Source organism: Malus sylvestris, chromosome 11 (assembly GCF_916048215.2).
Source record: "Malus sylvestris chromosome 11, drMalSylv7.2, whole genome shotgun sequence".
Lineage (NCBI taxonomy): Eukaryota > Viridiplantae > Streptophyta > Magnoliopsida > Rosales > Rosaceae > Malus > Malus sylvestris.
Window position 1 is genome coordinate 31947158 of NC_062270.1, and position 72089 is coordinate 32019246.

Consider the following 72089-nt stretch of genomic DNA (forward strand, 5'->3'; position numbering starts at 1 on the left):
TTTTTATTGTTTTAATTTGTTGGTGTGATCTTCGGATTAGAGATTAAATTTGGCAGTTCAATCAAATTTCTTGACATAAAAATCACGATCAATATATAATAATGATTTGGGAGGCTTATGTCATCATTTTACTGAGGCTCTTCAATTCATCTGCAAATATGATTAGTTGCTCATCAATTCAACAATCTTTCACTAATTGGGACTTACTACAATAACCGCTCAAGAACACCCTCGTTGGTTAAATTTATGATTTCTTCATCATGATCCAATTGTAATCAACCCTAGAACCACCACGCACTTTCCATTTCAAGAGAGCTTGCAGAGAAATTGTATACTTGTTTTGACCCACTTCACTCCTCAAGTGCCCCCACTAAGTCGTACCACTTCTTTCACAACGTTGATCGATACAGCAACTATTTTGTCTCTCTTTCACATACCTGTACGGATTATGTGTGATTATTGGAGTTGTGTTAGGAACAGTTGCTCACATGAATTTAGGTACTGTTTTTTTATTAATTAATATTATAATTTTAAGATAAGAGGTTGTCTAACCACGTAATAAGCCATCATTAATTTGATATCGAACTATTGATCATCGTATTGATATTTTAATTTAAAAATAGAATATCATGTGTAAATTTTTTTTTAAAATAAAAATATATTATCGAACTTAAACATCACATGAGAATTAACATGTGCCATATAAATTGTTATCCTGATTAACTGATATTTTGATGACCACGACGGATGGATGGTCATCGGGTCATGGTGGGTGCATGTGTCATGTGTGTTTTGTGTTGGGTGTTTGGGTAGGCCAAATGATTAGGCAGGAAGAAGAATATACAATCCGGTCACATTCAGGGCTCTGACTCCTAGGGTGGCTGGAAATTTGAAAAAAATGGGTCCCACTTGTCTTCGCACGCTTGCACGCCTCGTGGACTCTACCGATTGACTCTTACTGCAAAAGTCATAGTGATATTTAAAATCTAATCTAATTTCCTTCATCTGCCACCCCCTGCCGCCTCTTTATCCCATCCTCGTTTTTAGTTAAAATTTAATACAGATGATGCTAAGGAGATCAAAATTTTAAACTGAATTTGTAAATCAAGTAATGTGTTATTAATAAAAAATAAACACTTAAATAATAAGTTAAGGTTTAAGTTAGGGAGACCAAATTTGCAAATCAAGTAGTGTGTCACCAATAGGAAATAAGCACGTTAATTAATACTTGAGTAATAATCTAATTATCAACCACCACATTATTTGATTTACAAAATTTGGTCACCCTAGCATTACCCATAATTCAATCATAAACATCTATATCATTTGGTTACAAAATTTAGTTTAGAAATTTAGTATCCCTATCATTACTCATTTAACATTACTTGTTGTTCTTATAGGTTTTTTTTTTATTTTTTCAATTTAGTAGCATATTGAATATTGCATTAGAGTATCTTTGAATGAGATATCAAATCCTAAGTGGAGATGCTACAATACGCTAATATCGTCTTTATCAATTTTGGAAACCAGTATCATAACAAATATCTTCGGTTCGGTACAATTAATGGAAGATTGCCGCAAAAAATAGCACAAAATGGGTATATGATACAGTACAGTAATTGTATGGTTGGGTAGAATGGCAAAAAAAAATTACTCTTTACTTTCAACCAAAAAAAAAAAAAAACATAAAAGAGAGTTATACACGAGCGAAATTAAATTTATAAATGATCAGAAAGGCCTTAAACAAAATGCAAGAGGTATTACCTATTTCCGCTCACTAATTCCAAACAAGCGAGTTTACAATGCACTGGTCAATTAAGGACTCCTTTATATTCCATGAACAAACTATGATACGCAATTCCAACTTCTATAGCTTCACCCTTTTACTTTGCCCCTCCTCTGGACGTTGATCCTTCAACTACGTTTATCACAATTTAAAAGAACAAGGAGTACACTGAGTTGTGAATTATCAAGTCATAATTTCAAAGAGGTACACCTGAATTGTAAATTCTAGGGTTTAGGGGATGCGACTAGTTTTTACAACATATATTTCAAATTGGTTGACCCGTCTTAAATTAATAGGATTGTCAAGGAATAGTTCGAACACCTTTTTGGTTGAAGAAATACTTTTTTACTTCTGTTAAAGCTACTGTTCTAAAAATCTCCGCCTAGCGCCGCCTAGGCAGGTGGTTGGCCACCGCCCCGATTAATGCCTAGACGTTTGAAAATTAATAAAGGGTGCCTAGACCTATTGAGGCGCCGGCCTAGACCGCCTAGCCCACCCAAACCCGCCTAAGTTGCGACTCACTTAGACAGAAAATAGATAACTTTCATTTTGCATTTTATTTTTTTAATAAATTATAAGAGACTTGTTGAATACTTTAAGGAACACACATTAAATACTGGTTCCCATGATTTCATTATATTCCAATAGCTCATAATATTAATATGTCATTCCATTTTGTAGTTTATGATGAAATCATATATATTTTAAATATAAATAAACACTTATTTACACGAAATATAATAGATTAAATTAAATATGTCTAGCCCGCCTAGGTGCCTGCCTAGACCCCGCTTAGCCGCCTATGTGTTAGGCTCCAGCCCGCCGCCGGACTAACGCCTAGCATATTTTAGAACTTTAGTTAAAGCAAGTACTATTCTTTTTACCTTTTTTTTTTTCAGAATGGATTTGCAAGGGAAGCGATTGGATGGGGGGGGGGAATAAGAAGAAGCTAAGAAATTATTTTATTTTATGAAAGTTCTACAATACTCAAAAATGTATTGATACTCATTGTTTACATGAACATAATAACAATGAGAAGGTTACAAAATGATATTGTAAATTGCACTACCAATATTGATTGTTACACTACGAATGTCTTGTTATATTACATACACAAGTTATTATTAGTAGTTGCCATGGAACTACACATTATAGTTATGTGCTTTTGAGCTTTCTATTTTCACATTTAGTATGCTACACATGGCGTTAAAATTCAATGCTTGAATTACAAGAAATGTATGATTACAATATTGTCACACATTACAGTCCAAATTATAAAATAATAGTAAGATTAAAGTTAACAATACAAAATGGTATTATAATTATGCATGGTAACAAGGTCAGTTTTTAGGCTGTCATGGAACTACATATTATCGTTATTCCCTTTTGAGCTTTCTATTTTCACGTTTAGTATGCTACACAGGACGTTAAAATTCAATGCATGAATTACAATTAAAATGGTATGATTACAATATTGTCAAAATTTACAGTCCAAAATTACAAAATAATAGTAAGATTAAAGTTAACAATACAAATGGTATCATAATTATGGTAACAAGGTCAGTTTTTAGGCTGCCAGTGCCTTTTTCTTTGAGAAATACTAGCAACCTTCTCACTTAACTTCTTAGTTCAACCTTGTCACTTTTTCTCATGCAACTGTACTCCACTAACACTCAAAACTAAAATTTTAATTATATAATGAATTGACTCACTATTTTTCTCTTTTCTTTCGTAAAAGACAAAAGAAAAAAAGTTGCTACCAAACAGATGGCTTATAATAAGCTAAGTCTTAGGAAGGTTCAAAGGTTATCTCACCTTTTTATCATAGTTAACTAAAGAGCTTATCAGGAGAATTGTAGGTAAAAAGTCCTTCTTCCAGCCCCAGTAGGGCTCTTTTCATTTCACAAAATGCCTAAATGTTCAGGGGTCCTTGCTTAAACATTACGGGCATCCATCTTGTTAGCCAATTAGTCTATTTCTTGATGACGATAAGAGAGCGGTAAGGCAGAACCCCATACTGGATCAATTTGTACTTATGTGATACAAGGACCGGCTTGTGCATTAGAAATGTTTATTTTCTATACGGTTTGGGTGAATAAAATTCACTATATTAAGATTGAGAATGATAGTGTGATTCGTTATCAAAACAAGGTACAATACATCATTATTATTTTTTGGAATTATATTCTTGATTGTTGATGTTGTTCGTTTTATTGGATTAATAAAATACTTACTACCTTAAAAGAAATCCAAAAATAGGTTTGATAATCTGATTTTTTTAAGAAACCTATTTAAAGATTATTTATACAAAATAACAAACTAATTAGACATCTATCCTAATTACCAAATAGACAGAATATAATGTTTATAGGTTAAAACACTATATTCTGAATCTCTGATAACCAAATGCCCAATTAGTTTCCAACTACTGTGAGTTCCTCAGAGAAATTGGTTTTTGACGTACTAACTAGACTTTACCCTTTTGTCTTGCTCTATAATATTTGGAAGGGTGGATCCCTTTGAGTGGCCAACCAAGCATACATGTATTGAGACCAAAACAAAAACCCTAAAATACATGTATAATTCGGCCTAGCATAGCATGCAGTACCACACAATCAAAGTATATGCCTCCTAGTTGTCACAGGATTAAACGAAGAAACAAAATACAAGTGGAAATATATAAAAGCATTAAAAGACAAAATAAAGGGATGGAGGAAGTAAAATTTAATTAGAAATGGTCCTTTCATTGTCTAATCACCTCCTAAAATGTCAACCACATTCCGGTTACTTCTTTCATTCCTTCACACCCAAACGGTTGAACTTCACCTAATATAAATATATATAAACTTCTGAGATGCAGCGAACCGCTTCTCATCATCATTTTATGAAGCCACAGCTTTGTAGATTCCAAACAGACTAGTAGCGTCCAAGAGGTTGAAGACAACACGAACAAAAGAATAGAATACCACTCCAGCAACCGTTGGGCATCAACCTTTATAATTAATTTGAGTTGCAGTTAGCCATGGCAGATGAATTTCAGACACCTGGGAACTGGTGGGACTCATCGTCAAGAACCAGGTTCGAGACGGGGGCATCGCCCTCGTCTTCGAGCCTGAATACCTTGGGAAGCTTTGGATGGCAATCTGACATAGTTGACATCAAGGCTAGGTCTTCTATGGATTCCGGGTCGGTCTCAGGTACTTCATCTATGGTCTTCCATGATACTCACAAGCTGCAAGAAGGGACTGATTCCGCGGGCGGCGGCAGCGACCCCAACTTGCATATGATGGGTTTAGGGCTTTCCTCTCAGGCCACAGATTGGAACCAAGCCTTATTGTAAGTCCAAAATAACTATACATAAAATTATTAATTATTTGATTTTATATTTTGGATGAACATATATATATAACTTGGTCATGATGCTCAATATACAGAAACCCTAAGAATTTGTCTTTCACTTCATTAATTTTTGTATAATTTGATATGTATACAGTCGCGGTGAGAAGGAGACTAGTTTTCGATCAATACTACAAGAAAACATGAACTCCAATACTGCTAACTTTCAGCAAGAAAGTGACCAACAGCTCCAATGGAGGGATAAGTTGTTTGCTGGTGGTTGTGGGGATTCTTCTAACAACGAGTTTAAGCAAATGACCCGGGGATTTTCTTTAGATCAAACACAGTTTAGTCCTCGGTACAGCTCCGGCGAAAGTACGGTGACATGTCAAGGATTGCCTTCTAGTTTTCAAATGGATTCAGCATCAGTTGCTCTGTACGGAAGCCCATCTACAATATTGCAAGGACTATTGGGACCTCACCATGATAATCAACCTCAGCAGCCTAGTTCAGCAACCATCAATTTTCCTTATCAAGGAAATTATGGAATTAATAACTCTAGTGAGCTACTGCCGTCTTGGTCTAAAGTACCCCAGTTTCTAAGAACATCACCTCCCAAACAACCTCCTCAGAGCCATTTACAATTTTCTAATGATGCTCCCTTTTGGAATGCACCTCATGAGGCCGCCATGAAAGACGTCCGGCCAAGCTTTTTCCCCTCGTTGCAGCCACAATTTCCCACGGCACGATTTGATGAAAAACCAAAGGTACGCAATTGTTGTTAAAGACAATTAGTGGATTTCAAAAACTTGTTAAGGAATGAATCAACGTTTTATATTCCAACTTGCTTGTAGCTTAATTGGTTAAGAACAGTTGCCAATGCACTCAAGTTGCTAATTAAGTTTGAAACCTCTCCTAATATCGCATGTAATTATATGTCAAGCAACAATTATACGAGAATTATCGATTGTGTTTCATATTCATCATGATTAGGGTTTTTACTGTCATGATTGGAGTCATTTAACATGTTAAATATTGGCTGAGCAGAATATATCTGAAGTTCAGGAATCGGGTGCAGTGGGGAAGAAAAGTGGGAGTGAAGCAGCATCCAAAAGGCCTCGGAATGAAGCCTCATCACCTTTGCCAGCTTTTAAGGTACAAAATGAGCAGTAACCTTTTTTATCTTCTCTTTTTTCTTTTTTCTTTTTTGGTTTGACAAGAAGCTAGCGATGAGTTGTGTTAAGTGTTTTCTTTTATCATAGACATAGATGAGAACTTGTAGCTTTGGTTTTAGGTGAGGAAAGAGAAGATGGGGGACAGAATCACTGCCCTCCAACAATTAGTTTCACCTTTCGGAAAGGTAAGTAAATTTAGCTCCAAAACGCTATCTATATATCTTCTTTACTTTCACAAGAGTTAGCTAGCTAGAGACTGAGATATCATTCTCTTTCTGAATTTAAAAAGCGTTCTTTACTTTATTTTTTATCTTTTCAAAGTTATAAAATGAAAACTTTGATTGTGTATGATGATTTTAAATAGCCATGTTATTGTGTGTCAGACTGATACAGCCTCAGTACTCTCTGAAGCCATCGAATATATCAAGTTCCTCCATGAACAAGTTAATGTAAGTCCCATAAAGCTATATCATATATGCATCTTAAGCACATATAATATAATAATGTATATATGTAATATGTTTTGATCTTATAATATCAGGTTTTAAGCACCCCATACATGAAGAGTGGAGCTGTCATACAACACCAGCAGCAGGTATAATATATTCTTCTCCTTCTGCTACTCGGAAAAATAATACCTATGTACTGATTCCAACAGACGCAATCAGCTTCTTGGTACTACTTAATTTTTTTTATCTACTGTAGATTAATTTTGTACTTGCAATTTTTCTTTTTCCTGTCAATGCAGAATTCTGATAAAGTGAAGGACCCCGATGGTCCAAAGCAAGATCTTAGAAGCAGAGGGCTGTGTTTAGTACCGGTTTCGAGCACATTCCCGGTGACACATGAGACAACAGTTGATTTTTGGACACCTACATTTGGAGGGACTTTCAGATAGAGCAAAGAGAAATGGTAGTATAATTATGTACGTACGTACAGTGCGTACATGTATGTATCTTATCAATCCCTAGCCAAGTTGGGAATGATAAGGTGAACAAGAAAGAGAAGAGGGAAACGAACAGAGATATCCCACATCTGTGATCTGGTCTGCAATGGAAAGGAAGTAATAAAACTGGTGAGGGACATGAGAAAAGGCAAATGACCCTCCAAAGAACATGAAATTGTTGGGCCAGCTACAGGCAAAATGATGCAGAATTGGCCAATAGGGACCAATTGGAGCCTATTAATTGTTGTAATAATTGAAGAATTGTGATTAGGAGGTGGATTAAGAATAAGAACAGATGCTGAATTTAGGGGAAGTTTATGATTAATTAGAGCTTTAGAGAGAAAAAAATTGTTGTTATAGAAGCTGATTTTAATATAGAAAGATAAAGGAGCTTTTATTCCTTGTTGCTATATTGTGAGTAGAGTTGCCACTACCTTTAGTTTAACCAAAAGGAAGATGGAGAAAATTTGGAAGGAATAATTGAATTTGTAGAAAAATGGGGTGAAGTAAGTGTGGGGATAGCATTTGATTGGAGATCTCACTTTTTATTTGTTTGTGTGATGAGAATATGTTAGTGGAAGTCAGAAGATGGCCCAGTGCTCCTCCTTTCAGGTTTTTTTACAATTTGTTTTTGGATTTTCAATTTTGTTATTAAAATTAGATGTTTTCTTTTGGATGATATCAATCATGATCTGTGCTTTTTATCGAATTGTCACTTTGAGGGAACTGGCTTCTCTGTCCTTCCACTTTCTATACATTTCCATACATTTCTATTTGTACGGTCACGGTTAAATTACGTCAACATTTTATATTACTATTGTTTTTTGTCTTATTATTTCTATAAAAAATTAATATAAAATGTTAACATAACTTAACCGTGACCATATAAAATAGGAGGGGATGTGAGTGTATAGAAAGTGAGAGGGCAGAGAAGCCGGGTTCCACTTTGAGGGGCTTCCATTGGGAGGTCAGTGGTCCAAACTTTCTTCTTTTATTATTGGTTTACTTAGAATCAGATGCTTCAGCTTAAGCATTTTTATATTAAACATTTAGTATTTATTAATTTGAGATTAAAGTGCTTTCGCTTTTTATTAAACTCTGTGGTTTAGGTATATTATTGATTTAAGTATTTTTTAAATTCATATTAAACTAACTTATACGTAAAAAATTCCTTCAATAATATTAATTAATTGCTACAGTAAATTTCTCTAAAATAATACTCTATAATGGAATAACTTCCATAAAGTCGTAAAAAAATTTAGTCCCAACTGGTGACCAGTTATGTATTTGAAAAAACTTCATATTGTAATAAGTTATGATTTTTCTTAGTTTTCTTTTAGGGAAACATGCCTCCACATATTTAAAAATCATCAGCCTATTGAATCACTTTTCTCATTTGGAAGAGAAGGATGTCGAGAGAGCTCTGTGAGCTCTAGTTTTCTGGGTTGAGCTTAGATTCTAAGCACCGATTTTGAAGAGAGTGAACTCCAAAGAGAGGTGAGAAGAGTGAGCTGGGTTTTGGGTTGACATCATACCTCTAATTTCGAACAAAGGGATGTGAGAGAGAGATGACAAGAGTGAGTTGGGTTTTGTACCATATTTTCTGTTTTGGCCGGAAAAGTTCCATTTTTTCGGGTGACTAAAGCTTCGGCCAGCAAAGTAAGGTAGGGTGTTTAGTTCCAAGTTCTTTCATCGATGATTTAAGGAATAAATTAGTCGTTTGTAAGATGAATTAATAATTAGAAGTTAAATTAGGGTTTGTGTTTCATGTTGGGGCCTATGGGTTGTGGAATAAATTTCAAGTTTTGACGTGCTACAAAACTAGGATGGAACAATTTCTGGTTCAAGTGCACAATTGCAAAAGTTTGTGAAAAATTTTCCATGATGTGCATGTGGTGTGCATATGGTGGGCATGGCTACATCTTAATATGAGAAGCAGGAATGTTCACTAGTTATGATGCACGTATGTTGTACCTCAGAAGTTAGAGAGTATGACCTAGTTGGACTCGGCGAAAAACAAAATTAAGAAAAAGCTTAGAGGACGTTAAAGGTCATGCGTGTCCATGAAATAACGACAATGAGTATCATGTTTTCCACATGCATGGTTAAACGGTGGTTAAAATACATAACAAGACTTTTCAAACTGCCACTGTAACCTTATATACGTAACAATTATGTTTTAATTGTATCCACTATACCAATAGGTTGCCATTAAAGTTTCTTATTAATGTGAAAAGCAGCTCGCTGCTCGATCTCCAGTTCTGTGCATATCACGCATTACTGTACATATGATGTGCATGTGGTGTGCATATAGTGTATATAGTGGTAACGTCACAAGTGATAATATCATTTTCTGATTTCGAAGAAAGAGCTGTTAGCTCTGGGTTTTTTTGTTGGCTCAGATTTGTGAGCATATCATGTGCATGTCACTGGAAATAGATGATTTTTAGTGGGATTTCCAGAATCTAGGTTCATGTAAAAGATTTGTTAACTACATTTCTCATTTCCAGAATCTAGGCCCTACATATCCCCCAATGCTGTTAATTGCACGATGCACGTCCACAACAAAACCGACGTCGTTGCACGTATTGATACAAATAAAAAATTTGGATTTTCTTTGAACTTAGAGGGAGAAGGCGTTCATCGACGGAGGAGAGAAAGAGATTGCAGCAGAAAAATGGTGTCCTTAGTTTTTCATAATGGATTTTCTTCGACATCTAAAAAAAAATTTGGACTGCATATTGGTTTTGACCCAATGGGTTTTGAATGAGATTTTGAATTTGGGGAAGAAGATGATGATTTGAGGAAGAAATCCCCGATCTGTAACTACAAGCACAAAAATATGTTCATTTCCGAAAAGGGCCAATCAGCAAACACAAACAATCTCCAAATGAATCAAATTTTCCAACTGGGTTTTCCATTATCTTTTACTAATCTAAGAACATCCAATAAATATCAATTTTAGAGAGAGAGGGAGGGAGAGTAGAGAGAGATAAATCAGAAAATAGGAGGAAATTATACATTTATATATGAGGGCAATTAAGTCATTTCAAGGTATATGAAAAATCCTATTTTTATCCGATTGTTGTGCATGCCATGTGCATATTTGAAAAATCTTATTTCTATCCCAAGATTAAGAAAATGTCATATTCATGTCTATATACCTATTTATAATTGTCAATGAGTACAAAATATGCAAATAAATACTTGGTGCTCATAAAGAAAATTTATGTTCTAAAATATGAACGATTCAAATTGTTGAAACACGTTATAACATAGACCTCACAAAAATGTGTGTACAAAATTATATAAAAATATTAGTGTCACAGATATCCGTCCCCTTTAAAGATTCTCTAATAACATCAACTTTAGTAATTAGAAACATAAATGAATGTGGAAGGAAACCATCTAAAGCATTAATCATTATAATTTATTATAGCATAACATGTCAAAATTAAAAAGATATATTATACTATCTTGCATTATCCACTTTTGTCTTTCTCTCAGAAATTCACAACATCACCTACAACACTAGTTTTTTTTAATTTTTAATTTTTTAAGAAACGATATTTTCTACACTAAGAAAGCGGGAGTAGGTTAATGTGGTTCAAATTTGCCTTTGAATGAGAATCAAACCACTCACTTACAAGTAAAGAGAAATATCACTAGACCGTATTACTAAGTAGCTCTTAAAACACTAATTAAAATTTTGTTCTTGTAACAAACCAAATGACAGAAATGTCACTTCCAATGATACTAACTATTTTAGCGTAAGTTAAAATATTTTAATATTTTTTTTCTCCAAAATTGAACAAACCCAATTCTTTCTCTCTCTCTTGAAGCCCGCATCGCAGCCAATGGGCCAATACTTAGGCCATCTCCAATCGAAAGCTGGCTAGAGGGCTCGTTTTTGCCCTCTGGCCCTTCAATATATTAATATTTTAATGAACGGTACATGACCATATTTGCCTCCATCTCTAACCGATGACCAAAGGGCCATAGGGCCAAACATAATTTATTATTTAAAAACTACAACTTAAATTCAAATCCAACGGCTAAGTGACGTCAGCATGTTACTTAATTTAATTTAATGTTGTATAATGGCTTAGGAAGTTATAGGAAAAAAATAGAATTTAAAAATTATATGAAACAAATTTTGTAAAATAGAAGTTATAGGAAAAAAAATAGAATTTAAAAAAAATATGAAACAAATTTTGTAAAATAGAAGTTATAGGAAAAAAATTGTGTAAAAAAAAAATTAAAAAAAAACTGTAAAAAAAATAATAATAATAACGGCTAGTTGACGTCAGCTAGACGTTGCATTTGAAATTTGGCCTAGAATTCTTGTCTGATATAACCGACATGAATATATATTCTGTCGGTTATATCCGACATGAATGCTAGAATTTCTGACCCAGCTCGGGGCTGGCTGGATTGGACCAGTTGGTTGGCTCTTTGGCCCTTTCAGATTTCGTGGGGCCCACGAGCCTTCTGGCCTAACCATCGGTTGGAGACGGTTTTCAGGCTAGTTTTGGCTCTCTGGCCCTCTAGATCCTTCGGTTGGAGATGGCCTTACAACTTTACTATCTCTTTACTCCATCTGCTTCTTATATCTCTCTCTCTCCAGCCACAACAGCAGATCCACCACTACCAATGCAGCTTCAATTCCAGATGTCGGAGTGTCCATCCAAAGCCAGATGCTGCATCGAACGAGTTCCATATCCGGTTTTCGCCAGAGGACAACTCATTCTTTCACAAACTCCGGCTTTGAAACCCATCTTGGCACAAATTCATCCCGAACTCGTGCCACTTGAGGCTTGCCATCCATCATCTTTTTCATCGTCATCCCAGCATTACAAAGAGGTGGAAGGAGAGAGAAAACTGTTAATATACAATTTGGCCCACTTGATTTACTTGTTTCCGTGGTGATAGGATAGTTGGACGTGAATTTAGTGAGTTTTATTCATCAAACTAGTATTTATCTTTTATCTCATAATCATTTCTTTGTTAACTGTCATGAATTGTTTATTAACATTGAATCATTTGTTAATCAGAAGTAAAAAAATGCATCAGCAATGATGCATGCTGATGCATGCGCTCTACTTGCATGCGTATGCGAGTTCTTCAGCGCAGAGGCCTCCTCTACCATCGTCGAACCTACTCGACGTACATGTTACTCGCTTCGAATCAACGTAGTAAAGCTTGTCCATCAGTTCAAACGTTCTCAGGCAGTAGCATTGTGAGCAAACAAACGCTTATAGTTACGAATAAATAACCGTAATTCATAAAACACAGAGAAAAAACACATATATAAGATACAGCGAGAATTATACTTGCAGACAGATAGAAATCGGAAATTTAAATTTAAACTATAGGGGATAAAGAATTGACAAGGGCTTCCATTTGAGTATGTGCACCGAGTATTTAAGCAGCTCCCTTGAGCTTCTTTGTGATGGTGGCAATGTACTTCCCTTGGTGGAATGCTTGTTCCAGCTCAAGCTGAGATGGCTGTCTTGAACCGTCCCCAGCATAAGTTCCTGCACCGTAAGGACTTCCGCCTTTGATATTCTCCATTTCAAACATGCCAACTCCGAATGTGTAACCGATGGGTACAAATACCATCCCGTGATGAACCAGCTGAGTGATGGCTGTCAATCTACACAAAAACAATCTCAACATTATTAAAATCTCCACCTAATGTACGGATAAATTTTCAATGTTCTTGTAGTTGATTAAATGTGATCAAACTTACGCAGTAGTCTCTTGCCCGCCACCTTGAGATCCAGTGCTGTAAAAGATTCCAGCAGGTTTGCCAGCAAGCTGTTGTGTTCTCCATAGACCACCTGTTGCGTCCAGAAAGGCTTTAAATTGGGCAGCCATCATACCAAATCTTGTTGGGAAGCCAAAAACAAATCCATCTGCGTCAGCCAGTTCATTTGGCGAGATGATTGGTGCATCACTCTTTGGTGGTGCACTCATTTTCCCAAGAACTTCCTCTGGGAGTGTCTCAGGGACCTGTTTTATAAGCCCACTATAGTCAATCTTACTATTCCATCAAGTTAATGAGATAGAGAAGACAAACTAATCACGAAACAGATGGGAAGTAGATGGGAGTCGCATAACTGTGTGTGTAATCAAATGGGAAAAGGAAGATCATGATTTGTACAAGGCACCGGTGAAATTAAAATAAAACTAGAGAAGACTAGACAAGGATTCATACAAGTTTTGCCTATCTCGAAGCTCAATATAATAACTAGCATACCGGACACAGTTGAGACAGAGAACAGAAGACGAGAGGAGAGCAAGACACAAAGAAAATGATGGAAAACAATGTACAGGTGCACAAAATATAGACAAGTAAACCTGATACATCGGACAATCAGTGAGAACCAATGTTTACAATGCAGACCTTTCTGTTGGAGTAAAATCCGGTTCTCACAAGGTTTTGTGGTCTCACAATCATTGTACGTTACTTGAGGATCAAGTTATAGGATTAGGGAATTAACTTGGACTTTTCCGGTTGCAAAAGGAATGTAATATTAAGTTGTTATTCTTGCTAAAGGGGTTCCTAATCCTGATTGGTTAAGGAGATATAGACATATTCAGTTACCTATTAGGTCTCAATGATGGGCTAAGCCTATTAGGTTAATATGCCTATATAAGTGAAGGTCCCTGCGTTTGCTGAAATACGCAATATTCACAAACTCCCCACACGGTTTGATTGCTAAGGATCAGTACAACGTAGAAGACTCTTTGCACACCAAGGTTTCACGCATGGCGTCTCCAGGTTAGTTACTTATATGTGTTTTAATCTATATAGGCTAATAAAGTTTTACACTTTCAACAGAACAAAAGGACACTAGTCTGGCCCTCCTAAGAGAGCATAAGAAAACTCTATCACCTATGGTGGATGGGGCTTTAAAAGAGAAGGTCAGTTTTAAAGCTCAAAATTAGGCCTAAAATGTTGAGACAGTCATGGAAAAATGTTTGTCACGATGTTGAGCCAACCGCCACGCAAGGTAGAACCCTAAAACCTTGGCATAGGGCTACTAGTTGTAATGTTTAGAATCATCTCATGTTTATACTCATGCAAAAATATGAAGTTCGATTTTTATTTAAAATGGCTTGTTTCCCAAAATCAGCAGTCCAAAGTTCATTCAGCATACTCAATTAAATTGAAGGGTTCAGAGTGAAATGAATAAATTAAAGAAAATGCACACTCACTTGCCATAGGGTGGCTTCTACACCTTCAACAGATGAAGCCCCTTTCTTAATTTCTTCCGCTAGTCTCCCGACATGTCCATACATGGAGTAGTACCTGTAAAATCAAACATGGATTTTGATTAAGAGGGTTGCATTATTTATGAAAAAAGAAGTATAGCATCGTTGAAAATCAATTGGATGTAAGGCTTTTTTGGCACTCCAAAAAATCATCCTACACAGTTTAAGGGAGAAGACATATTCATTTTGCTCTCCTCCAGGCAGAATGAGTATTTTTGGTTGCCAATAGCAGCTCCCTTTTCTTTTGTATTACAAATTATTTCCATGGGACCGTCACATTCTCTTAGCATTCTCAGTTAGAAATTCTTGGGAAATATATTTCATAAAAGCGACTCTAATTGAACTGCTGGATTCTGTCAGTTTTCCAGAACCAATTATTTCATTATTTCACCAACCGAATCAATGAACAAATTTCATCCTATCTTGGATATATTGTCCTGATTTTGAGAGACTTAATATGTGTTCATATCCATTCATATCCAAATTTGACGTTTGAACGTTTCCAGTGAGGAAATTCCAAATCTGTAGAAAAACTATTCAACCACCTCTAGCAGTAGTCTCAAAGTCCAAATATTCAATGTCCCAAATTGCCTGACTTGTCACCGCTAGTTACCAAAGTATGATACCACTAGCTCTAAGAATCAAGGTCAACTATCTTCAACACACTATCTACCAACCCACATGCATGTTCCTCTTGAATTTGGTTCCAACAATTGGTGCCCATATTCCTCTCAACCAGATCACTCTACCCCATGGAAGCAATACCCAGAAGATCGCTCTGTGGTCAAGCTGAAGACCCGAATGGAGAAGAAGTCTCTTTCATCGATCAGGTCTGGGACAACGTTATGAAGATACGCATGTCGGTAAAAGACCTCAAGAGGAACCTACAACTCTGCCTTTCCCTGCCAATCACCTCTCCTATCCTCCCCTTTCAATTCCTAATTTCCTAGCCTAACAAAGGCAATTGTTTGGGCTTTAAATTGACTACCAAGGTTATATCTAGTGAAACAAAGTGGAAAGAATATTGGCATGGACAAACAGTAGCGGGAATGAATGATGATGGATTCAGTATTTGTCATTTTCTATCAATTCAAATGGATCATAACATTAAAGGAACTATAGGTCATAGTGTGTAGTATACAAAAGTGTTACTATTCCAAACTTCTATCATGTTCAGCAGATCTCTAACTTTCCAGAAACATTAAAATTTGAAACTAATAAATGATTTCCTCCACAAACTGATTAGTAGAGATTCTCGAAAAACGAATCATTATTCTAGACGATAACTTACTTAGGTTTCAAAATGCACTATAACATCCATTAATCTAAACAAAACAGTTTTTTCCCATTCCTCCAGAAATTTCCTTGATCTATTACTTTACAAAGCTAATTTCTTCTGAAGGATTCAAAGCAAGTGGTTTTCACCATTAAAAATCCAATAACATGAGGAACACATTAAAGAGACAATTTCTCCATTAGACTCCACATCATTAAAACAACCACGATGGCTATAACCATAAATCAATCACATTTCCTATTATGCAAAAATGAAGAAACTACAACCCTCGTGTTGTATATTTACCTATATTCAGTGACAGAGTGTTACTCACCACCCCGAAATCTTCCTAAAAATATAAAGATTCAGCCTTTAAACACTTTGAATAAGAAAAATAACACCCACGTCAACAAAACATGCAAAAACACAATGATCCAATCCAACAGAAAGATTAATCAAATGGGTTCCTTCCAATTAAAATTTCGGAACCAGCCATATTCCGATGAAGCAATAACCAATTCAAAATTCCAACAGATTGATGCTCTCACAGACTACAAACTACCATTACCCAAAAACAACAAAATCAAATTAAAAAACTAAAAAAACCGATCATTCATTAACACATTCCCAGTTCATACTTCATAGTGAATTGGTATAAAATAAAAAAAGCAAAAAATAAAATAAAGAACTGGGACTTACACAATATACACTTTGGTGGTCATGAATGCAGTCCTCCGGAGTCTTTTGTGATTTTACTGTTTGTTGTGGGTTTTGAGCTAAATGCAGGGACGTTGACGATTTTGCACAACTAGCGGAAGAAGCCAGAACCCATTTTATAGTGGACTGGAATATAGGATTAAAGTTTAATTATTATTTTAATTTCTCTTTAACGGTGGCTGATTTTTTTATTTATTTATTTGCTGACTGTAGTAAATGAATCTTTAGTTGTGATTGAAGCAATGGAATAATGGTGCTAGGGTGGTGTCATGCTCATCATCGTGGGAGCTTCTACTAGCAAAGGATCTAGAAGAAGGCATTTTAATTAATACTTTATTATTTAGAGAACTGTTATTAACACTTCATGAATTTCATTATATATTTCTCACAAATGTATTTTTCTTTCTAATTATAGAAAATTTAAAGTGCCAATAACAATTCTTATTATTTATTGGATATAAATTGTTTTTTTTTTTTGGTGAACTATTGGATATAATTTTTTGGGCTCTTTTTAGAGGAAATATATATAAGAGGACAAATAAAAAATATATATATATATATATAGAGAGAGAGAGAGAGAGAGAGAGAGAGAGAGAGATCCTTTAAGGTCATCTCTAACCGAAGGGTCCAAAGGGCCAGAAGGCCGAAAATAGCTCTAAAACCGTCTCCAACCGAGGGCTAGGCCAGAGGGCTTTGGAATCAGGGAGGGCCCCACGGGATTAGGGAGGGCTGGAAGGCTGGCTGCTTCCGGCTAGCCAGCCAGCCCCAGGCTGGCTATTTTTTTTTTAATGTTTTCCTATTGCTGTCGATTATAACCGACAGCATTAAAGAAGAATTTTTTAATACTGTCGGTTATAACTGACAGTAATAGTTATTCAAAAGCAAAATTTTTATTTTTAATTACTATTAGTGTCGGTTATAACCGACACTAATAGTTTGAATTTTTTTTAATATAACGGCTAGCAGCCGTTGTATTAACTTTTTTTTTTTTTTTTATGAATTTAAACTTCTTTTTTTCCCTTTTTTTTTCCTTTTCATATGAATCAAATTTTGTTTCATATTTTGTTTCAATTCTATTTTACAAAATTTGTTTCAATTTTTTTTTAAATTCTATTTTTTTTCCTATAACTTCTATTTTACAAAATTTGTTTCATATTTTTTTTTTAAATTCTATTTTTTTTTCCTATAACTTCTATTTTACAAAATTTGTTTCATATTTTTTTTTATATTCCATTTTTTTCCTATAACTTTTATTTCACAAAATTTGTTTCAATTTTTTTTTAAATTCTATTTTTTTCCTATAACTTCTATTTTACAAAATTTGATTCATATTTTTTTTCATATAACTTCTATTTTACAAAATTTGTTTCATATTTTTTTAAATTCCATTTTTTTTTCTATAACTTCTATGTCACAAAATTTGTTTCATATTTTTTTTCAATTCTATTTTTTTCCTGTAACTTCCTAGGCCATTTATACAACATTAAATTAAATTAAGTAACATGAAACAACATTAAACAATATGAAACAACATTAAATAACATTAACCAACATACAAATTATACAACATAAAAAAACATTTAACAACATGAAACTTAAACAACATTTTTAAAAACATTTAACAACATAAAACTTAAAAGCCTACTACATGCTTCTTTTGGCCCAAAGATGTGCAACAAGATCCTGTTGTAGGTACTTATTTGTGGCACGAGAACGTATCATTCTATAGCGCCTCATATACTCATTTATAGAGATACTACCAGTTCTTGGATTGAAAGGTAAATTAGGCCCATCATATATTTTTGCTAGAGCCCTTCTTAACCTATTTGGATCTTCTTGGTCATCATCGGACTCTCCATCAATATACCCATCTCGCTCATCCTCCACTATCATATTGTGTAATATGATGCAAGACATCATGATGGAGTTCAAATTTTCTCGACTCCACCCTCTTGCCGGTTCGCTGATAATCTTTCACCGTGCTTGTAGAATACCGAAAGCTCTCTCAACATCTTTCCGGTATGCCTCTTGGTGTAAGGTAAACAACTTTTCTGCATCATTCCTAGGTTTTGGAATTGCTTGGACAAGTGTCGTCCACTTTGGGTAGATGTCATCTGCCAAGTAATACCCCATATTGTATTCACGGTCGTTGATGTAGTAGTCAAGTTGAGGTGCTTTACCTTCCGTCAAGTTATTGAAAAGGGGTGAACGCCCAAGAACTGTAATGTCATTTTGGGATCCAGGGACTCCAAAGAAAGCATGCCAGATCCATGTGTCATATGAGACAACTGCCTCTAACACAACAGTTGGCTTTCTCGACCTTCCGCTAAAGCCTCCTTGCCATCCAGTGGGACAGTTCTTCCAATCCCAATGCATGCAGTCTAATGACCCTATCATGCCCGGAAACCCACGGTCTTCAGCTTTGTGAAGGAGCCGATTCAAATCTTCTTGATTTGGCTCTCGGAGGTACTCGTCTTTGTAAACCTGAACAATTGTGTTACAAAATTCTTCAAAAGTATTAAGGCATGTAGACTCAGACATACCATGGGTTTCATCAATCGAATCAGCTGAAGAGCCATATGCCATCATTCGGAGTGCAACAGTAACCTTCTGATGAGGTGAGAAACCAGGGCGGCCTGCTCTGTCCCGCTTCTGTCGAAAGTATGGATTGACCTGCTGGACATCACGAAGTAAACGCTCGAAGATATGACGCCTCATCCGGAAGCAACGTCTGAAATCCTCTTCTGTGTACACCGAGTTGGGGTTGAAGTAGTTGTTCATCAGATTGGCATGCGCCATCGTTCTGTTTCGTGGTTTGTAAGAGCGACCAGCAACAGAGCCACCCCATTGAGGTTGTTCCTCAGTTGGCTGATACACCATGGCCGCAGCCATGGCTGCTGCCATGTTTTGTTTGTTGCGCCTTACTTGAACTTCTTCATCAAACTCCTCATCTTCTCGTCTCATTTGCGCCCATTTTGCTTCCAATTTGGAATTGGATGAGGACCCCCAATTGGAATTGGATGAAGATCCAAAGTTGGAATTCATTGCAAACTTGAATTGCAAGAGATTGAATTGAAATAGATTGAATTTAAAGTTGTGTGAATTATAGCCCAATATCCACCCTATTTATAGCAAAAAAAAATTCAAATCCAACGGCTAGCTGACATCATGTTGACGTCACTTAGCCGTTAGATTTGAATTTAAATTGTAGTTTTTAAATAATAAATTATGTTTGGCCCTATGGCCCTTTGGCCCTCGGTTGGAGATGGAGGTCAATATGGCCCTGTACTGTTCATTAAAATATTAATATCTTGGGGAATCTTGGAGGGCCAGAGGGCTAAAACGAGCCCTCTGGCCAGCCCTCGGTTAGAGATGGCCTAACAAGAGGGATCCCCATTTTTTTAATCTCAATCACACAATTTCATCAAAGTCAATCCAACGGTTAAGAGGGTGTCCCCATTTAAAAAAAAAAAAAAGAATCCCTCTTGTTAAAGGACCTATATATATATATATATATATATATATATATATATATATATATGAAGGCTCACTAGGGTCAGATGTACTCATTCAAGTAACTAATTGTTAAGTTGTATACTGTAATTATATACATACGTTTATATATTTGATGAAAATGTATTTAATATCAAGCATATATTCCCATATCAAATTGAATAAAAGTGTTCTTGTTCCATGTTCAAACTAACCGTCACTCGTGTATTAATCTTCTTTTTCACTTTGCCACTCTTTATTACTGCACTAATTTTTTTATAATATTAAAAATGTGATATATCATCATTTTCTTTGTCAAACCATGAAATTGTTAGATTATATATTAAATTAAGAAGCTGACGGAGTTCGAATCCACGTTATAATGCAAATGCAATATTTCTCACTATCATTGTGATAGATGGTTACTTGTTTATTTACTATCTTTTGAAATCATCTCATTATCATATTCATAATAAGGGTTGTTAGCTGTTTTTCGATTGTCCCATCATAAGAAATTTATAGTTCTGTCCTTGTTGGAGATGGAAGTCATTTCTTGGGTGAGTTTAGCATTAGAGGGTTGATGTCAATAATGCAAGAGAAACTAGACCCAACAAAAGATAATTCTAATTTTAATTAAGAAATAAATAAATGAGGATGAGGTTTAGAGTAGATTTTGTTTTTTTTTTTTTATAAATAAAACATTATTACATCAATGGAGCTTCAAAATTGTACTAGTTTAATGATGATTAATTTAAATACATGTAAGTATTATAACTAATGATTACATTTTAATCTTTATTTAGAATAGATGGTACTATTCATACACATCTTTTTATCTTCCACATAATCTTCTTACTTTTTTACTTTCAAATCAAGTAGATTGAATTAAATCAAAGGGTAAATTACATAGTAACCCCTCAGGTTTGAAGTCTATTGCAATCTTATACAACATCTTTAAAACATTTCACTTTCATACCTCAAGTACTATTTTATTTCAATTTCATACAATCGTTACATTTTCCATCTAGGAATCTGTTAAATGCTGACGTGGCTACCACATATATGCCACGTGGCTACCAAATGTCTGCCACATGACAAATAAAGTAATTTTTTAATTTTTAAAAAAAAACCTGCTTGCCACTTTTTTTTTTCTCCTTCTTCTTCTTCTTCTTCTTCTTCTTCTTCTTCTTCTTCTTCTTCTTCTTCTTCTTCTTCTTCTGGGTTGCAGGGGGTTCGATCAATTTTTTTTTTTCTTCTTCTTCCTCCTCCTCCTCCTCTTTCTTCTTCTCTTCCTCCTCTTTTTTCTTCTCTTCTGGGTTCGGTCCCTTTCTTCTTCTTTTTTTTCTTCTTCTTCTTCTTCTTCTTCCTCCTCCTCCTCTTTCTTCTTCTCTTTCTCCTCTTTCTTCTTCTCTTCTGGGTTCGGTCCCTTTCTTCTTTTTTTTTTCTTTTTTTTTTCTTCTTCTTCCTCTTCCTCCTCTTTCTTCTTCTCTTCCTCCTCTTTCTTCTTCTCTTATGGGTTCGGTCCCTTTCTTTTTTTCTTTTTCTTTTTTTTGTCTTCTTCTTCTTCTATTCCTCCTCTTTCTTCTTCTCTTCTGGGTTCGGTCCCTTTTTTTTTTTTTCTTCTTCTTCTTCTTCTTCTTCCTCCTCCTCCTCTTTATTCTTCTCTTCTTCTTCTTCCTCCTTCTTCTTCTGGGTTGCAGGGGTTCGGTCCCTTTTTTTTTTCTCCCAATTTCAGGTTTTTAAAAAAAAAAAAAATTATTTTATTTGCCACGTGGCAGACATTTGGCAGCCACATGACATATATGTGGCAGCCACGTCAGCATTTAACAGATCCATGGATGGAAAATGTAACAGTTGTATGAAATTGAAATAAAATAGTACTTGAGGTATGAAAGTGAAATGTTTTAAAGATGTTGTATAAGATTGCAAATAGACCTCAAACCTGAGGAGCTACTATGTAATTTACCCTAAATCAAAAGATAAAAACTAAAAAGAGATGTGGAAAAGGGAGGCAGATTGTCTGCCCTCCTAATTGCGGTGCCCTTCCATGCTCTTCTATTTTGTGCGGTCACGGTTAAGTCACGTTAATATTTTATATTTTTATTGTTTTTTATCTTATTATCTCTATTAAAAAATTAATATAAAATATTAACGTGGCTTAACTGTGACCACACAAAATAGAAGGGTATGAAAGGGCACCACAACTAGGAGGGCAGACAATTTGCCTCAGTGGAAAAGGTAAAGAATGCAAATGGCAAAGGAAGTTAGTGCAAAAAATATACAGAAGAAGTTGATGGCATTTGACTCTTAGCAAAAATTAATGGGGACAAACTAGAAAATCAACGAAACTTACAGAAGTAACCTAACCTACCTAGCTACCAACTCCTACATGGTCTTATCTTAGAATTGAACTTGGCTACTGAAAAATAAGCAGCAACTCTTACTGTTGGCTACTTACAAATTGACACATGTCTAAGTAATTGATTTTTTAATTATAAATTGAACACATGTTCATCTGTGATTGACTAGCAGCAGAAACTGGTGCTAATTTTTTCAGCAGCCAAGTTCTGTCCCTTATCTTATCTGTTAATTAACAGTAATTAATTAAGTTTATTACTTAAGTCTGTAAAGTGTTACAACTATTGACATGTTTGTTGAGAACTTGAGCTAAGTATCTAATGATGTTTAATGTACTTATTAAGTCCTCCACTTAATACCTTAAGTGATGACCACTTGACGACTCACTTAGTGTTTCCAGTTTGCATCATCATGAGTGTAAGCAAGCAATATGCAACGGTGGATACATGCTAGTTTTTTCTTCCTGTTTAAGCCTAAAGATCACCTTGCCAGAAGAACAAATATACATTCAAAGATTGCGTTATGCTAAACGCTTACATAACCTCATGATATTCACAATAAACTCGCATTTACTTACGTACCACTGCCTAAAAATTGTTTGAAAATTTTGGGTAAAGAAAATCCAACTCCCAGCCGTTGTTTCTAACTTTTTGTATCCTCAATCCAAATCAAGATTAAAGCAAGCTTGACGTGATGTTTTAGTACCTAATGCTCACACTGAACAACAGATATGACGATGTGTGGCTAGCTACTCTTTGGAGTGAAATTCAATTACTAACAATTCACAACTTCTTTTGCTTTTGTGCCAACTTCTTTTTTCCTTCAATTAATGGAGGAAAAAAAAAAAAAAAACATGTTGCTGACCTAGGTGTGACTACATTGGCTAGAGCATACGTACTCAATACTCCCCTTACGCATTTGGATTCAAAATTTCTTCCTCAACTTAAGATTAAAGTAGTATGTCCACCTTTAAAAAATAATATTAATCTTTTATGAAATGTTTTTTTTTTATTTTAGATTATTAGATATATCTCAAACTTTGACGGGCTTCTCTTGGCCAACAAACAAAACTAACTTTTCATACTGTGATGAGAAAAGGGATGGGTTTCCCTTGGTCTATCAGAAACTTGCCATGCCTGTCTGTATTTTTCTTCATAATTCCTTGAATAGGTCCACCAGAAATAAAAACTAAAAAAAATGGAAATTGGCTTTTGCTTCAAGAATTATATACCTTTTCATGCCCATAATGTTGAATCTCAACTTCCTTGTCCCGAAAGTTACACATTTTTACTCTTGATATTAATCATTTGGGTTCACCTAATCACCCATAACAAGTGGCTTAACACATGTATGACATGTGTGACGTTGTGGTCTAAACAAATTTAATAATCACTCACTGTTGGATCTGATCTAATGGTGGATGCTAACACTGCACCAATAACCATTTTTGTTTGATTTTATTGAAAGTAATTCCTTAGATTACATCCAAATGTAAGTGAACAAGAAACTTCTTGGTCACGACATCCAAATGAACGTGACTGATGATGATGTGTGGTACACTTAAGTAGGAGAGGTCACAAGTTGTTCGTCCATATCTATGCTATCTTACATTGACGTAACAAAAGCTTTTTTTTGGAACAAAGACGTCTGATATGTATGAAAAGCTTTTGTCCACCACAATCATATCGCTTACATACACAGCCAAGTATTGGATAAGCTGCTCTCTGAACTTTTTCAAGTGAGCATACTTTCTCTAAGTAACCTCATGATATTGCATCCATCACCGTTACCAAAGTTATTTTTAAGGAGATTAATTAGTATTTTAAATGATTAATCATATGGAGTTACAATGCACTAACCAAGAAGCATTACGAGATTTCTGTGCTAAAGTTCGGGAATCAGAAGAAGTTCATACTTGAGCTCATTCAACCCTTGTCCAAAACATGTTGAAAGCTCCTTCACAGCGATTTCCTCTCCATCCGTGGCACTATCATAGCTAGCCTGAAGAATGCCAAGTGGCTTTCAGTTCGGGCCTCATTGCTTTGATTTTTTTAGAGATTGGATCTATGATTTGAATTCGAAGTACAAACTTTATAATAGGAACAAGGTGGCAGAGGCTTTTTAAACTTGTTTTTTATTGAGAAGGCAAACATTAAAAGTGTGACCGAGGGTTTGAGGGTGAGTATCACTACTAATACTTGGACTTCGATCCGAAATACAAATTACATGGTTGTCACTAGCTATTTTTTGGACAATAATTGGACATTGCATAAGAGGATCCTAAACTTTGTCCAAATTACGTTTCACAAGGATGATGGCATTGGGAGGTGTCTAGAGGTATGCTTGAAGGATTGGGGCATAGATAAAGTATTTAGCATTACCATTGACAATGCTAGTGCAAATGACACTGTTATTGCATACATAAAGAGAAGGTTAAAGTCAAATGGTACCGTTTTACTTGACGGGGCTCACTTGCACATGAGGTGTGCTTGTCACGTCCTCAATTTGAACTTTCAAGTTTGAACAAACAATTTTAAATTCATTTGAAAGTTTGGTTTGTAACTTAATTTTTTAACTTTGGGTTTGCAACTTAATTAATTATTTTTTTTTAATTAAGTAGTTGGCTAGTATAGTCTATAGAGATAGTAATTGCTAATGATACATTGATACTAATGATGACCATGATTTGGTAGGAGTTTGTTAGTAAAAAATTATAAGTTATGTAAAGAATTGTGGTGATAAAATAAAATTGGTACGAATTGCGCTAACCAAACTGGTATGAATTGGGCTTGAATTAGTTACACTTCCAGAAGCAGAAAAAATTAGACTGACCAAATTTCAACCCAAAATCTAGATCAAATAAAAAAGCCCAACAAATTGGGCTTGAAGGCGCAATCCCGATCCAAATAAAAAAAAACTCGGAAATTTTTTGGTATTTTACCGAATTTCAGAAAAACCGAAATTTTCGTTTGGTTTTCAAAATCCCGTACCAAAACTTTTTAGTTTGGTTTTTGGTTCAGTATTCTAAAACGAACCAGCCCTAGCTCTACTCATGGAATGAGGCAACTCGAACTCGGATGTCTTTGCTTGGGTGTAAAGAGACTTGTGTGACAATTATGGCCTTTGCCTAATGAAATTTGCATCATTGGGGAGTAGGCTGTTTGCCAATGTTCAATGGGCTTCTAGCTTTAAAACCCCACAATTCGTTTTGTTTTCGGCTTTTGGCTTTTGAGAATGCTTGCATGTCATGGATTGGTTATTGATTTGTTCTCACTTCTCATGACGATTCCAATGTTTCATTACATAGAGCTCATGATTGCATATCATGGGTTCCCAATCATAAAAGCTTAACACATACGATAAGATTGCTCCCACTTTGTCAAGGTGTTTTCTTTTTTCAATAGCAATCAACCTTCATTTATTTATTTGAGAAAATCTTTGAATTAGTCTTTGAATTTTTTTACACTAGTTCATAATTGATCATTGAACTAAAAATTTGTTAAACAAGCTTGCTGAACTTAACAAAATATGCGCTATTCGGTGGCAAAGTCTAATTCCAATACACATTCTGTTTGGAAGTGCTTTTAAAATAACTAAAAGTATTTTTAACTCAAAAGTTAGAAGTGTTTATGAGTTCAAAAAAGCACCTGAAATACCTTATGGAAGAAGCACTTGTTGTGTTTTTTTTTTTTTTTTTTAAGAAGCACTTCCAAGTGTTCTTTCTTGAAAACACTTGCATTTCAATATGCTTCTGGTATAAACGTTTTTACTGAAAGTGATTTCAAAGGAGCAATCTAAACGAGCTCAAAGACCTCAATTAATAAACCTTTTGTTTAAGAATCAAATCTAAACTAGAGTGAAAGTTCAAGAATCAATTTTAAATTTTATTTTAAATTTTATCATATTGACGAAAGAGAAAATGAACACAAATCATTGAGAACAAGAGCAAATGTTACTAATTATTTGAGTTACAAGGTCATTGCAAACAACGACAAGTTCATTTGTAATTTGAATATAACACAGGCAAAAGAAAAACTAAACACCAAACCACAATACAAGAATAAATGCTCTTAACAAAGAAAAATGATTAGTGAGCAAACTAACCATCAATAAAACTTGAAAATATCATCCTCGACTTTCAAAAAAAGAGATTGAAATTAAAAAAATGACTAGAGTGGGTCAAATAAGCAAAGGAGAATCTCCAAAAGGAGAAATTTTTAGGAGAAATTTTTAGTTGTGATAGGAACACGGATGATACATCACGTGTTTCTATGTAAGTGATTGAAAATTTTAATTTTTAAGTTATTAACCTTATAACACATATATTACATAATTTATATAGATATACGTAATGTATCACTTCGTGTGACGATCACACTGAAAAATCTATCCCCCAAAAGAAGCCCCATAAATTATTCAAGATCATCAAATGGGCTCAATACACAAGCCCTGGTTAAATATAAATAAACACAATGACCTTCAAATCAAATAAAAAACTCACCAAAAAAATTCACAAACACTTCCAAACACACAAAAACAAATAATGAAGAGAGACAGACAGACCAGAAAAACCCCAAACCACCACCACCAAGACCAGAAAATCAACACAATGGAGAACGGTCACGATTGGAAAATCGTGGAGAAATTCTCAGGGTTGACGGTTTCCACCGCCGACCCAATTGCTTCTTCTACCCCCACCACCGCCACCACCACCGCAGACAATCAAGACAGCAGTTTGCTTCAAGTTATGTACGCCATGGAAGCTGCGGAGGCCACAATCAAGCAGCAGGTGGAAGACAACATTCGGTTGCGGGCTCAGCTCGAACACAAGATTCTCGAGCTGCACAGGTACAAGCTCCACGAATCCATGGCCGCCCAGTTGCCGCCTTCCGCCCGCGAATCTCTGGACCAAGCTCATCAGGTAGCTGCCCCCGGCGTCGACAATCGAATCGAGAGGATTGCGAATCACGGTTCGTCACAGCAGAGTCGTGGGGAATCGGAAACAAGGGAGACCCAGTTGAGCGGCAGCGAAATCAATGAAGGAATGAAGGTGGTTCGGGTTTCGGGTACTCCGACGGCGGCTGATAACGCAAGCAACGTGATATCGAGATTGTCATCGCCGTCTACGATGACGTCTCTTTCACCAGGCAGGTCGAGCACGGGGGGTGATTACGGAAATGGGTTGATGCCATTGACCGAGTCGAATAACCCTAATAGCAGCATGTTGAAGAAGGATCTGGTTGTTAGGATTCATGAGCACGATCAGGAAATTATGCAATTGCGGAAGCATTTGGCGGATTATTCGATCAAAGAGGCGCAAATTCGGAACGAAAAGTATGTGCTGGAGAAGCGCATTGCTTACATGCGTTTGGCATTTGATCAGCAGCAGCAGGACCTTGTGGATGCTGCATCAAAGTCTCTGTCCTACAGGCAAGACATAATTGAGGAGAACATTCGGCTCGCTTACGCCGTGCAGGATGCGCAGCAGGAGAGATCGACTTTTGTTTCGTCTTTGCTGCCGATTCTGGCTGAGTACTCGTTGCAGCCACCTGTCCCCGATGCACAATCGATTGTTGAGAGTGTGAAGGTTTTGTTTAGGTATATGAAGGAGAAGTTGCTTCTTACTGAGTCCAAATTGAAAGAGTTGCAGTATCAGTTAACGCCTTGGCGATCAGATACAAATCAGCAGCCGAGTAAAGTTAATGTTTCTGCGCCGCAGTTATCACCACCGCCGCCACCACCACCACAGTCCGTTGCTGGAGCAGCATTGCTGAATGTAAGCAGAAATGGGCTTGAAATAGTTGCTCAGAATCAGCAAGCATATTCTTACATTGGTGGAAGCAAGGCGCTTGCTACCTCCGATGCGCAGACAACTGCGGAATGGAATCCTCATCAGCAGAGTGGTTTTGGTGGCGGTGTCGCCAACAATGTGGAACACAATGACCTGGTCATGGGGAATGCATATCACCCTGTTCCAAACCGGACTTTTGTAGCCCAATATGTGCCTCCAACTCATGCTGTTACTCAAGTAAATCGGTTTAATGAAGTAACGAGTAATAGACAGGTGACATTTCGTGATCCTGTCAGGAACACACAGAGAGAGATGGATGATCAAGATGCAGAGGGAAACCACAATGAGAGAGACTCGTCCAATTGGAGTGCAGGAACGTCTCCTTACGCATCACCGCTCAATGAATCCAGCTCCCCATATCCCCGTTACTTAACGCCAGTTATTGAAGAGGGCTCTTCTTCATACTCAGAAGCTGCAGATGATGATCCATTACCAGCTATCGAGGGCCTCCAAATCTCGGGTGAAGCTTTTCCAGGACACAAGCTTCAAGCATCTGGATACTCCACCAACGGAACAACCAGTTGCAACTTTGAGTGGGTAAGACATCTCCAAGACGGATCAGTTAACTACATTGACGGAGCAAAGGAACCGAACTACCTTGTAACTGCTGATGATGTCGATGCATACCTTGCGATTGAAGTCCAGCCTCTGGACAACAGGAAGCGAAAGGGGGCGCCCGTAAAGGTGTTTGCCAACGAGAACAAGAAGATCACTTGCGACCCCGAAATGCAATCACAGATAGAGAAGATTCTTCACAAGGGCCAAGCCTCGTTCAAAATACTTCAGTTCACCGAATACCACGACGTATGGGAACCTGCAACACTGGCCATAAAGCGGGGAGCTTACAGCATAAAGTGTAGTGGAGGGCCGAGTGGAAGCGGAGCTGTAGTTGCAGAGAAGTTTTCTTCAAACACAATTGTCAGAATCCCATATGGAAGTCCAACAGAATTCATAATACTCAGCAGCTCCGAAAACGGAGGTGAGTATATGTTGAAAACGGACAGTGAGAGCTGTTCTAGAGATACAGCAGTGCTCACATTGAGATTGTTTGTTCATAGGGCAGATAAGAGGACTAGAAAGAAAGGGAAAATAGGGACTTACTTTTTCAACAAGTATTTGTAGTAGGTGTTCCTTTAGGCTCAGAATTCAGCAGGGGTGTCTCTTGTTATTTGCTTTTAGGGTAGTTTGGGTGTCCTTTACATAATTTTTGGGGTGTGCAGTTGAAATTTTAATTTTTCTCACTACCTTTTTGAGCAACTTTTTTGTGTGATATTTATGGCCCAAAGAATTAGAAGAGAACTAAAAAGATAAATTATTTACAAGTTTCCGAAGCTGCATTCAGAAACCATTTCAATCTTACAATGTTATGAACAATACCTTGAATAAATTACACGGCACAAGATGTGCGATTAGTTGATTCTTATCGAGCCTCCGGGACTGTTACGGTTGAGTCGTAGGTAGCAGATGATTCGGTCTTACTCGAAGATGAATATGCTTCAGGTAAATTTTTTCCACCAAAGAAGCCTGGTTGTTTGGGTTCCGGCAAGCGGGAGTCGTTGCCCAACATCAGAATCACAGATGACATGGTTGGTCTGTCCTCAGGAAGCTGCTGCACGCATAAAAGACCAACATGTATGCAACGCACGACTTCCGACAGAGTGAGTGAGTCCCTTAAGGATTCGTCGATCAACTCTAGATATCTCCCGGTTTTCCACAGCCTCCATGCCTAAGGCACACGATTGGTTTGTCAGTGACGAGATCAAACACCGGTAAATGAGGAAGTCGATGGTGCATACTTACATATCCAATGAGGTTGAGGTTGTCGTCCGGATCATAAAACCCTCTACTTCTCTTCCCGCTGACTAGCTCCATCAACAAAATTCCAAAGCTAAACACGTCTGATTTTACAGAGAATTGACCATCAATTGCGTATTCTGGTGCCATGTAACCACTGAAGTATTGGCAAGAAACAAAACACATCGATTAAGAAACTATTAGATGATACGTAGAGATGTAATGCAATAAGAAAGAAAACTAAGAACTAAGAATCCGTAGATAGTAAGCAGAGATGTTATGCATACTTACTAGGTTCCGACCACTTTTCTTGTCACGCCTTCAGTCTGGTCTCCTCCGAACATTCTAGCCAAGCCGAAGTCTGAGATTTTCGGGTTCATCTCCATATCAAGTAAAACATTACTTGCTTTAAGATCTCTATGAATAATCCTCAATCTGGAATCTTGGTGCAGATAGAGAAGACCCCTGCCGATCCCACAGATAATGCGAAAGCGTTGCGGCCATTCCAACAGTTTACTTTGAGTCTCATCTGGTAAGTTTTAATTCATGTTACTCAAATTTTGACTCTTATAAGACAAATTCAATAGTTTTAGAACGAAAAGAATAACTGCAACAAAGTAGTTTCAACACTACATAGTAAGTTTTAAGGATTCGAACCGAAAATGTAGAGGTCCAAGCTTTTGTTAGGCAAGTATTCATAAATCAACAATCTCTCTTCTCCTTCAACGCAACAACCGAGAAGCCTAACAAGATTCCGGTGCTGAAGTTTAGCGATCAGTGATACCTCATTTTTGAACTCATTCGATCCTTGCCCCGATACTTCTGAGAGCCTCTTCACAGCAATTTCTTGCCCATCTTCTAGTCTACCCTGAAAATTTGTATTAGAATAAGGATTGCGAAGTTTTGAAAGGAAAAGGTAGTGTTTCATTGTTGTTTACAGTTATTGTGCTCACAGAAAGGAACTTTACCTTGTACACAGATCCAAACCCACCTTCTCCAAGCTTCCTGTTGAATGCAAAGTTATCAGTGGCGGTGACTAGTGTGGAGAGACTAAATAGCGGTAGCTCCAGGTTGTCTTGTCCTTCGTTGTTGTTCCTCATTCTATCTAATATAAAGAGAAAAGATAAAGAACGTCAACTTGTGAAGGAGAAGAAAAAATCATCACAACCTATACAACGTAAATCTTCTGTTTTTGAATCATGTAGGCTGTAGTCATGCATTCATAAGGTCACTCTTCCACTCATTACTCAGGTAACTAAACCTATACAACAAATTACTACAAATTTAAGGAGCAGCACTTGATGCCTCGGTATCTAACTTGCGATGCCTCGAAACATTTCTGGGTAAGTTCTTCTTTTTAATGATTGCGTGGAATGTAATTCATGGCGTACGTACTAGTTTCACCATGCCAGCTTCAAAATCCAGTGACTTGACATGGTATCAATTATGGAAATACAATCTAAAGCATTGAAACTTGAAGTAAATGATTGAGAATACATCAAAGGTATTCTGGCTTAGGATATTGGGATGCAGAGTGAATGTGAATGTGAAAAATCTAACCTTATAGTACCAAATTGAAAAATCGAAAAGGCGATATGACCATAGTATTACAAGTTTGAAGGTGGTGAGGGAAGAAGTACTTGCCTTTGAACTTTCTTCTCTTTCTGTGAATGAAATAAACAGCCAAGAGTGTCCCGGCAACAACGACAGCAACTGACACAAGTATCACTGCTAACTTTGTCTTCGGCGAATTCGATTCTTCATAGTTCATTCCAACAGGGAAAACCAACCATTGTTAAATCACAGCAGAATGACAATCATTGGAAGAACACAAAACCGTGGAAACAATTAAAAGTTTACGAAAAACAATGGATTCATCAGGCAATATACAACAATCGACTAAAGATTGAGCCCCTTAATCCACCTAAGTTTATTATTGATGAGAAAAAGGAAAATCTGTTGCACGCATACTTGATTCCGAAGCAGTTCGGATGTACAGATCCTCCCCGCCATCCAAAAGCTCTTTGCTGTTGAGAAGGTCACCAAACCAGGTGGTGCAGCCACTTCCTCCTCCTGCGGCATTGGAGCTAACTGCGTAAGCCACACAAGAACAATTGCTCAAGCAATTGTCCCCGCATTCCGCGAGACCCGAACTTTGGTTGGTCAGGGAATTTGTGTTATCTGGCAATTTCACCCCACTATATTTCACAAACCCATGTTTCTTTAGGCAGCTCAAGGGTTGAGCCCGCACGCAACCTTCTTGGAAGTCTCCATAGCTCCATTTATCTGGTGCTCTCGGCTCGTATCCTTGGAAGCAACTGCAAACTGGGGATTTAGTGATAAAACATAGTCCATTGGAGCCGCAACGTCGGTTATCGTCGCAGTAATCTCTCGAAGTTGATGTCAATAGACTCCTATCAGGCTGATAGTCAAAACTTTGCCACATGTAGTTTCTTGGGTTTCCATCTTTTGCTTCTCTCAGGACAAGATTGCCGGAATCCAAGAGCTGCAAGACCGGATTCCGGGGATATTTGGATAAAGATATCGACCAGGCAACAGTGTTGTCCTGACTTAGAAGGACAACACTGCCTGAGGTGTTTATCATCAAAAAACCAGATGAACCATTGATGGGGTTGTGCTGGTTTGCAACCCAAATAACATTTGGGACTGATGGGACCGAACTGTTGTGCCAAATTCCCAAGAAGCGCTTCTGGGAAAAGCCAAAACCTGGGGGACCGAAAAACCCCATTTGAAAGCTGCCGTCTTTGGAAATCAAGGTGCTGCCATCTATGAGGGGTTGGGATTTTTGAGTAATGGCATCAGCTGCAAGTGAGGGTTTGAAGAAGGAGAGGGACAACTGAATTCCAAAAAAAATGAAAGAAAAAACAATATGATTTTCCATTGCTTTCAAGTTGCAGAAGCTCTGTGAGTTAGGTAGATACATTAACATTCACAAATTACAATAAAATAAACTTTTATATGCTGCAATTGACCGTCACCCGCACGATTTCTGATTTCACGTGGGCCCACATCGATGATACATTCAGTTAATGGCTGGCCTAATAAATGGAAACTAGAGGGTGTGGAGTCTTTCAAAAAAAAAAAAAACTAGAGGGTGTGGGGTCACACGACTGAGTACTTAATATTCTCAACAAAGTACGGCTACAAAATCTGGCGTATCCAACATTTCAAATCAAAATAGAATTTATAGATTGAAAAAAAAAAGGAGAGAGGAAGACGTGAAGAATGTTTTGTGGATGACTGAAATGTTTTAGTATTTGGGTCATCTCTAATGGAATGGTGATCAGATGGCTCGTTATAGTTTTATGTTCCTTCAAAAAATTATATTTTAATTAACAGTATAAGATCATATTTGCCTCTATTTCCAACCGATGGCCAAATGGTCATAAGGCTCGTTTTAGTCTGTCACAAAAAACAGTCTCTAACCGAGGGTCATAGAGCGAAACATAATTTATTATTTAAAACTACAAATTAAATTCAAATCCAATGACTAAGTGGCGTCAGCTAGCCATTGGTAGCTGACGTCATCTAGCCATTGGATTTGAATTTTTTTTTTTTTGGCTATAAATAGGGTGGATATTGGGCTATAATTCACACAACAGCTAAGTTTTATATTGTATAATTTTTATGTTGGTTAATGGTATTTAATGTTGTTTCATATTGTTTAATGTTGTTTCATGTTACTTAATTTAATTTAATGTTGTATAATGGCTTAGGAAGTTATAGGAAAAAAATAGAATTTAAAAAATATGAAATAAATTTTGTAAAACAGAAGTTATAGGAAAAAAAATAGAATTTAGAAAAAAATATAAAACAAAATTTGTAAAATAGAAGTTATAGAAAAATAAAGAAGTTATAGGAAAAAAATTGTGTAAAATAAATAAAACTGTAAAAAAAAATAAAAAATAACGGCTAGATGACGTCAGCTAGCCGTTGCATTTGAAATTTGGCCTAGAATTCCTGTCGTTGGATAGGGCTAGCCAATTGGCCCTTTGGCCCTTTCAGATTTTGTGGGGCCCACGATCCCTCTAGCCTAGCCCTTGGTAGGAGACGGTTTTCGGGCTATTTTCGGCCCTCTGAACCCTTCAGTTGGAGATGACCTTAACACGTTCAAATATCACAAGTTGATCGTAACTCTGACACAAAAATAGCTTAAAAATTCTAAACTCATTCTGCCTAACGCTGAGGTCTTTTTGATAAAATTTCACACCTGACAGATTGTGCATGTGGTAATTACCGAGTTAAAGACAATATCATTGTTATTAGAAGCGGACTTTATAATTTGACGTAACATAATATACTTTATCATTTTTAATCTGAAAGTTTGTTTTTCTGCTTGGACTTATGTAACATGAAATAAATGTAAGTTCTATTATTTATCGAGTAAAAGTGTTTTGGAATAATAAGGAGATTAACATTAGCTATGTGGAATGGCTTATCAGAAATTGTATAATTAGGATAATAGCCTCAAGCAATCTCGATAGAACTAGGACTTTATTATATGATATGTTTATTAGAGTTTTTACGGTGATAAAGATCGTTTGATAAGGATTGCATAATGGGAAGTGTCCTTATTGAACTCTATCGTTTATAGTATAAAGCTAGGGTCCATGCGCTCTCACAAGTACACAAGCTTTCAAATACTCAAGCCCCATTGATTGAGCCTTGTTTCCAGTAGTGCAGAGTTGCAGAAGAACCCTTTAACTCAAGCAATAATGTCTTCATCTGGTGAGTGGTTAATTTGCTATCATGATTTAGTTTTTCATAAATTATATACTTATAGTTGGTATCAGAGCCTTCACATATCATCTTAATCCTATGTTGGAGGCATCGAGAATTTTTTTTTTCTTTTTCTTATTGCTATGCATGTTACAAAACTGGTTACATATTATCTTGGGAAAACATACACGAGCATGTGATGGCTAAAGCCATTCTTATTCATGTGGGTTTTTTCATCTTAATACATATACCAGAAATGGCACTTGAACATTAATCGTGAACGTTGATCCTCTAAAGAAGTTAAGATGTTCATATTTAGTTTTTGAGTGGCATATCATTTTGACAACCAATACATGAACACAACTATCATTGTCAGATCATAAAAACCTATAATCATAGTTAAAGAAATTCATGTATGAGCTGCAAAAGTGATATGAACAAAGAAAATATTCACAGCTTTCATCAATCTAAAGAATGTTGATTTTTGTGATATATGGTTTAGGGATAAAGATTAATATTCGACAGTTTTATGCTTTGACAGCCATGAATCCTAGCTCTATGAACCTCAACATTATCGAACCACTTACTGGTATCAACTATAAGAAATGGAAATAGGATCTAGAGATCATGCTAGGAGTCATGGATTGGGATTTAGCACTCAGAACTGTAGAGCCTCATATGCTGATAAATGGGAGCACATCCAACCAACAGTCCAAGTATGAAAAATGGCAAAAATCAAATAGGATTTCCCTGATGATTATCAAGAGGAGTATGATTGATGTGGTTCGTGGTGGCTTCCCTGATGCTACCAATGCCAAGGACTTTCTTGCGTCCATCGAAGAAAAGTACAAGGAGTCTAAAAAAACAGAGACGGTAATCTCATGAACTCACTTACCACCATGAGATATGATGGCATTAAGAGCGTACGTGAATGTATTTTAGAATGATGGATGTTGCTGGAAAGCTTAGGGCTCTCGAGGTACCTATATCTGAAACATTCATTGTGCATGTGATAATGAACTCACTACCTGATAGCTACACTCAACTGAAAGTATCTTATAATGCTTTGAGTGAAAAATGGGATGTGAATGAGTTAATTGCTATATGTGTAAGTGAAGAAGAAAGGATGAAAAAGGAGAAGTATGAAAAGGAAAAGGTTGAGTCTGTCAATCTCGTGCATGGTGCCTATAAAGCACATTAACCTTCGGCTGTTAATGTTACCAGAAAAGATACTACCAAAAGGGCTCCATCTCCTACCAAAAGGAACTTTAAAGCTAACAAACCAGTGATTTTCAAATGCTATTTTGGCAAGAAAACATGTCATATGAAGAGAAATTGCCCAAAATATAATATAAGGCTTGGCTTGCTGAACAAGAGTCAAAGAAAGGAAAAAATATTTTTGCGTATTTTGAGTCAAATTTAATTGATATACCTAGCACTGCATGGTGGCTTAACTCATGCTCTTCTATTCATGTTACGAATTCATTGCAGGACTTCATAACAAGGAGAACACCAAATAAAGATGAAGTCAAAGTCTATGTTGGCAATGGAAGAAGAGTTGAAGTTAAAGCTTTAGGAAGTATTAAGGCTAAAATTAGAATTTGGTTTTCGTTTAGAATTGGAAAATGTCGTTTATGTACCTTCTATGAGAAGGAAGTTGATGTCAGTTTCAAAGCTAGTTATGTTGGGATTTTATTTTACTATTAATAATATTATCTTCAACATTTTTTGTAAATCATCTCAAATTTGTTTTGGTTTCTTGAGTGTTGGAATGTTCCAAATAAAGTTAAACTTTGACGAACACGTTTTTAACATCCAAAATGGAAACACCAAAACTCAATCTTCAAACCAATGGCATAAGAGACTTGGCCATATTTCAAAACAAATAATGGAATTGCTTGTTAAAAATGACATTTTACCATCTTTGAATTTTAATGACTTTGATTTTTGTGTGGATTGCATCAAAGGTAAAATGACAAATAGTAGGAAAGAAGGATCAACTAGAAGTGAACAAGTCATAGAAATCATTCACACAGACATTTGTGATCATTTTCCAATGCCTACAATGGAAGGAAACAAGTACTTTGTAACCTTTACTGAGAAATCCAATGCTTTTGAAAATTTCAAAATTTTTAAGAATGAAGTTGAAAATAATTGGAAAAGAAAATAAAGATCGTTAGGTCTAATAGGGATGGAGAATATTATGGTAGATATACTCAAACTGGTAGACATCCTAGAGCTTTTGCACTATTCTTGTAAGAACATGGGATTGTAGCTCAATACACTACACCTGGAACCCCCGAGCAAAATGGGGTTGCAGAAAGAAGAAACAGGACCTTAATGGACATGGTAAGAAGCTTGATATGTAGAGCTAATTTGCCAAGTTCTTTGTAGGGAGAAGCAATGAAGACTGCAAATTATATCTTAAATAGGGTGCCATCGAAATCTGTTAAGGGTACTTCTATTGAGTTGTGGACATGGAGAAAACCCAGCTTGAACCATCTTCACATTTAGGGTTGTAGAGTAGAAGCAAAAGTTTATAGTCCTAACAACAAAAAGCTCGATCCCAAGACCATCAGTTGTTTTTTCGTAAGGTATGCAGAAAGGTCAAAAGGTTTCAAAATTTATTGTCCTAATTACACTTCCAAAATAGTTGAAGCTGGCAAGGCAATATTCTTAAAGCATGACACCGATATTGGTCCTGGGACTGAGGTAAGTGTAGTAGCTCCACTTCTTAAAATTATTGGACACATGGAGGATAGTGAAATTGATGCAAGTGATGAAGATCACGAGGTTGATGCAACAGTTCTAGAAGTGGTAAATAATGATCAAGTTATCACAACAATTGAGGCAGTAGCAACCACTATGGATCAACAACATCAAATACAAGAAGGCAACATCAACATCATCACTAATCTCAGAAAATCAACTAGGGTTAGGAAACCTACAACTGTAGAAGATTTTGTATACTTGGCTGAGAGTGACATTGATTTATCAGAATTTAATGATCCTATAAGTTTTAAAGAAGCAATCTCAAGGCCAAATGCTGACAAGTGGATAAAAGCAATGAATAGTGAGCTGACCTCAATGGAAAACAATCGTGTATGGGAATTAGTTGAATAGACAGAAGGAATGAAACTTGTAATACCCTAAAAAATTTAAGTATATGAATTGGATATTCATAATTATGGATATGTGGGGAAAAATCGAAAATAAATCTATTTATGGTTATGAAAACTTAATTGGGAGATTTTAAAATTTTGTTACTGGAAACTATTATAATTTACGTTGTAAAATTTATTGATAAGGAAAAAAGATGAAAATGCCCTAGTTGGTTTAAAGTAATTATACGAGAACATATTTTATTGTATTTCTTGATATATTTGGATAGAGCTCGACCCTACGAAAATATAGACGAAAACCATTTGTGAATCGGAGTTGAAACAAAGAAATTAGAGGTTTATAAAAAAATTGAAGAGGAGTCTAGAAGCTGCCAGATGGCAGCATGAGGGAGAAGAAAGAAAGGAGGGAGGTGCGTGAGAGATGGAAGAGAAGGCAGTGGCTGCCCAATCAGAAAACAAAAACAAAGGAAAGAAATAGAGGGGAGGAAATGCAGGGGATCCAACCAGAAACCCAGCAAAAACAAACCGGGTCACTGTGACCCGCGACCCGACCAACGGAAAGGAAGTTTGCCGATGCCTTTTACGGCGTTTTCTCCTGTGAATTGAAGCCACACATCACCTAGAATTGACCTAGCATCCCTTACCCTTCCAATTTCATAAAAAAAAACCGAGTTAATTGGGCCTTAATTCGTGATGAAATTCCTAGCGGGTTCTTGAGGTGCACAACGGCGATTTGCCATTTCCGAAGCCAACTCCATTGATTACCACCATTAATAGGCTCCCTTCAACCTCAGGAACATTCTGAACAAATTACGGCTAGAAAATTTGGCATATTCAACCATTCAAATCAAAATAGAATTTATAGATTGAAAAAAAAAAGAGAGGAAGATGAGAACAATTGGTGGATGACTGAAACGATAAATATTTAACACGTTGAAATATCATACGTCGACCGTAATTCTCACAAAAGAAGAGCTTAAAAATTCTAAACTCACTCCACCTAATGCCTTTTTGATAAAAACTCACACTTGACAGATTGTGCAGGTAGTAATTACTGAGTTAAAAACAATACGGCTGTTTTTAGAAGTAGACTTTATAATTTGACATGACATATTATACTTTATAATTTTTAATTTGGAAGTTTGTTTTTCCGGTTGGACTTGTATAACATGTGATAAACACTATCGAATTGATGATAAATCGAATGATCCTTAACGAGCCTTCTTAAATAAGAAACAATCTTTGTCGAGTAAATCATCTTATTGGAACAAACGAGCTCATCTTATTGGAACAAACGAGCCGTACTGATTAAGACTACTTTGTATATTATCAATTGTTTTTATAGTGGAATCTTAATTTTTTTTTTCACATAACATACATGTGCTACATGTCACAATCTTGGCTTGTCCTCAGGAAAGGCAAACAGAGAATCATATGGATGCATTATGCATATCACAGTACTCGTTCGGTAGAGTGCAGGAATTCCCGAACCCTTCATGAATATGTTCTAGTAGTCTTCCTTCGTTCCTTCACGAGTTATTTAGGCTACTGAAATTAACGGTTCATGCATGCTACATGAACAGATTTGCTAATTCGTTGCAGAGATTATCGTTATAACCCGGCCCAGATACCAAGTACAGTGAAAATGGTACTGGTTATTTTAATATTGATCAGTACATTGTTGCAGGTAGAAAATGGCATTTATCCCCTCCAAACAAGAAGTTTTCAAAAAGGACTAGTTTAACTAGGATACCGGAGGATTTAGGGTTTCTATATAATGTATGATAAACAACACTGAATAGATATGTATGATCAACGAGCCTCGAGCTCTGTAATGGTTAATCCATTACATGACGGATTGATCACTCCATCAAGTAAACCCTTTTCTGGAACAAATCCTGGTTCTTTAGGCTGAGGCAAAGCACTTTCGCTGCATAGCATCTGAACAACTGATGACATGGTTGGCCGGTCCTCAGGTTGCTGTTGCACACACAAGAGACTGACGTGAATGCATCGCAGCACCTCTGATAGAGTGCATGAGTTCCCAAGCCCTTTATCAATCAGTTCTAGTGGCCTTCCTTCTTTCCACAATCTCCATGCCTAAAACAGATGTTAATCATTTTTACAAGTAACCAATTGTTTTGGCATGCAGAATGAAACGAAATTGTGCTTTAACATACTGTTGTAACTTACATTTCCGATAAGATTAAGCCGGTGGTTCAGATGATAGAACCCCTTACTTTTCTTACCGCTAATTATCTCCAGCAGTAAAATACCGAAGCTAAAGACATCAGATTTTACAGAGAACTGCCCTTCGGTAGCATATTCAGGTGCCATGTAACCACTACAGAATAAATCATTTAAACAACCTGAGCGTGTTAAATGCAAAAAAAAAAAAAAAGGACAAATAATGTATACTATGCGAAGAAAGTGTCAAAAATACTTACTATGTTCCAACCACTCTGTTTGTATTTCCCTCAATTTGATCCCCACCAAAAGTTTTAGCAAGACCAAAATCTGAGATTTTCGGGTTCATATCTCTATCGAGTAAAACATTACTTGGTTTGAGGTCTCTGTGTATAATTCTCAGTCTGGAGTCTTGATGAAGATAGAGAAGCCCCCTAGCAATCCCGCAGATAATTTGAAAGCGCTGAGGCCAATCCAACAACTTGCTCCGTATTTCATCTGGAAAATTGTAAATTTCAACTCATAAACTATCAGAATCGCAAAGGATCAAACTAAAAATAAAGTCCAACAAGAAACAGAATTTTAAGGGAACATACCGAAAAGGAAGTAGTCCAAGCTTTTGTTGGGCATGTACTCATAAATCAGCAATTTCTCCTCTCCCTGAATGCAACATCCAAGAAGCTTCACAAGATTTCGGTGTTGAAGTTTGGCAATCAGTATTACTTCATTTTTGAACTCCTTCATTCCTTGTCCAGAACTTCTCGAAAGCCTCTTGACCGCGATTTCCTGTCCATCTACTAGTCTACCCTGAAGATAGTCACGTTTTCCAAAAAAATGTTACGTCCTTGAGGAACCAAGTGCTTCCTTAACTTACTTTTCTTGTGCTAGCAGACCGAAAATTACCTTGTATACAGGTCCAAAACCACCTTCTCCAAGCTTATTGTTGATCGAAAAGTAATTAGTGGCAGTCTCTATTGTTGGCAAGTCGAACAATGGCAGCTCCAGGTCATCTTCCTTCCGTTCTTCAATCTCCTCATCTTATATAATCATTAAAAAGTAACAACAATAAGTGATAATAAACTAGTGATTCTATATATAATATCAAAAAAAAATCTTTCAGGAATTTGTATCACTACCTTTGACATCTTTCTTGCCTCTGAATCGTAGAATGTAACAATAGCCAACTAAGAGCATCCCAACAATTACAGCAGATGCGGATGCAGCTATCACTCCTACCTTCCATTTCTCGTCTTTCCCTCCTTTGTAGATTAATCGAGACATTATAACATACGTAGTTGAACACCAGACAAAATTAGACATTTAAGCAGAAAGGGATGGTAAGTTCCTACTGATCAAATTGGACAAGTAAAGAAAAAAACACAATAGACGAATTGTACTTGAGTTTATACCTAGTTCTGAAGCAGATATCCTGATGTACAGATCCTGATCACCACCGGGAATTTGCTTAATATCAACAAGATCATCAAACCAGATTGCGCAACCGCTGCCTCCTCCTCTCACATCCAAGTGCGTATAAGCCGAACAGGAACAGTTCGATAAGCATTTCGCCCTGCATTCATCGAGGCTCATGCTTTTATTTATCCAACTATGCGTAGTATCCGGCAATTTCAACCCGTAATACTTAGCAAACCCATCGTTCTTGCAGTTCAACGGTTTTCTCCTCACGCAACCTTGTGAAAAATCGCTCAGTTTCCACTTCTCTAGCGACGCAGGAACGAACCTCTCCAAACATTGACATATTGGCGATGACCCAAGAACACAATTGCCATTGCCACCACAGTGGCCATAACTGTCGCAAGGGTCTCTCGGAAACGATCCGTAGAGTGTCCAATTCTGATCTACCTGTGACCAAATCCACTGCTGGCGAAACGACGTGGTTTGGTTCATCAACATCCGTCCAAGCAACGACTCGTTCACCATCTGAAATATCATGTAAACCTCATCCTCATTGGAAACAAAAGTGAAGTTCAAAGCCGGAAGGGCCTTGGGGGGTCTTCCGCTGAACAAAACACCGTTCCATGGACCGCTTCTCAAGAACTCATTAGACCCTTTCCACATAACAGGCTCAGGATAGTTGTGCAGCACCATCTCCCATATAAAGTCCCCTGGAGAAGGGTCGTCCGGACTCTTCCATGCTGTTACACGCCGGTTAAGTCCGGTTTTCAAGTCCCACCCGAGCTTCATTCCCGGCAGTAAAGTATCAGAAGGGTAGTCAAAGCTTTGCCACAAGTAGATCCCTGAGTTAGCATCTCCCTCGTCTCTCAGGACAAGATTGCCATTGTCTAACAGCTGCAGGACAGGACTCTGGCTGTTGGCTTGTTTTGACGAATTCACAGACCAAATAACTGTCTGGTTGTTCTCGAGAAGGACGAGATGCCCTGTGGTGTTGATCGTCAAACTCCCGGTGGAACCATTGATTGGAGACTGCCTATTAGCAACCCAAACAACGGTTTGGACTGGGATATTTTTGTACCAGATTCCCAAGTAACGAGACTTGGAAATGCCTGGACTGAAAAAACCAAGCTCGAAAATTCCGCCGGGAGATGAAACCAACGACTTGCCATCGCTGAGGGACTGAGATGCAGTGATGGTGTCAGCAGCTGATGAAGTTTGGCTCAGAGAGAAGAGCAAGCAAATGCTGAAAACCATGAAACAGAGGAGCTCCATCGAATACTAGATTACTGCTTAAAGGTTCAAGTATTGATAGTATTTGATGGAGGATTAGGAGGGCAAAGACTTTGAATTAAAGGCAGTTCACTCGGCTGTATCAGACATTGAATTGGATCACAGCTTTTGTTTTTTCCTCTTTTCTTACTATGAAGATTTGGTACTGAAAATGCGGATGTACATACGATTTGATTACGGATTAGTAAACACGCTTTTAATTGAGGGTTTTTCTATGTGAGTTTAATTGCATTTTTTCGAAGATGCATCTCAATATTATTGAATTATTATTAAATATTGATTAACGTATTTATTTTATATTATGATATATTTAATAAATTTAATCTTAAAAATTAATTTACATAACTTTTATATAATTATTTATATGTAATGGACAAACTTGACTAGTGCATTTAACTGCAGTGTGAAAAGAATATTTTAGTGGGAAGTTAGAAACTTTGATGAGGCTTTCAAATTGGAATGAGAAACGTGGACTAAGAGCAAGTCCACCCCTAAGGACTTTGTGCCAGAACCCAGCTCATTTATCCACTTCAGTGAATAGTAATAGACTCCAATGAACAATAATAGGCCAATGCATCTCCACCCCTAACAAAAAATAGCTTAGTCAATTTTATTAAAATATTATTATTTTTTATTATAAAATAATAAAAATAATTATTATAAAGTTGGGCTTACATAAAAAAGGAACAAACTTTGACCGGAAAGAAAAAAGGAAGGATCTTTCGCGGCGGGAAGCGGGAAGAAGATCATGGGACGTGCTGGAGAGCATGCTGGAGGGCGTGTTGGAGGGCGGCGACAAGTTTCGAGGGCGTGCTGGAGGGCGGCAACGCTATCGACCCGTGTGAAGGCATCGAAGAAGATCACGGGACGGGAAGGAGACGGCGGGGAGGAGGACTCCACGGTGTTGCTGTGGCTGCTGGCGTCAGCTAGGCGTCACTTGAGCCGGTCCCAAGGTCTGTCAATTTTAGGCTGGCCTGTGGACTGGCTTGTGTGGGGTGCCAGTCGATTCCACGGGCTGGAGTGGATTGGTCGAGTCTCAGCCTATTTTTTCCACTGGGTGCCGGCCTATCCCACCCCCAGTGGACTTGCTCTAAAACACAACTTCGAGGAAGAAAGCAGTCTTAATTTACATCCTTACAAGTCGAAAACAGTTTTGGGCCAAAACTTGAAGTCAATAAAGCATGTATTAAAAACATTGTCATTAGGACAGCTATCCATCGTCCTGATTAATTTTTAAGCATTTGAAAATTAAGAAATAGTGTCTTGACCTCCTTAAGCGTTCGTCTAGCCGTTAGGCCCTAGAACCCAACTTATCGCCCAACTAAAGCCTATCATCTTTTAGAACCTTTTTATTATTATTATTATTATTATTATTATTATTTTCTATATGCATAGAAATTCATCAAATCAAAGTATGAAACTTCTAGTATAACCGCTTTCTAATACAATCAAAATTAAAGGCAAGAAGAGCAACATTAGTAGAAAATTTTCATTGTGACGGAAACATAGGTGGTACACCATGTGTTTCTATATAAGTGGTGGGAAATTGTATTTTTTAAGTTATTAACTTTTTAGCACACATATTCCATCATTGGTATAGTGACACGTGGTGTACCACCCCATGTTCCAGTTACATTGAAAAATATTTCCAACATTAGGTAAACAGAAATCCCAAAAATAAAGATTCGAGAAGAAAATACCAAAATAAGCTAAAGCATCCGCAACAAAACTTGTAGATAGAGTCAAATCTCTTAGCCAACAAGCTTCTAGAAATTACACCAGTTAATGGCGTGCATATTTGATCAAAGTCCATCTAATGACAAATTTAATTACATCAATTTATTTTAACTTGAGTGAGCAAGTTCACTGGGTGAATATAACCTTAATGTTTCTTTGAACCTCGAAACATTGTAAGCCAATTTGTCAAAACATAATTCAATATCTGACATAGTCGCAAATACGCCATGCCAAATAAAATAGCAGCTCTCGGCCAATCATAATGCTATTTCTTATTCTTCTTTCCTCCTCTAAGCTTGGTTCAAATATCACAGATTAATTGTATTTATCTATATATATAAATGATTTTTTTTAGGGAACTTTAACGAAAAGTTTCTTATACTGTTTACTTTAACGAAAAACCATATTTTTACACTAAAAAGTCAATCATGGTACTATTCACTTTATCCTTTATTTTGTCCTTATCGTTAAAACTCAAAGTTTTCAAGCTATTTTCATTAGTTTTTTTTTTTTTTTCTTATAATCAACTTGTATCACATATTAATGGGTTTTGCTTGAAGGTATATTTTATTTCTGTACCTTTTGAGTTAGGTTTCATATCTCTCTTATATGTATTTATCCATTCATGTATTTGTTCATTGAATTAAGTGGGTTTATGTTAGTACATATTCTTTAAGGAAATGGATCCCCAACTTTTAAAAAAAAATGAGAATTAGTTGTAGGGCACACACCACATCGAACGTCAACGATCTAAACTGTCTATTTTTCAAGTTGCACCTCATAAATCATCCTTACAAAATATTAGCCAAATCAAAAATATTTGAGACATCTAATTGAGTTCAGAAAAATTGACGAATACTAGGTGTGGTGGTAAAAATTTGCCATCTTTAGTCCTGACGAATTTGTACCTACAAAACAATTAAGACCTTTGATCAAAGACCAAAACCCCACACACCCACGAGGAAGGGAGTGGTTTGGCCAATGGATCTATGATGCCTAAGTCAGTATCTTTAAGAAGAGTGAGTGTTTGGGGCTTGTATGTGTAACAAAAAGCTTATCAAAATTTGGTGGAGATGAAGGTATTTATAGGAGGAGGTGGTCGGCCATGGGGTTAGGGGTTTACCCCATATGTGGCAGCATCATTTTGGTCAAGGTGTGTCTGTTGGATGAATGAGGAAAAAATATTCCAAAGATATTAATTAGGAGATAATATCTTGGGATAATGATGGAAACATCCATGATTGACTGTGGTAGAGATTCCGTACTTTATGGAATTGATCTTCAATTATGAATGTATTAAAGATAGGATTTAGGGATTAAAGATAGGATTTAGTGATTAGTCCTATCTTTAATGCCTTTGACTTTTCTATGTCATGAGCATGGGAGCCTTGAGTAGTCGTAGTTAGCTATTCGGACCTTCAAGGATGCTGAGCTGCGCGTGAGAATATTTGAGAGCCCTGCCCATTTAATGAGGGCAATCTTGTCTTTCTTGAGAAAAAGTCCACGTGTCATCTTTTGAATTTTTGGGATTATTTTTTTGCTCCACAAATACCCCCACACTTGCGGGGATGTGAGCAAAAAATGGCAGTAGGAGCATTGTTCTAAAATTCCTAGCCTAACTCCGCCTAGGCACTAGGCGGTTGGCCACCGCCCCGATTAATGCCTTAGTGCTTGAAAATTTAGAAAGGATGCCTAAACCTGTTGAGGTGCCTACCTAGCCCAGCCAAACCTACCTAGGTTGCGACTCATTTAGATAGAAAATAGATAACTTTCATTTTGCATTATTATTATTATTATTTTAATAAATTGTAAGAGACTTGCTGAATACTTAAATGAACATACATTATATGTTTGCTCCCCATGTTTTCATTATGTTTCAATACTTTATAATATATAGGGTAAAGGGAAAATTAGGTTCACATCCTTCTTTTTGTTACTCCATTGATTAAAATTCTATTCATTTTCAATTTTTTATTAAGGTCCTTGGGTATTAATAACATCATTAATTATTTGAATAATAAAATATTTTTATTTTTAAATATACTCCTTTAATGTTAAAAATGTAACAATTAGTATATTTATATTTATGGCTAAATTTTTTATCATATATTTTTATTCTTAGTTTGTACCTATTTTTAATTTGCAAATATTTTTTAATTTGTACCAATTTTCTTTTCATTTTTAGTTTGTACTCATATATTAGTTTATTTTTGTGCCCATATTTTTTAAAGTCTTAGTCCAGTCATGAAAAATCATGATCCTACATGTAGCATATCAAAATATATAATGGATGTTGACTACTAATTAAAAATGTTTTACGTACATGATGGCGCTAAAAAACCTATAGATATAAACCATCTGATTGTCAACATGCGGTTGACAAATTTTGCGGCAAAATGCAGTTAACAACATTATAATTATACTATTTTTGTGGGAAGTTGAAAACCTTGATGAGGCTTTCAAATTGCAATGAGAAACGTGGACTAAAAACGGTTGAGGATATTTCCAAAAAAAGAAAAGAAAAAAAGAAGTGGTTGAGAAAGCCACTTAATATTATGGTGTAGTGGTATTCCTCTTCATTTGTAAGTGAGAGGTCTTAGGTTCGATTCTTGCTAAAGAAAAATTTGAACCATATTATTGTTAGCCCGTTGTGATACTAAGTCTACTTGCTCTTCTTTAGTATAAATAATATCGTTTGCTAAAAAACAGTGGTTGAGGAAGAAAACGATTCTCCTGATTTTGGTCAATGTGTTAGTTTACATCCTCACAAGTCACAAACAACCCGTGTTTTGCTATCCACCCTAAACCTCGAGGTATGCTCATCATATACTTAATCATTTGTTATGTGTTATTTCACTTAATTTTGGTTAATTTTGTTCAAAATTAAAAAAATTAAAATTTAATATGAAAGTTAACCATAGTTTGTTGAAAAAACACATAATAAATAATTAGATAAATAATAAACATACACCATAAGTTATGATAGTGAGCAAAAGTGCTCTCCTTTTAATAAGGTAATTCGAAGAAATCCCAAAAGTGGTTTGTTTGGGTTGTCAAATTGGCAATAACTGCCACGTATTTATTTTAAGATAATATTTAGATACTCATTAAAAAAATTTATGTTCTCACTTTTTTATTTAATTCAATAAAAAATCATATTTTTTTATATTTTGAATAGTTTTAAAAAATTAAATAACATATCTATTATTTTTTATATCTCTCATAGAGCAGTGAAGTTAGTTGGTTGAAGGGAGAATTATTTTTTTTGTTTTTGGTCAAATGAAAGGACAATTGTTAAATTATTAATAGTTGATTTCTTTATCGAGTGTAGATCTTGATTTACTCAGTGGACTACTTGTACGATTTGTCCTTGTTCTGAAACAATTCTTAATTCAATTTTATGTTAATTCAACTTTATTTGTCTTTGTAGAGACTATTCGTCCTGAATAGAATAAAATTAGGAAAACCAAGAGTCAAATAACTTTTTTTCCGATCAAGCGCATAATGGATATTTAATTGAGAATCGCGATGGGTGCTTCTTAGTTTTCCTTTCTTAGTCAACAATCGTCTAGTTTGTCAAAAAAAAGTCAACAATCTTCTAGAAAAAAATAAATAAATAAAACCTCCTAGTGGCGTGCGTATAAATAAGAGAAATGTTATAAATGGGTTTGTTTTTTTTTGCCACTTCTTGTTTTTGATACAATGTTTGTAAAATTATCAGAGAGACAGGTCATACGGCCAACTTCCAACAAAATCGATATTGTCCCCAACTTGATAATTACCATCTACATAATCAGTCAGATGTGGAGTTTTATCACAAAAAACCTTGGTATTAGTTTGAATGAGGTTAAGATATTTAAACTTTTTTTTTTTATTTCTCTAGCCGATGTAGGATTTCAACACGCTCCCTCACGTGGAGCCAAGATGACTTATCCTACACTCGAGGCCAATGGACCCACCATTATCTCGCGAGGCCAAGTGGACCCACCCATAACGTGGCAGTACGTACCAGTCCGCTCCTTGACTCTGATACTATGTAGAATTATTAGAGAGATGAGCCATACGACCCATTTCCAACAACACAGATATTATCCCCAACTTGGTAATTACCACCTGCACAATCCATCAGGTGTGAAGTTTGATCACAAAATGTCTCGGTATTAGTTGGAGTGAGATTAAGATATTTAAACTCTTATTTCTTTACTTCTCTAGCCGATGTGGGATTACAACAATGTTTATAATGTCAGCACACGAGAAATGACCTTAAAGTGTGAAGTGACAGAGAGACCATAAAAAGTTTTATTTTTGAGGGAGTCATAATACATCTAATTAGATGACTATAATATTAAGGTTTTCTTGGAACCTGGAAGCATTTTAATCCAATGTGTCAAAACATATAATTTAAAGTGGCAAATATACACCATGCTTTAGCAAGCATCAGATATATGGGCATTTCTACGTCCTATTATCTAGGCCTAGCATTTTGGATCAAACCCGTTAACCCGACCTAACCCAACCCGTTAATATTTGTATTTGGGTGGATGCTTAACAGGTCGGGTCGCTAAGGGGTGAACCTGTTAACAACCCGTTAAACAACGGATCACTTTGGGTCAACCCGTTAGGACCCGTTAACACCCTTTAGTTGAGGATATTTTAGTAATTTGAGTAAAGTCTTAATAACAAAAAATAAACTTTATGCAGAAAAGAAAATAATAATAATTGTTAACGGGTGTTAACGGATGAAACGGGTGACCCGTTAGCTTAACGGGTCAGGTTCGGATGACCCGTTAGCTTAACGGATTGGGTTCGGATGACCCGTTAACTTAACGAGTCGGGTTCAACCCGACCCAAACCCAATAAACCCGACCCGTTTACAGGTGTTATCCACCCGTTGACTGGAGGATTGTACCCCGCCAAATTTTCATCAAGCAATATCTCTCTCAAAGCTTTGTTCTTGCTCGACTAGTGTTTGTTTCGCCGCCCTATGAAGCGGCACCTCTTCCATTCTTTTGTGATGCCTCCGGCCCTCTTTGCAGCTTCAACGGCATTGTTTGTGGCATTTGTAACTTTATGAATCCATACTTGTCTGTTGTTCTAGGAGAGCTTGTTCAACGTTGGCCAAGATGAATTGGGGAAGGAAGAAAAGTGGGGGAGAGGACAAGGAGGAGAAACAAGAGAGAAGGAATAAGAGGTGGAGCCATGAGATTTAGGTTTAGGTCGTCTGTGTGTCTTGTAATTGGGAACGACACTAAGGATATAATTAGGTTTTAGTTTATGAGAATATGGGGCTAAATGCTTAACGCTTAACGTAACCAGTTAAAAGTTAGTGACACACTCTGACTCCAATATTCATGTGGATATTGATATCCACTCAAAGGTGACAAATCCATAACATGCAAGTAACGTGTAAAAAAAAAATTACGAATAAAATTAACGTTTGAAAACAAAATTAGAATAAGAGTGTGCATGTGTGAGATGAGCCCTTATTATAATGCATGCAAATCTTCCTACATTACCAGAAGTGGATCTCATAATTGCCATTGATTTCTTGTCGCGTCCAGAGTATAGCTACTAAGTTATGGGGGTGCAAAACAGAAAATGTGAGTGGACAAAAATAATTATTTTTTAAAATTCTTTTCTTTTCATATCATACTAACTCCTCGCTCCAAAGCCCATATCATTTCTAAAATCATACTACGTAAAAAGTATGAAAAGCATAAGCATTTTCTATAAAAATTATATTCCAAAATCTTCAAGATTATAAAATACCATCATCAATGAAAATGGTAAAAGCATGCTCATGTGCACCAACTAGACCTGTAAATGGGTCGGGTTTATTGGGTTTTGGTCGGGTTCAACCCGATCCGTTAAGTTAACGAGTCATCTGAACCCAACCCGTTAAGCTAACTGGTCATCCGAACCCGACCCGTTAAGCTAACGGGTCACCCGTTTCACTCGTTAACAATTATTATTATTTTCTTTTTTGCATAAAGTTTATTTTTTATTATTAAGACTTTACTAAAATTACTAAAATATCATCAACTAACGGATGCTAACGGGTATTAACGGGTCTAACGGGTTGACCCAAAGTGACCCGTTATTTAACGGGTTGTTAACAGGTTCATCCGTTAGCGACCCGATCCGTTAAGCATTCATCCAAATACAAATATTAACGGGTTGGGTCGGGTCGGGTTAACGGGTTGGGTCCAAAATGCCAGGCCTAGCACCAACAGTAATGCAGACATACGAGTCCATGCAAAGGTTCTCAACACATGAACAATCTTTGTGTAAAAATTGCACTCAAGTATCACATACACGTGAAGTTCGGGCTAAGCGCATCACACACGAGTTCTAGATAGATGCAAACTAGCAAAAAACCAAAACACTTCATTGAATTCTTTTTGTTGTTGAGCTCTCTGCCTAATGGTAATCGTATCCTTCAAGTTAAAGATCCATTTCATACGACAAATAATTGTGCGAAATTTGGAAAAATCTTGCTCCATGAGACAAGTCAAAACAAGTTTTTTCTATTTTTTTTTATTTTTTTATATTTTTATTTTTTTGTTGCCTCCTGCTTCATCTACGGTAGAGTTAACTAATGGATACATCCCTTGGCCACATGAGTCCGTCAATGGTAAAGATCAACGGTTGCCCTTGTTTTTATAAAGATGATAGTGCATACTAGTCAACAGAGGGTAGCCGTCCACACTTTCGGCCTTCCAGAAGACTGAAGAGAGAAAACACAAGCACAAAGGTCTTATTTAACTATATGTGTCATATCTTCGCAGTTGTTGGTATATGGTCTTCTCTCAAATTATCAACTGCATGAATCCTTTTTAATCTTATTTTTGACTTGTATGAAACTGGTAGGTTGGGAACAAAACTTCCGTGTGTCATGCTTGTTTTCTGCTTAATTACCACAAATATAGCTAGGTTGCTTTTTGTTTTGTTCACAACATTATACCTTCGCAGTCTATCGTTGATGTAACGACAATAGTTTCAAGTGATGGAAGAAGTCTGAGCTATAAAAATCGGGGTGTGTGGATCGTAACCACTCGGAGGGGCTGAGATTTTTAACTAATGGCATCAGCTGCAAGTGAGGTTTTGAAGGAGAGGGACAAATAAATTCCAACCATTGCTTTCAAGTTGCAGATGCCCTCAGAGATGGGTAGATGCACATACATATTTCCAAGTTACAATAAATACAATATTGTATACTGCAATTGACCGCCACCCACAGGATTGTTGACTTCTTGTGCGCCCAGTGGTGAAATATTCGCTTGTTCTAGAGGGTGTGGGGTGTGATTGAGAATTTGGTATTCTGAACAAATTAGTATTATATTTCTATCTACAAATCTGACAGCTAAAAAGTATGGGATATCCAACATTTCAAAAGAACGGAGAATTTATAGTCTGAAAACAAAGGGAGAGGCAGACGTAGAAGATAGTTGTTGGATGACTGTTACGTTTGGTAATTAACATAATATAGTTTATTTTTATTTGAAAGTTTGTTCTTGCGGTTGGACTTGTATAATATGTGATAAACAACACTGCATCAAATTGATGATAAAACCGAATGATCCTTAACGAGCCTTGTTAAGTAAAGACAATCTTCGTTGAGTAAATCATTTTACTAGAACAAACGTGCCGTGTTTAGTAAGATTACTTCATATATTGTTAATTAATTTTATGATGAAAATTTTAACTTTCTTCGCATAGCATACATGTGCTACATGGGACAATCTTGGCTTGTCCTCAGGCAAGGCGCACAAAAAATCGTATGGATGCATAACACAGTAGTCGTATGGAGTGCAGGAATTCCCGAGCCCTTCATGAATCGGTTTTAGTAGTCTTCCTTCGTTCCTTCATTGCGTTATGAGTTATTTGGGCTACTTTGCAGAGCTGGCCCTGGCCCAATGCGAACATGGTGATGGTCCGGGACCTCAAAAAATTGGAGGCACAAAAAACATTAAGGCGGTAGGTCCATTTATGCTTTCATAAAAATATAAATTTATAAAATTTGGTTAATTTATCACGAAGTTTAATAAGAAGGGATGGTTTCTCCTCAATAAAGAGAAGGTCCGGGTTCAAAACCATATCATTTTACTTTCCAATTTTTATGAATTTCTTTCCATAAGAGTATAAGCTTACGAAATTTGCTCAAATGACCAAGAAGTTTAACCAGAAGTATTAGTTTTTGCTATTTAAAATTACTATGGAGGTCTCGGGTTCGAAATGCTATGTATGTTTTTTTATTTCCAATTTTTACAAATTTTTGTTTGGTTGTTAATTCTTTTTTACCTTCTGTTCGATTATAACTACTAGCTAGTAGCTATGTGAGTTGCAATTTTTTGACATTCATTCCAATTCAAGTCTAACCTTCAACAAAGAGTAATGATAGGTGTACCAAATTGTTAGACTAAATTTGCAACCCATATAATGTGTTACCAATAGAAAATAAGCGTGTTAATCAACATTTAAGTAATAATCCAATCATCAACAATCACACCATATGGTTTACAAAATTTGACTTAACAAGTTGGTCTCCCTAGCATTAGCCTTTAATATACAAATTAATATATGTATGTCTTTACCAATACTAGGTTTAATTTGGTGCTCATTCACTGCTTATATCAATTAAAGACTCGATAATATGAATGTGTTTTTTAGTTCCGTATTGACAAAGTTAGTAAATAAATAAATAAAAAAACACCACACGATGATATGAAAAAAAATTTAAAAGTTCAGATACAGGGGAAACAAAACTCATCTTCCACAGGCAGAGTTTTTTTAGTTTCCTTCTCTCAATACAAATTAATTTAGTTTTTCCATGTTTATAAATTATTGAGTTTGAAAAGCTTTTCTAAGTATAATTTTCTTGAAATCTTACGTGAGAAAACAAATAATTTTTCTTACATGAAGTTGGGCATTTTTTTTGCTGTCGTCCTGAACCTCAAAAATCTCAAGACCCGCCTTGCTACTTTGTTTGAAATTAGTGGTTCATGCATGCTCAATATATGCTTGAACAGATTTTCTTATTCGCTGGAGAGATTATCGTTAGAACCCCAGATATCAAGTAGAGTGAAAATGGCACTGGTTGTTTTAATATTGAGTACATTGTTGCAGGTAGAAAATGAAATTTATCCCCTGCAAACAAGAACTTTTCAATAAAAAAGGACTAGTTTAACTAGAATACCGGAGGATTTATGGTTTATATACTATGTATGCCAAAACAACACAGCATAGATCTATATGATCAACGAGCCTCGAGCTGTGTAATGGTTAATCCATTAAATGACGGTTCATTGATTAGGGGAAACTCTCCGTCGAGTAAACCCTTTTCCGGAACAAATCCTGGTTCTTTAGGCTGAGGCAAGGTGCTTTCGCTGCATAGCATCTGAACGACAGATGACATGGTTGGCCGGTCCTCAGGCTGCTGTTGCACACACAAGAGACTGACGTGGATGCATCGCAGCACCTCTGATAGAGTGCATGAGTTCCCAAGCCCTTTATCAATCAGTTCTAGCGGCCTTCCTTCTTTCCACAATCTCCATGCCTAACACATGTTAAGCATTTTAATCAGTAATCAATTGTTTTAGCATGCAGAATGAAACGAAATTGTGCTTTAACATACAGTTGTAACTTACATTTCCGATAAGATTAAGCCGGTGGTTCAGATGATAGAATCCTTTACTTTTCTTTCCGCTGATTATCTCTAGCAGTAAAATACCGAAGCTAAAGACATCAGATTTTACAGAGAACTGCCCTTCGGTAGCATATTCAGGAGCCATGTAACCACTGTAGAGGAGATCATTGAAACAACTGAGCATGTTAAATGCAAACAAAAGGACATATAATGTATATTATGCAAAGAATGTGTCAAAAATACTTACTATGTTCCAACTACTCTGTTTGTATTTCCTTCAGTTTGATCCCCACCAAAAGTTTTAGCAAGACCAAAATCTGAGATTTTCGGGTTCATATCTCTATCGAGTAAAACATTACTTGGTTTGAGGTCTCTGTGTATAATCCTCAGTCTGGAGTCCTGATGAAGATAGAGAAGCCCCCTAGCAATCCCGCAGATAATTTGGAAGCGCTGAGGCCAATCTAACAACTTACTCCGTGTTTCATCTGGAAAATTGTAAATTTGAAGTCCCATAAACTATCAGAATCTCAAGGGATCAAACTAAATATAAAGTCCAACAAGAAACAGAATTTTAAGGGAACATACCGAAAAGGAAGTAGTCCAAGCTTTTGTTGGGCATGTACTCATAAATCAGCAATTTCTCCTCTCCCTGAATGCAACAACCAAGAAGCTTTACAAGGTTTCGGTGTTGAAGTTTGGCAATCAGTATTACTTCATTTTTGAACTCCTTTATTCCTTGTCCAGAGCTTCTCGAAAGCCTCTTGACTGCAATTTCCTGTCCCTCTACTAATCTACCCTGAAGATTATTCACATTTTCCGAAAAATTGTTACTCCTTCAGGACTCAAGTGCTTCCTTAAATTACGTTTCATGTGCTAGCAGACCAAAAATTACCTTGTATACAGGTCCAAAACCACCTTCTCCAAGCTTATTGTTGATCGAAAAGTAATTAGTGGCACCCTCTATTGTTGGGAAGTCGAGCAATGGCAGCTCCAGGTCATCTTCCTTCTGTTCTTCAATGTCCTCGCCTTATATAATCATTAAAAAGTAACAACAATAAGTGATAATAAACTAGTGATTCTATACATAACTTAAGAAAAAGACCTTTTGGGAATTTGCATCACTGGAGGTTAGAGCAGATAGTTTTACCTTTGAGATATTTCTTGGCTCTGAATCTTAGAATGTAACAATAGCCAAGGAAGAGCATCCCAACAATTACAGCAAACGCAGACGCAGCTATCACTCCTATCTTCCATTTCTCGTCTTTCCCTCCTTTGTAGATGAATCGAGACATTATTAACACACAATAGAGAAAAAACACACAATAGAGAAATTGTACTTGAGTTTATACCTAGTTCTGAAGCAGATATCTTGATGTATATATCTTCATCACCACCCGGGATTTGCTTAATATCAACAAGATCACCAAACCAGATGGCGCACCCGCTGCCCCCTCCTCTCACATCAAAGTTTGTATAAGCCGAACAAGAACAATTCGACAAGCATTTGGCCCTGCAGTCATCGAGGTTCATGTTTTTATTTGTCCAACTATGCGTAGTATCCGGCAATTTCAACCCGTGATACTTAGCAAACCCATCATTCTTGCAGCTCAACGGTTTTCCTCTCACGCAACCTTCTGAAAAATCGTTCAATTTCCACTTCTCCGGCGACGCAGGAACAAACCTCTCCAAACATTGACAAATTGGCGATGAACCAAGAACACAATTGCCATTGCCACCACAGTGGCCATAACTGTCACAAGGGTCTCTCGGAAACGATCCGTAGAGTGTCCAATTCTGTTCTGCCTGTGACCAAATCCACTGCTGGCGAAATGATATGGTTTGGTTCATAATCATCCGTCCAAGCAACGACTCGTTCACCATCTGAAATATCATGTAAACCTCATCCTCATTGGAGACAAAAGAGAAGTTCAAAGCCGGAAGCGCCTTAGGGGGTCTTCCACTGAACAAAACACCGTTCCATGGACCGCTTCTCAAGAACTCATTAGACCCTTTCCACATAACAGGCTCAGGATAGTTGTGCAGCACCATCTCCCATATAAAGTCCCCCGGAGAAGGGTCGTCCGGACTCTTCCACGCTGTTACACGCCGGTTAAGTCCGGTTTTCAGGTCCCACCCGAGCTTCATTCCCGGCAGTAAAGTATCAGAAGGGTAGTCAAAGCTTTGCCACAAGTAGATCCCTGAGTTGGCATCTCTCTCGTCTCTCAGGACAAGATTGCCATTGTCCAACAGCTGCAGGAGAGGACTCTGGGTGTTGGCTTGTTTTGACGAATTCGCAGACCAAATAACAGTCTGGTTGTTCTCGAGAAGGACGAGATGCCCTGTGGTGTTGATCCTCAAACTGCCGGTGGAGCCATTGATTGGAGACTGCCTATTTGCAACCCAAATAACGGTTTGGACTGGGATATTTTTGTACCAGATTCCCAAGTAACGAGACTTGGAAATGCCTGGACTGAAAAAACCAAGCTCGAATATTCCGCCGGGAGAAGAAACCAACGACTTGCCATCGCTGAGGGACTGAGATGCAGTGATGGTATCAGCAGCTGATGAAGTTTGGCTCAGAGAGAAGAGCAAACAAATGCTGAAAACCATGAAACAGAGGAGCTCCATCGAATACTAGTTTACTGCTTAAAAAGTTGAAGCTTTGATGGTATTTGATGGAGGATTAGGAGGGCAAAGACAATGAATTAAAGGGAGTTGACTTGGCTGTATCAGACATTGAATTAGGATCGCAGATATTATTTTGCCATTTTTTGCCTTACGATGAAGATTTGGTACTTGAAATGTGGATGTACCGCCGATATTAACAGTGACTTTTTTTTTTAATATTTTTTTATAGATGCGGACATGTTGTTTGTATTATTGATAATTTAATCGTACGGTTACAGATGCATAGATGATATGATTGTTGTCGTCTATCGTATTGATAATTAAACGATATGATTATTAATATTTTAGTGGAAAGTTGAAAACTTTAATCAGACTTTCAAATTGCAATGAGAAACGTGGATTAAAACACAACGTTGAGGAAGAAAGCAGTGCTCTTGGTTTTGGTCAAGATTTAACTTTACATCCTCACTCACATGCAAGGAAGAAAATATCGGTAATATCGGTAGTCCGAAAACACGGAAATATCGATGGAAATATCGGGATAATATCGATATCGATAAAAATTACATGGAAACTACGGAAATTGTAAGAAAAACTTGGAAATTTTTAATGAAACTTTGTAGGATGTTTATTTAGTCAATTATCTATTAGTTTATCACAAAAAATTGGAAGGAAATGCATTGCATGATGGATTTAACTGATTTAAGTTGATTATATAGCGAGCTGGCAAACATTGTGAGTGTAGAAAATATGTAGTAATTAATGAAAGAAGTTTAAACACACCATAATCATTTATATATAATTAATTAGTACAATATTTGGAGGTTTTATTTAGGATATTAAAAAAAAAAAAAGGGAAGTGAATAAAATGATGAAGAATAATGTGCCGAATTTGACAATTTAAATTTCTTACACATAAGCATGCGTCTAGGCGTTGAAGTTCCAAATTATAGTATATCAATTAACGATTGAAAATCAATACATTGAATAAGATTAAACTTTAATTTTGATGCCGATTATGTTTTTTCAACTTGATATAAAGTAAAAGTATCGAATTTTGGAAGCTAGGAGTGTGTCAATTGAATTTTGGCTGACGTGCAAGGTATCAATCTCTTCGTCTCTTCGAGGGCTACAACTTTCCTTTTTGTTTCACTCAATTTCGTTGCGTATTGAAAAAGTTATACTCATTTGAATCTTACCCAGTTTCCGGCGACCTCAGTAGATTTCGAGGCAATTTCCGGCCAAACCACAACGAGTCAGACGTCGTGTGAGGTAACATTCTCTTCGTCTCTTCGAGGGCTACAACTTTCCTTTTTGTTTCACTCAATTTCGTTGCGTATTGAAAAAGTTATACTCATTTGAATCTTACCCAGTTTCCGACGACCTCAGCGACCTCAGTGACTTTCGAGGAATTTTCCGGCCACACCACTACGATTCAGATATCGTGTGAGGTACCATTCTCTTCGTCTCTTCGAGGGCTACAACTTTTCTTTTTGTTTCACTCAATTTCGTTGCGTATTGAAAAAGTTATACTCATTTGAATCTTACCCAGTTTCCGACGACCTCAGCGACCTCAGTGACTTTCGAGGAATTTTCCGGCCAAAAAACTACGATTCAGACATCGTGTGAGGTACCATTCTCTTCGTCTCTTCGAGGGCTACAACTTTCGTTTTTTTCTTGCTTGATTTCGTTGAGTTTTGACAAAGTTATGGCCGTTTAAAGTGGGTGTAAAATTTCGGCCGAAATTTTGATTTTTTCCCCCATTGGGCGAGTCCCACATCGCCAATGCAAGGAAGTGAGCAATGAATTTTTCCTATAAAACTCACACTCCCCTGGTGAGATAACCAAAACTTGTTTGGCCTTTGGGCCATGATCTAGTTAACTATGTGTTGGGTTTTCTCAACATATTTTTAAGTATTTTTTTAATAAAATATTGTGATATTGTCGATAGTTTTAAAAATATCGGGATATTATCGATAATATTGCGATATTTTTACGAAAATAGGTTGGATAGTTAAAAAAATTTCGGAACTTTAAAAAAACGATAATATCGGCGATTATCGCCGATATTATCGATTTTTTCCTCCTTGCTCACATGTCACAACCAACCCTATTGACAAGGTAAATCGAAGAAATCCCAAAACGGGTTGGTTTGGTTTGGCAAATTCGCAATAACTTCCACGTACTCATTTTAGGGATGATAGTACTTACCGGTGGCTACTTTATATACCCATTTTTTGATTTGACCGAATTAAAAAATATTACATGTTTTTGGTTTTTTGGTAACTCAGGAAGAATTAAATAATATGTCTAATATTTTTTTAAACAATAAAATATGTGCTAAAATTAAAATACCATTAGACAAAATTAAAAAGCGAGTACTCATTAGTGAGTATCCAAGTATTATCCATCTCTCATGTGGCAAGTAAAGTTTGGTTGGCTCCAAAGATGATCCTTAAATTATTAAATTAATAATTAAAATAGTTTACTTTGCGCTAATTCTATAAATCTTGATTATATCACAGCAGGAGTTTTATGATTTGGCTTTGTTTTGAAATAAAATCTTAATTCAATTTTTGTTTAAGACATGTAAACGATTAGTTGTAAATAGAGTAAAATTATGAAATCAAGAGTCAGATTTCAACAAGCTTCTGGAAAAAAAAAAACACCGCTTAATGGGGTGCATATTCAATCATAATCCATCTAATTAGATGACAAATTTAATCACATCAGTTTATTTTAACCTGAGTGAGCAAGTTCACTGAGGGAATATATTATTAAGGTTTCTTTGAACATCGAAACATTTTAAGCCAATGTGTCAAAACATTGGTGTCATCAGTATTTAAGAAAACTTGATATAAGTCCAATTTTTTTCCAGCTAATATTAACAATAGTCCATTTAATTAAAATAGATATGATCCTTTGAACTTAGGATTATTTATTTTCACCAAATATATTTTAAATAGTCAGTAGTTTAGTGATATTCTTTTTTACTTTGTAAGTGAGAGTCTTAGGTTCGATTTTTTATAAAGGTGAATTTGAATAACATTATTATGGCTAGCCCATTCCCTCTCTGTAAATAATATTGTTTGTTAAAAAATAAAACATTTCAATAATAAAATTTATTATAGGATTTAAATCTCTTCCTAATTATCTCTTAAATTATTTCTTCTTATTTCTTTTTATGTATTTGTTATTTCTTCTTCTTCTCCTCCTCTAAACCTTGTTCCTCTTCACTTGTAAGTAAGAGGTTTTAGCTTCGATTCTCGTCAAAGGTAAATTTGAACTACATTAATGTTCGCCCATTGTAAGGCTAGGCTCACCCCTCTCCTTTAGTGTAGCTAATATCTTCTGTTCGGAAAAAAAAAAAAAACCTTGTTCCTATATTTTATTTTTAATTTTTATGATCAGCCAATATATATCACATAAATTATTTTATCTACATATATGAAATATTTCTTTTTTATAATCAACACGTAGCACATATTATCTTACTTGTAGGTTTTTTTTTTTTTTTTTTGTTAGGTTTCATATGTCTCTTATAGGTATATTATTCATTCATGTTTTTGTTCCTTGAATTAAGTCATATATTATGCAGGTGGATTTATGTTAGTACTTAGTATATTAGTTTTTTGTTAGGAGATATTAGGTAGATTAAAATAAACCAATGTTTTAAATATTCGCAATTAAAAAATACAAGCAAAATGGGGCATGCAATTAGAAGGATTTAATTATCTTTAATATTAAAGAAGTGTAAAATGAGTATAAAAATATAAAAGTGAAGAAAAGGTAATACAATACTTTAACGTAATAACATAAACCCACCTGCATAATACAGTGGTTGGTTAATCAAGATGAAATACTTATTCTCTTTGTTAGTATTTGACATAGTAGGAGTTGGTACGTTTTTATAAGTGTTGGCTAATCAAGATGGAGCACTTGCCTCTTTGTATCAATTTTTATGCATTAGCAGTAGTAAGAAAATATTAATATAGAAGCTTTTTTTTTTTTGTCGTGTAAGATATTTTCTTTATGTAAAAAAATGAATAGATGTTGAGTAATGAATATCATTGTGACTAGATGATGCAAATATTCAGTTTGTATACTTAATTTTATTTTATTGTAGTGTTGGAACTAAATTTGCGCACTCCCATGTACAGAACGGCTGGGCAAATCCAGCTATATGTCAAAAAGCAAACAATGGTGAACTATTGCCTAAAGTGACACACCCCGACTCAGAACGTCCACTAGGACTCCGAATCGAGCTGTGTTGGGCGACACTTGGAAGGTGACGAAGCCATAAAGTGTGATGATGTGGAAAATGTGAATAAATTTAAACTTAAAAGTGCCTAAATATCATAGTGGCGCATCGGAAGCGTGTGGGCCCATAACCCACAGGTCCCAGGATCGAAACCTGGCTCTGAGCACAGCTTGATTCGGAGTCCTAGTGGACATTCCGGGTCGGGGTATGTCATAAAGGCTTTTAGACAGTCAAGTTAGTAAGCAATATGAGACTCAAGTAGTACACAAGAAAATAATGTATGTGATAGTTGCATTACCAGATATGAACCCTAAATGAGTGTATTTATATTAGTCGAGTGAGAGACGTTTTAAGGTGTGAAATCCATATTAAATTGGGAGAATCCAAGAGGATGTCTAGGACTAGATATTGTTTCCTCCTAAAAGTGTGATAACACACGGCACAAGCCAATCCCTAGATTGTAAGAATTTCCAAGAATATAGGAAACATGTATGATCCCCAATCAGATCAAGGTTTTCGTGTCTTGCATAATAAGAGTTGTCAATCTCAGCGAAGTCGATGGACTTTGTCTACCTGCCAGAGCACAACAAGATGTGTTAGCATTGATGGTCTATTTGAGTAACTTAAATCCTATCGGAAGTGTTCATATTTCGATCCATCTTATTCCCGCTCAGAAAAATCATGGTCTCAAATGTAACATATCAAAATATATAATAGATGTTGACTACTAATTAAAAATGTTTCAGGTATATGATGGTCGCGCTACCAAAGACTATAAAGATACAGACCATATGATTATCAATGTGTGTTCAATAAATTTAAAGGAAAACTAATGAAAAATGCTTGAAAACTTTGAGTTTTAACGATAAGGACAAAATAAAGGGTAAAGTGAATATTATCATGTTTGACTTTTTAATGTAAAAATATGGTTTTTCGTTAAAGTGAATAGTACCGCGGACTTTTCGTTAAAACTCCCTAAATTTAACTGCAAAATACAGTTAACTGTAAAAAGACTTCTAGTGGAAAGTTGAAAGCTGTGACGAGGCTTTCAAATTGCAATGAGAAACGTGGACTAAAACACAACGTTGAGGAAGAAAGCATTCCTCTTGGTTTTGATCAAGGTTTTACATTCCAATGTCATAAGTAGCCAACAAAGGAGAAATTTTTCATTGTGACAGGAACATAAGTGATACATTATGTGTTTTAATAGAAATGTTGGGAAATTTTATTTTTTAGGTAATTAACTTTTTAGCACACATATCTCACAATTTATATAATGACACGTGATGTACCACCCAGTGTATCGATCACATTGAAAAATCTTCCTAAACGATCCTTTTCAAAAGGTCTTGGTTGGGGTTGGCAAATTGGCAATAACTGCCACTTACGCATTTTAAGAAGATAATTTGAAGAAATCCAAAAAGGGTTGGTTGGGGTTGGTTTTCCGTTGTCAAATTCGCAATAACTGCCACTTATTCATTTTTTTTAACACATGATATTATCTACAATAAAAAAGAGAGAGTGAGTTTAGCCTCACAATGTGTTAGCAATAATGTAGTTGAAATGTTCCTTTGGCGAGAATCGAATCTAAGACCTCTCACTTATAAGAGAAGAAGAATACTATTAGACCGTAGTACTAAGTAGCTATTCATTTTAAGAATAATACTTTAGTAATCACTAATAAATACTCTATATATTTATTTTTTAATTTGATTTAATAAAAAATGTCAAGTGTTAATTTTTTTAATGTTTAAGAAAAATTAAATAATATGCCTTTTATTTTTCAAAACAATAAAACATGTATTAAAATATTATTTGAAAATTTTAAAAGTGAATGAATTCAATGAGTATTCAAATATTATACATCTCGGATGTAGCAAGTGAAGTTTTTTTTTTTTGTTGGACAAACAATATTATTTACACTAAGGTGGGAGAGGGCTTAGCCTCGCAATAGGCTAGCAATATTGTGCCTCAAATTCGCCATTGACGAGAATCGAACTTAAGACCTTTCACTTACAAATGTAAATTAATATTATTAAACCGTAGTACTAAGTGACTTTAAGTTAATGAGAGAATGAATGGTTGCAATGACGGTGGTTTAAACTTTTAATAGTTGACTCTGTAAATCTTGATTTAATCACTAGGTTATACGATTTTTCTTTGTTTTGAAATAAATATGTGAGAGGAATTTGTAACGATTTGTTCTAATTAGAGTAAAATCATGAAAACCAAAGAGTCAACATTGCAACCAACCAAATTTCACCTGCTACCTAGTACTACAGTCTAATAGGATTCCTCTTCACTTCTAAGTAAGAGGTCTTAGGTTCAATTCTCGTCAAAGGAGAATTTGAACCACATTATTACTAGTTCATTATGAGGTTAAGTCCACCCCCTGTCCATTAGCGTAGATAATATCGTTTGTTAAAAAAAAGAAAATTTGATCAAATAATATTTGAACACATGTTTTATTGTTTAAAAAGCCACTTAGTACTACGGTTTAATGATATTCTTCTTTACTTGTAAGTGAAATGCCTTAGGTTCAACTCTCGCCAAAGGTGAATTTTAACTATATTATGTTAGCCTATTGTGAGGCTTACCCTATTCCTATTTTTTAGTGTAGATAATATCGTTTGTTAAAAAATAAAAAATCTTAGTCAACAAGCTTCTAGAAAGAACACCGCTGAAATCTTATAGTCAAATCTCTCAATGGCGTGCATATTCAATCACAATCCATCTAATTAGATGACAAATTTAATCACATCACTGGGTGACTATAATATTAAGGTCTCTTTGAAACTCGAAACATGTTAAGCTAATCTGTCAAAACAAATAATTTAATATCAAACCATAAAGTCGCAGGTCACGGCCATTAAATATACGTGCATTTCTATGTCTTATTATCCACCCATTGACTGGAGGATTCTAACCGTCCATGAAGCAACATCTCTCTCGTTTTTCCAAAAGCTCTGTTCTTGTTCGACTGGTGTTTGTTTTCGCCGCCGGCGGCACCTTTTCCATCCTTTTGTGGTTGGCTCTGAGGGAAATTATATATTATTGTAATATTTAGTTTTAAAATATGAATGAAAAATAAGAGTCAGTTTAATGTTAAAAACTTAAAAGTTATGCATCAAAGGGTGGCGCAACGAACCCATCTTCTTTAGTGATTTGTCTTTTAATGGGTATTACTTAATTACCTAAACCTTACAAATGCATCTACATCTCTTCGGCAAATTGTATACTGGGTTCTATAAAAAAACCAAGAACTATTGTCGTTGAAATAGATAATTGATGAGTCAACTTTATTTCTTAGGTATAGAGTTTCACTGCTCTGTTTCTCTCACTTTTTGTTGTTCATTTCAAATTGTGACTCGAAAGTACGAAATATATAAAGTTCCTTATAGTAGGAATCCTTATGTGTTGTTTCTTTTTTAAGTAAGAACTTTTCTTGACAAAAAATAAAAAATAAAATTAAACACCCCCCCCACCCCCTCCCCCAAATTGACTTTGGACTTTGGTCTGCCTCAACTTCATATTCTTGTTGACTGCAGATAACAACTGTGAGTTTAACAATTATCAGAATCTAGCATAGCGTGAAATATTAAAAAGAGAAATCAAGCGAAAATGAGCACACACACGTTAAGCATTTAATCTATATAATCAATCGACCCCTATCGACGCTCCAAAAGCGTGATTGATATTTCGTTGGTTGAAGACGACTGATCACCTGCTTCATGTGGTTCCTTTCTATAAAGAAACCAGGTGTTTTGGGTGAGCCATTGCAATCTCACTTCCTAACATTATAACCACAGATGCCATGTTTGGCCTATTCTCAGGATGTCCACACAACGCTTTTGATAGCGTACATGAGCTTGCTAAACATGTATCAATCAGCTCTAAAGGTCGGCCTTCATTCCATAACTTCCATGCCTGCAACGTGTCAAAACTCGGTCAATTGCCATCCATCGGTCTATATGTATGAAGAAGTTTATTCTTGCTATTGACATGTCCAATAAGGTTTTGGCTGTGATTTGCATGGTGGAATCCCTTGTTTTTCATTCCACTTATGACCTCCAATACCAAAATAATGAAGTTAAAGACATCGAATTTGACATGGAGTAGCACATCAATAACATATTCTAGTAACATATAATCATCATAGAAAACATAAACATCATAGAGAAGTGAGATCACACAAAAAAAAAAAAAAAAAAAAAAACCATTCATGACGATAAAGAGTAGATTGTGTCAAATATTTTAAGTAAAACTATGTACCAACCAACCACTGTGTTTGTATTGACACCAATCTGATCTCCTCCGACTATTGTTATGGCCAAACCAAAGTCTGAAAAGATCTTTATTTCAAACAAGTAGGAATTTGGAAGAAAACGTCATGTTTGGACTAAAGTGGCGTGGTGTCCAATATAATAGAAACAAGAAAGAACAAATAGGAAAGGCTAATTCCGTTGGATATTTGGGGATAGAAAACGTGCATAATTAATTACAAATTTGCCATCTAAAATTCTAGTCATAGTTCCCTTTGATCCCTAATTGTCATCTTTTTATTTATTTTGTTGTAGGCATAATTAACTGAACAAGTATGGAGGTCAGAGAGAGGAAATGTGCGGCATAGAGAGAAGAAGAGAGATATGTGTAATTGTGAGGGAGTTCTATTCCACCCCATTGTGCTTTTATTTATGAGAACTTTCATGAAAAAGACTTGAACTAAGTTTATTTTAATAAAAAATCATGCTATAACTTTATTTAATTAAAAAGACTTAAATTTTAATGAAAAACCCTTAAATTTTAATAAAAAGGACAAAAGAACTTAAATTTTAATGAAAAAGACATAATTTTGATATTAAAAAAAAATTTTAAAAAATCTAACGTGCGGCCCCTTGCATCCTCACACTGTTTATGAAACCTCCACATTGTTTATGAAACTTACGATACTGTTTATGAAACTTACTGCACTGTTTATGAAAACTTACGACACTGTTTATGAAACTTACTACACTATTTATAAAACTTGATGGTACTACATTCTTCTCTCCTCTTCTTAAATTTTCTTAGCACAATCTCACATTCCAAATACATTTTCTTCTTCTAATTTTCTTCTTCTAATTTTCTTCAATACTCATCAAATTTTCTCTATATGTTTTCAATTTCTTAACTTTCTATACCAATTACTTAATTTTCTTCTATTGTTCAACCATCTACGGCTTCCTCTTCTCCTCCACCTACAATCTTACCTTCTCTCTCTGCAAAAAAAAAAAAAAAAAACACAAATGAAATCACTAAAATCGAATTCACCCATGGATATGAGTCTAGATCGTACCTCCGCTTCATGTCCTTCAATGGGAAAAAAACGACTATAAGGTTGTGAGGCTTGTTAGGGTTTTGCTTCCACGCGAGAATGTCGTCCTTGAAGTTGAGGTTTACTGCCTTAGGTCAGATGCTTGGAGAAGAATAACTGTGATGCCTTCTTTTTCAAATACTGTGATTTCTTGGCAATCTAGATGTACCTTCTTTGATGGAGTTGTGTATTGGATTATAATGGAGTATTATCGCACTTCCATACTTGCTTTTGTTTTGGGCAGTGAGGTTTCTTGAAAGATTGTGCTTTCGTTTTGACAAACTCCAAAGTAATTGGTATCTGAGTTTCCAAGGTGCAGCAAGCAAAACATGAAGGATTTGTTATATTAGTTTATATGGGGGAATGCACCCATCACAAGTTGGGTTCTTTATAATTTTTTTTTTAATTCTTTTGTCCTTATCATTAAATAAAGTTAGTGGATGATTTTTGATTAAAATGTAAAAATTTGAAGCCCCTTTCATTAGTTTTCCATTTATTTATAGTAGTAGGACAGGTAAAAACCTTTCCCTTTAGGATTACAACATTTAATAGATAATCTACTCCTAATAGGAATACAAGAGATATTCCAAGATATACTAGAATTTACACAATCACATTCCTAATCTAATAAGACTGCAACATATTTGTTATTATTAAGTTATTATTATTTGGCTTATTTATGTCAATGTTCCCTAAAACTCACGTTCATTCTCACCTTATCCCTGAAATTTAAATGTGTCACTTAACTCTTAAAACTCAAATTGTGTTTCACTTTGTCACATGTCATCAAGTTTGTTACCAAATATGTTAAAATGGTTGACTGGCATGAATGGGACCCCCTTTTACTGACATGTATGCCATGTGACCCAAAAATAAAATAAAGATATTAAAGTTTATAACAAGGTTAAACATTAGATAAATCACTTTTAAAATGAAAAAAAAAAAACAAGAGAATTGTTGGCAATCCAAAAAAATTTAATTATGCACTCCAAACTTTCTATATTTAGAAAGAAAAATATTCGTATGAGAAATGCATAATTAGATTTTTGAAGTGCTAATTGTGGATGTAAATTTCCGTTTTCTTCTCCTTGACGAAAATGCACCTGCAAAATAATAACACCTAAGATCAAGGCCAAGAGTCTTACGCGCCCACGATGAATGGGGGGGGGGGCGGCTTTGGCCGAAGAATCTTTGATGCCAAAGTTAGAATTTGAGAGAGAAAGTGTTTAGAGAATTTTTGGAAGAGAATGAACTTAGGTTTTTGGAGAAATGTGGGGCTATATATAGGGGTGTGGCCGGCCCTAGACCTGTAAACTGGTTAGGTTTACTGGGTTTAGGTCGGGTTCAACCTGACCTGTTAATTTAATGGGTCATCTGAACCAACCTGTTAAGCTAATGGGTCATCCGAATCTAACCTGTTAAGCTAATGGATCACCCGTTTCAACCATTTTCACCCGTTAACCTTTTTTATTTTTAACATTTCATCCAAATCAATTACAACCCCATTTTATATAGTAGAATTCGACTCTCTATCAATTACACGAGTTTTCGAATCTTAACATAGATCGGGGAAATTGTTTAAGTAAAACACAGTAATTCTCTTTCTCGAGTCTCAATCAATGTCTCACTACAGAGTCTACATAGGCTCTCTTTCTTCTTCTTGCATTGCATCCTCTACTGCTTTTTTGCCTTCAACATTCACCTTTATAGTTTAAAGTTTTCAGTTAGAGAGCAAGGAGAGACGTAATAAAATGAGATCAATACAGTCGTGCTTAATAGCAACTTTAAGTTGGGAAAATTAAGATGGGATCAATACAGTCGTGCTTAATAGCAGGAAATGGGTGGCTTAAAAGTTCAAGGGTGGCTTAAAGATTCAATCTTTTTAGACTTTCCAAAGATTATAATTGCTAAACAGAAGTTCAAGGGTGGCTTAAAGATTCAATCTTTATAGACTTTCCAAAGATTATAATTGCTAAACAGACGAATACCCAATGGCAGCTAATCCTCAATGCCTAACAAAAGTAATGCTTACAATCAGTAACTAATACCAATCTGCATTCCAGCAAGAATTGAGAATATGAAATAGCACCGAATCTAATTCCAATCTGCATTCTCTCTAAAAGGATTAAAAGGGATATATCATTGAAACCCAGTTAACCATATAGCATAAACAGTCCAATTAACGAGAAAAAAAAAACACAAAATATGCCGATTAAGTCGCGTAATTTAATGATAATCCAGAAATAAAGTAAGGAAATTAAGAGAGCAACACAATAAAACCCTAGAAAGCCCAAATATCCAATCCAATCACACAAAAACCATAGTAATCGCCATGGAAGAAGAGGTGGAAGTGTCGAAGTCGGAGAGAGTGGTAATTTATGAGGAAGAAGATGAGGGAGAGAACAGGAGCTTGAACCAGAAGCTCAGAGATGGTGTGCAGTGCCATAGTGCAATGCGAGATAGAAACTTAGAGTGAGGGTTTCATTATTGACTATTGAAATTACACAAAAGCCCTCAATAACAGTTTTAATGGCTGGTTTACGGGTTTCACGGGTTCATCCAAAATCACCTGTTATTTAACGGGTGCTTAACGGGTTGACTCATTAACCACCTGACCTGTTAAACACTCACTCGAATATTCATTTTAACAGGTTGGATCGGGTTGGGTTTGAAATGCCAGGTCTAGCCGGCCCTATTAGGAGAATTGGGACCGACCACATATGGTTGATTTGTGGGATTGATTGCAAGATATTATGTGAAATAATATCTTGCAATTAATTTGGCAATTAATCAATTAATTTTGTAATTAATCCCAATTTGAAAAGAATAATTGGAAATTACCTTGTGGGTGAGGATTTGATGAGGAGTGATGATAGGGTTTTGAATAAATACCATTTTGATCACCTTTGGACCTTGATTAAGTCATTATTGTCTATTGCATGCGCTTGGAAATTCCGGTGTGCCTCGAGGGTAATTTTGTCATTTTTACCCAAAAGTCCACGTGTTGCCTCCATAATTTTCTTGATTATTTTTTGCTCCACAAATGTCCACACACCTGTTGGGCTACTCGCAGGAAAAGACAACAAGTGTAGAGATCTTCCCTTGCTTTAGGAAACATGATATTGTTTCCTATTTTGATGTAGATTCCCACATTAATTGGAAATTAGATCATTCTAGAAAAGGGAAATAACTTACTTCTAAAGTCTATTTAAGTTTACCTTAAGTAGATTATTAAATCAACTTCAGAGAGCAATTTATTCTACCCTACAAGAGAGAGAAAGCTAGAGGATATTTGTTCTCCCTCCCCTAGCAATCTTCTACACTTGCTCGTGCAAAGGACCGTCTTTCGTTACTTTCTTTGTCTTCACGCCACACCAAGGTAAGAAAAAATTAATTTTTCCTCATCTTCATAATTTTTGGGAGCCTAGGGGCTTGAAATTTGGCTGGACGGGGGTCGAGGATGTGTGAAAAATTGGTTGGAAAGGCCACGGCGTGGCTGCTGTCAGCTTTATGCGACGGTAGCTTAGTGTGGGCTGAGGTCTATGTGCAGCGGCGTGGGCTGCGGAGACGAGCTGGGGCTCAACTTGGATTTGGCTAACATGGGCCAGGGACTACTTGGCTTGGGCCAAGGCTGGAGGGCGTTGGGATGCGAAGTCTGGGTTGTTGGGCTCAGGCTATTGGGTTGGCCCTCATAAGAGATGAGAAAGAGAAGGAGGCGCGGGGTTGCTAGCCCCCCTAATTGGGTTAGGCCGTGAGGCCTACTGTGAATGAAGGTGGAAATGAGAGATCTTCCCCGCCTACTCAAGAGATGCTAGCTGAGAAAAAGCCAAAGACTTCTTCCGCTGCTCACGAAGGTTCGTCTACTGCTAGGCTTATGATTGACTTGATTTCTTCCAAAGGGAAGAAAGCTGAGGCTGCTAGATTTGAGTCGGTGACACCTGCTATGCCAAAGGTAACTAGTTCGATTGCTTATATGATTGTTCAGCGTAGAGGTTTCGTCGTGCCCCTAGTGCTGAAATTAGTGCCAAGACGATCGTTGGGAGTTAAGTCTAGTTCACATTTAGAGATGTTTGCTACTATGAAGAGCGATAAGGTGGACTATGCTGCTAAAATGGCGCTAAGACATACTCATCTTACTGTTGAGACTGATTAGCTGCTGAGAAGGAGGTGACTACTTGCGTGGGCAGTTGCGAGAAATCTACTAAGCTTGTTTCTGGGGAGGCTGCTGAGATCTGTGCTCTCTTGAAACCAAATTTGCTTGAAGACATGGACGCATGTGCCAAGCTTGTTGATGGCGTTAAAGGGGTTGTCTTGCCAAGTTTCTTTGCGAAGCATACGACCGAATATAAGAGGATTGCTTTGCTTGCTATGATGAAGAAAATCACTATTTTGGTAGCCGAGTTTATGCTCCTTGACCAAGAGGATACCAAGGCTGCCAAGGAAGTGGCAAATGTTATGGCAACCGAAGCTTACTCATTGTATGAGAAGATCAAGAGGTTGGAATTTGAGCTTATCGCTTTGAGGGGGTCTAATATCTCTGCCCCCAATTCTCTATAGCTTGAGACGACTCGCCAAAAGATATTTGATTTGAAGACTAAGCTTGACGCAATCCGAGTTAAGTATGAAAGTGCAAAGAAGGAGATTGGATGTTACATACCTCAAATTAAATATCTTGAGCACGCCATTTCTGAGTTTCGTTCTGCTTTTTATGCAAAAGATGAAGAGTTGATTGCTGCTTATAATCAAGTGATCCACTTCAAGAAGATCATTGATAGGCTTAAGCCTCAAGTGTTGGAACTCCAAGGTGCATTGAAGATTAACGAAAGTTTGAAGAAAGAAGTGGATGAGTTGTAGCGTGTCTATTTTGGTCTACTTGAAGAGAACGAGTAGTTGAAAGGTGAGAAGGCTGGGCTCGAGACTTCACTTGTTCAGAGTCAAGTTGATTTCTATAAGCTGGGTTATGTAGATCATCTATTCGTTAGGCCGTCCGACTTTGAGTTTGCTGGAAAAGACTTCGAGACCTTCTTTATTTCTCCGGAAGACTTTCGAGGCTTCTATTGGTGAAGTAGTAAAAGAAATTGGTGTCCAGGCTAAGGCAGCCAGGAGTGAAGCGCTGGATGATGCCGCTGCTGAGAGCATCGCGGTTGCTGAAGGTGTGGCAATCGAGTAGTCATGGGATGTCCAAGCTGCTGAAGAGTAGTCTTTTAAGTAGCCTTTAGAATTTTCATTGTTTTCCTTGTTGTCTTTTGCTTTGCTTGAACTTCTTTGGCCTTTGCTATTTGTTTATCAATTTTGCTAGAAAATTTAATAAACTTGCTTCCTTCGATTTTCTTCATCTTGCTTCTTTTGTTTACCCCCAACCTTTGACCTTTAGGCCAACGACATGCGTGCTGCTTTTCTATAAGTAGACAGACCTGCATAGCCTATGCAGCCGTATTGCAAAGTTGTTAGCCATAAGGTCGGCAGCCGGACGCCTTACTTACAGAAGCAGACGAGTCTGGTGACCACTTGGCTATTAACCTTGGCTTTCTTCAATCCTTTGAGCTGTGTGGCCTGCATTACAACATACTAAAGATTTTTGGGTTATGAAATTCGTTAACCTTTCGTATCAAAAGTACGTGGTTGTATGGAATTTCGTAAGCAAAGGTCCGAGAGAACTCCTTGCTTTTTATGTAACCAATTATGTGGGTTGTGTAG

The 72089-nt window shown here is 36.3% G+C and overlaps 4 protein-coding genes and 1 long non-coding RNA gene across 16 annotated transcripts; 3 read left to right on the top strand and 2 right to left on the bottom strand.

Annotated features, from left to right (window-relative positions):
- The first annotated feature begins 4575 nt into the window (after window positions 1–4575).
- LOC126588392 (transcription factor bHLH123-like) lies at window positions 4576–7952 on the top strand. 2 transcript variants are annotated; one of them, XM_050253478.1, is made up of 7 exons: window positions 4576–5122; window positions 5280–5889; window positions 6188–6277; window positions 6417–6482; window positions 6681–6746; window positions 6839–6892; window positions 7046–7952. In XM_050253478.1, the coding sequence occupies exons 1-7, from the start codon at window positions 4809–4811 to the stop codon at window positions 7193–7195; spliced, it is 1350 nt and encodes a 449-aa protein (XP_050109435.1). In that variant the 5' UTR covers window positions 4576–4808; the 3' UTR covers window positions 7196–7952. The 2 variants fall into 2 exon arrangements, with proteins under 2 accessions (XP_050109435.1, XP_050109434.1); XM_050253477.1 differs by having other exon boundaries at window positions 4578–5122; window positions 6170–6277.
- Window positions 7953–12480: 4528 nt separating this feature from the next.
- On the bottom strand, window positions 12481–16663 carry LOC126588275 (probable NAD(P)H dehydrogenase (quinone) FQR1-like 1). The gene is made up of 4 exons (XM_050253355.1): window positions 16500–16663; window positions 14468–14561; window positions 12996–13258; window positions 12481–12899 (listed from the first exon to the last, which is right to left on the bottom strand). The coding sequence occupies exons 1-4, from the start codon at window positions 16520–16522 to the stop codon at window positions 12668–12670; spliced, it is 612 nt and encodes a 203-aa protein (XP_050109312.1). The 5' UTR covers window positions 16523–16663; the 3' UTR covers window positions 12481–12667.
- A 10210-nt stretch (window positions 16664–26873) lies between these two features.
- On the top strand, window positions 26874–29475 carry LOC126589804 (uncharacterized). Its single transcript, XM_050255220.1, has one exon. The coding sequence runs from the start codon at window positions 26911–26913 to the stop codon at window positions 29338–29340; it is 2430 nt and encodes an 809-aa protein (XP_050111177.1). The 5' UTR covers window positions 26874–26910; the 3' UTR covers window positions 29341–29475.
- Window positions 29476–29506: 31 nt separating this feature from the next.
- On the bottom strand, window positions 29507–56958 carry LOC126589802 (G-type lectin S-receptor-like serine/threonine-protein kinase SD1-1). Of its 10 annotated transcripts, XM_050255212.1 has the most exons (8): window positions 55832–56958; window positions 41471–41802; window positions 41198–41320; window positions 40965–41098; window positions 40658–40868; window positions 40322–40559; window positions 30019–30169; window positions 29507–29944 (listed from the first exon to the last, which is right to left on the bottom strand). In XM_050255212.1, exons 1-8 carry the CDS (start codon window positions 56776–56778, stop codon window positions 29639–29641), a joined length of 2442 nt encoding a protein of 813 aa, XP_050111169.1. In that variant the 5' UTR covers window positions 56779–56958; the 3' UTR covers window positions 29507–29638. The 10 variants fall into 10 exon arrangements, with proteins under 10 accessions (XP_050111169.1, XP_050111170.1, XP_050111168.1 ...); XM_050255213.1 differs by lacking the exon at window positions 41471–41802 and having other exon boundaries at window positions 55500–56958; XM_050255211.1 differs by lacking the exons at window positions 40965–41098; window positions 41198–41320; window positions 41471–41802 and adding exons at window positions 55043–55176; window positions 55298–55420 and having other exon boundaries at window positions 55500–56957.
- Window positions 56959–57260: 302 nt separating this feature from the next.
- On the top strand, window positions 57261–58349 carry LOC126589814 (uncharacterized). 2 transcript variants are annotated; one of them, XR_007611949.1, is made up of 3 exons: window positions 57261–57880; window positions 57982–58050; window positions 58331–58349. It is a non-coding gene; the product is annotated as an uncharacterized LOC126589814 (long non-coding RNA). The 2 variants fall into 2 exon arrangements; XR_007611948.1 differs by lacking the exon at window positions 58331–58349 and adding an exon at window positions 58152–58170.
- Window positions 58350–72089: the final 13740 nt, after the last annotated feature.

Coding starts and splice junctions, on each gene's coding strand:
- LOC126589804 (XM_050255220.1), top strand. CDS start 26,911: ATGAAGAGAGACAGACAGACCAGAAAAACCCCAAACCACCACCACCAA.
- LOC126589802 (XM_050255212.1), bottom strand. CDS start 56,778: ATGGAGCTCCTCTGTTTCATGGTTTTCAGCATTTGTTTGCTCTTCTCT. Junction 41,321..41,470: donor GATATCTGCTTCAGAACTAG/GTATAAACTCAA, acceptor TAATCTACAAAG/GAGGGAAAGACGAGAAATGG. Junction 30,170..40,321: donor AACAGAGTGGTTGGAACATA/GTAAGTATTTTT, acceptor CCAATACTTCAG/TGGTTACATGGCACCAGAAT.
- LOC126588392 (XM_050253477.1), top strand. CDS start 4,809: ATGGCAGATGAATTTCAGACACCTGGGAACTGGTGGGACTCATCGTCA. Junction 5,123..5,279: donor GATTGGAACCAAGCCTTATT/GTAAGTCCAAAA, acceptor ATATGTATACAG/TCGCGGTGAGAAGGAGACTA. Junction 6,893..7,045: donor TCATACAACACCAGCAGCAG/GTATAATATATT, acceptor CTGTCAATGCAG/AATTCTGATAAAGTGAAGGA.
- LOC126588275 (XM_050253355.1), bottom strand. CDS start 16,522: ATGACCACCAAAGTGTATATTGT. Junction 14,562..16,499: donor ACCACCAAAGTGTATATTGT/GTAAGTCCCAGT, acceptor TTGATTTTACAG/GTACTACTCCATGTATGGAC. Junction 12,900..12,995: donor GGCGGGCAAGAGACTACTGC/GTAAGTTTGATC, acceptor GTTTTTGTGTAG/ATTGACAGCCATCACTCAGC.